This window comes from Muscardinus avellanarius (assembly GCF_963383645.1).
Source record: "Muscardinus avellanarius genome assembly, chromosome: 10".
NCBI lineage: Eukaryota > Metazoa > Chordata > Mammalia > Rodentia > Gliridae > Muscardinus > Muscardinus avellanarius.
In genome coordinates, this window is record NC_137796.1 from 97,966,467 (window position 1) to 98,027,518 (window position 61,052).

The 61,052-nt window shown below is 49.7% G+C and overlaps 1 protein-coding gene across 1 annotated transcript; it reads left to right on the plus strand.

Annotated features, from left to right (window-relative positions):
* Positions 1 to 22,888: 22,888 nt before the first annotated feature.
* TMC7 (transmembrane channel like 7) lies at positions 22,889 to 60,363 on the plus strand (the record flags this gene model as incomplete). The annotated part of the gene is made up of 13 exons (XM_080703941.1): positions 22,889 to 22,955; positions 37,772 to 38,015; positions 39,035 to 39,183; positions 41,711 to 41,878; positions 45,121 to 45,203; positions 46,106 to 46,251; positions 50,044 to 50,191; positions 52,240 to 52,413; positions 54,443 to 54,600; positions 56,314 to 56,431; positions 56,682 to 56,779; positions 58,458 to 58,644; positions 60,178 to 60,363. The coding sequence occupies 13 exons, from the start codon at positions 22,889 to 22,891 to the stop codon at positions 60,361 to 60,363; spliced, it is 1,926 nt and encodes a 641-aa protein (XP_080560067.1).
* Between the last annotated feature and the right edge of the window lie 689 nt (positions 60,364 to 61,052).

A 61,052-nucleotide genomic window follows, 5' to 3' on the forward strand; every position in this document is an offset into this window, starting at 1 on the left:
GCTTGTAATCCCAGTACATGGGAGGCTGAGACAGGAGGATCACAGGTTTGAAGCCAGCCTCAGTGAGATCCTGTTTCCAAATAAAAATAAAATAGGGCTAGAGGGTGTAACTGGGAGGTAGAATGCCCCTGGGTTCAATCCCCAGCACTCCAAAATAATAATAATAATAATAATAGGCACAAGGAGAGCTGTCATTTATTATGTGATTTCCGACCACCCCTCCCACATCCCTAGGAGGTCCCGTCCTGTCCCTGTCCCGCAGGAGAGGGGAAGCGGCTCCAAAGGCTACTTGCCTGAGTCCCAGAGCTCTGAGATGCCCTCGGCCGGGCCAGAGTCACCCCCACCTGGCTGCCCTGCCTGCCACAAACCCTCCTCCTGCCACCGGGACCGAATTCTCTGTATGAGGAAAGAGACCGGCAGCCAGCTGTGGCCTAGGGAGGGCAGGAGGCAGGACATCCTCCCTGGCAGCCAGCTTGGGGCTCGTCCAGAACGTTCTAGGAGCAAACAGGAGCTGCGTCCCCGGGCTACCCAGCAGGCGGAAAAGCTTCCTGGCCACGTCTGTGCCCGCCCGCCCCTCCGCCTTGCTGCGCGTCCCTGGGAGGGGCTGGAGCTCCTGGTTACAGAGCTCAGAGCTCGCTTCTCAGGGCCCCTTCTTTAGTCAATCTCCACAAAAGCCATGTATGTGTGTGTGAGTGTGTGTGAGTGTGTGTGTGTGTGTGTGTGTGTTTGTGTGTGTGTGTGTGTGAGAGAGAGAGAGAGAGAGAGACAGACAGACAGACAGACAGACAGAGAGAGGCAGGCAGATACTGGGCATTAAACCCAGACACTTTCTACTTCTGAGCTATACCTCCAGCCCTATCTTATTTATTTTGAAACAGACTCTAAGTTGCTGTGGCCTCACTGAGTTGCTGAGGCTGACCTCCAACCTGTGATCCTCCCATCTCAGCCTCCCAAGTACAGGGCTTATAGGCATGTGTTCCCACACCTGGCTCAGATACCAGTATTAGCCTCATCTTACAGCTGAGGAAACCAAGACACAGAGGAGACAAAGAGCTCGCCACACAGGCCCTGCTGGGAGGTGACGGGCCACACAGATTTCAAGACCAGATGGGCCTGGGCTCATAAGTTGACTTATCTACCGGCCACCCAGGTCACCTGGGCAAGTCGACCGGCGGCTCCCGACCTCAGGTCCTCATCAATACTCTGAGACGAGCAGGGGTTGTTGGAAGAATTAAAAATCATACGTGCTCCTTATGCGTTCAACAAACATTTATCGAGCCCACCCCGTGCCGGGCACAGGGTATATCTGTGAGGAAACCCCCCCTTGCAGCCGCAGTTGGGGCACAGAGGTATGTTAGCCCAGCGGGTCCTCACGATGACAGGGCTAGGTACTGTTTCACAGACACAGAAGAGGGGTGTCAAAAGCAGCCTAAGCTTGGGCGGGTGGCACATGCTTGTAATTCCAGGACTTGGGAGGCTGAGACAGGAGGATGACAGGTTTGAGGACAGCCTCAGCAAGTCAGCGGGACTCTCAGCAACCTAGAGAGACCCTGCCTCAGAAACAAACAGTAAAAAAAGGGTCTGGGGGTGTAGCTTGGAGGTGCAATGCCCCTGGGTTCAATCCCCAGCAGGGCACGCAAGCCCAGGTGCGCGCGCACACACACACACCACAGAAGCAGCTTAAACACACTCCTCTTTCTAGAAGACAGTGGAACCTGGAGTAGTCATTAATGTTCAGTCTCTGGAGTCTGATTTTCTGCATGCAAATCCTGCAGTTTCTACTTAGTTACTGTGGGCAAATTCCTGGAACCATCCGAGTTCCAGTCTCCTCCTGCGTAAAATGGGCCTACGCGCCACCCTGTCCCAGATTACCCCGAGGGGAAATGACAAGATTTATCCTTCAGGATGCACTTTTTGGGCCCCTAACACACAGAAAGCTCCTAGAACCTCTGGGAGGAAAAACTTATCTAGCCTTTTTTTTTTTTTTTTCCCCTTTCTTTCTTTCATAACTTGGGATGGAACCCAGGGCCATTCTACCTCCGAGCTACACCCCCAGCCCTGTTTTTCATTCTTTATTTTGAAACCGGGTCTCACTGAGTTGCAGAGGGCCTCACTAAGTAGCTGAGGCTGTCCTCCAACCTCGATCCTCCCGTCTCAGCCTCCCGAATGCTGGGATCACAAGCCACCTCGCCTGGCTTATTTAGCCTTTTGGTTTTGTTTTGCAGAGGTGGACACTGGATCCCGGCGGAGGTAAGCGGCTTGCTCGCTCAGAGGCGCACAGTGTACGAGCAAACCCTCTCGCTCCCCAGCCGCGCTCCGACCCGCGCGCCAGGCAGGTAACAGACTCACGGTTCGGCCAGCGCCGGCAGGTGCACGCGCTCCCTCCGTCCAGCGCCTGGCTCGGGAGCCCCGACCCCGAGGGCCGGCCAATCTCCTCCCCCGGCCGCTCGGCCCAGCCTCCAGCCTGGCCAGCCTCCTCCCGCCCGCCAGGGACACGCCCGCCCCGGCCCGCACCGCCCAACCCAGCCGGTCCCGGGGAGGAAGGCAGCCGGCCCCCAGGAGAAGTCGGAGGCTGGTCCACCCGGGAGCTGCCCGCGACGCCCGGGGAGTGCCAGGCGAGGGTGCGGGGCCTCTGTGCCCGGGACGGGACGGCAGAGCCCGGGAAGCAGTGTTGGGGAGTCCTCAGGAGGGGAAAAGCAACCATCCCGCGACCCAGCTGCCCCAGGAATCACCTCCTCTCTCTCTCCTCTCTCCTCTCTCTTCTCTCTTCTCTCACTCCTATCTCTCTCCTGTCTGTCTGTCTGTCTGTCTGTCTGTCTCTCTCATCTTTTCTCTCTTTCCCCACACACATCTGCACTGGCCCCTGGGCTGCCCCCTGGTGGTTCAGATCTAAAATGTCCAGGATCCCCACAGGACTTCGGTGTGCTCCGGCCTCTGGTTGTTGAATCCTCAGGAAGGACCTAGGATATCACCTGGCACATAGTAGGCACACGATGTTCATTGAGTGAATATGGTCATGGGTCTAGGAGGGAGGAAGGAGAAGGAGATGGACCACCCGGCCATCCAGTGATGGCGATGCTTGCCCACCGTCCTCACCAGCTCCCCCGACGCGGGTGTGCATCACTTTACAGGCTGCAAAGCGCAGTTCACACTTGAACTAGGGCCATTCTTCCTCTGAGCTCCACCCCAGCCCTTTTTATCTTTTTTTTTTTTTTTTTTTTAGTACTGGGGATGGAATCCAGTGGCATACCTCTGAGCAATACCCCCAGCCCTATTTTTTATTCTTTATTTTGAAACAGGGTCTCACTGAATTGCAAAGGGCCTAAGTAGCTAAGGCTTCCTTGAATCGCGATCCTCCAGTCTCAGCCTCCCAAATGCTAGGATTACCAGCCTGTGTCACCATGCCCTGCTTATATTTTATTTTCAAACAGGGTCTCACTAAGTTGCTGAGGCTGGTCTCAAACCTGCGATCCTCCTCTCAGCCTCCCAGGTACAGGGATTACAGGCGTGCACCACCATGCCCGGCTCAGAGTCCAGTTTTTTGAAGGATAAACGGGGTTAAGCCAGGAGGCACGTCCAGGATCAGTTCTTTGAGAGCAAAAGAGCCATGAGTCGATCAGTCCTCTGACTCCGGGTGGTCGTCTTCATCTCAAACAGAAAGGCAGTGCGCCTGGTTAGGCTTCTGAGCTGCTCAGCTAGGGGAAGACTAAAACCTGCCTCCAGTCCTCCCTGGCCGTGTGATGCTGGGACCGCTGCCAGCCCGTCTGTGTCTCCAAGGGCTCATTCATCAAATGGAGATAATAGTACTTACCGCAGAGGGCAATTCTGCACTCTGGAAGAGATAGCATCTGCAAACTCATGATTATCTGGCTAATTTTTTTTTTTCTTTTAGAAATGTTACTTGGTGCCAGGTGTGGTGGCTCACGCTTGTAATCCCCGCGCTTGGGCGGCTGAGACAGGAGGATCGCACGGGTTCGAAGCCAGCCTCAGCTACTCAGTGAGGCTTCCAGCAACTTAGTGAGACCCTGTTTCCAAATAAAATATAAAAAAGGTCTGGGAGTATAGCCCAGAGGGAGAAAGCCTCTGGGGTTCCACCCCCAGTACCACCACCAAAAAAAAAAAAAAAGAAAAAAAAGAAAAGAAAATAAATGTTACTTGGTGCTCAAGCATTTTTTGAACGGCCTCTGACTGCCCAGATTTCTTCGGCTAACGTGGGAGAGAAAGAAAACTGAGATGCCGTCCATCTTACAGGGAGATGCCCGCTCCCGAGGGGCTTTGGCTCGGCGCTCTCGGGAAGCCAGGCTGTGTAACCCTTAGCAACCGGAGGGCAGAGGCCAGGCTCCAGGGCCAGGAGCGGAGCTGCGGCCCCCCGGGGCGCTCATTATACCCGAGCACGGTTCCACCCGCCATCTCCTGAGAGCGCGATGTTTACACACTGCGGAGGTGCCTGCCGTGAACACCAGGGTCCCCGCGCCTCCGCGGCCCGCGCGACTCCTCACCCGCTCACTCGCGCCCTCTGCTGGTCAGTCCGCAGCCTCGCCAGAAAAGGAGGAAAGGGAGCCGGCCTGGGCCAAGGCCAGGAGCCAGCCCAGGCTCGGGCCTCGGCGGGAGGCACCTGGCATCAGGGCTGGCCTCCTTTGACAGCTCCATGAGGTAGCTTTGCAAAGACAGAAACCAGGAGACGGACAGAAGCGGGCAGATGAAGAGAACATGGAAGCCTCCCTGCTCGCAAGTATGGGAGCCAGCTTCCAGTCCAGCCCATCTGGACCTCCCAGGAAAAGCGCCTTCCCCAGTATAGCTCTGTAGATTTGAAATGGACTCTGGTCAGCTGACCTGGCTGGCGATCAAAAGAGGTCACACTTCTCCACTTTGCCACCCCACACAGACTCCCAAATTACTAAAACACCATGTTCTCGCACCTAGAAAGCCAACTTGCACAAAAGTCACCCTGTGGGGAGTCGGCGGGGCCCGGGACAGCCCCCAAGTGCCTCGATTCAACAAGATTCCAAGATGAGCTGTGCAAGCAATTTTAAATCGCTGACGTGCACATACACGATGGTGCCACTGCTCTAACACTAGAACACAACTAGCAATTAAAATAAAGGGCCCAGCCAGACTTGGTGGAGCACGCTTGTAATCCCAGTACTTGGGAGACTGAGATAGGAGGATCATAGGTTTGAGGCCAGCCTCGGCTACTTAGTGAGGTTCTTAGCAGTCTAATGAGATCCTGTTTCAAAACAAAATAGAGCTGGGGCTATAGCTCAGCGGCAGAAGGCCCCTGGGTTCAATCCCCTGTACAAATAAATAAATAAACAATAAAATAAAATAAAATAAAAATGTCCAAAGATGGCTTCCTCTGGAGAGGAAAGTCAAATAGGGGTGTGAAAAGAAATATTAATTTTTCCCCTTGTTTTTGTATTATGGGAAGTGAACATAGGCTACATGTATTTTTGTAGTGTTTTAGTAAACATTATTTTATTCATAAATTCAAAAGCCATTTAAAATTGCAATGTCCAGCCAGGCATGGTGGCACAGGTCTGTAATCCCAGTAATGGGGTGGGGGGGCTGAGACAGAAGGGTCGCAGGTTCAAGGCCAGCCTTAGCAGCTTAGTGAGACCCTGTTTCAAAACAAAATTAAATAAATAAATAAATAAAATGTGGCTGGAGTTGTAGCTTGGAGGTAGATGCCCCTGGATTCTATCCCCAGTACCACACACACACATAAATAAATAAATAAATAAATAAATAAATAAAGACAATTTTATGTGGCTAAACTCCTACCCTGTGGGTCAAAAGTAGCCAAAGCTAATTTTTATATACATGCTTGCTGTCTGCAGGGCATTGGTCTGGAATCCTTTGCATTCTCTTTATTATTATTATTATTATTATTATTATTAATTTGTACTGGGGATGGACCCAAAAGCACTCTACCTCCGAGCCACACCCCCAGCCCTATTTTTTTAGTTTTTATTTTGAAACAGGATCTCCCTGAGTTGCCAAGGGCCTCACTAAGTAGTAGCTGAGGCTGTCTGCAAACTCAGATCCTCCTGTCTCAGTCTCCCAAATGCTGGGATTACAAGCGCGCGCCACCGCGCCCGGCTTTATAGAAACCTTTTGAGTTAAGTAGCCGTAGCCAGCGCCCAAGCCGGCCCCCGGCCCTCAGTGGTCATGTATCTGAGTGTGTCATTCTCACACTGAATAGGGCAGGTCTGCGTAGCCACTAGAACATTGCAGAAGTGAGGACGCAGAGCCGGGCGTAATCTCAGCACTTGGGAGGCCGAGACAGGAGGATCATAGTTTCCGGGCCAGCCGCAGCAATTTAGCGAGGACCTCAGCAACTTAGTGAGACCCTGTCTCAATATTAAAAAATATTAGCCAGAAATTCCTATGAGACAGAACGTTCCAGGGCTTACAGCTTGCTTGCTGGAAATCAACAGTTCACAAATTCTTGAGATCACGGTTGCCTTTGTTTTTTTGGAGGGAGGCGGGGTGGGGGGAAGGTGGTAGTAGGAATTGGATCTAGGGAGTTCTACAAAAAAACTATATCCCCAACTCAAGATATTGATATTTCTTGAAGCATCCAGGCAATTTGCATCACAGAAATGGCCTAGAATCTGGACTTGTCTTGTCCCTCCCAAATTAATGCAGCTGGCAACCTGGCAGGGTGCCAAACAGGCGAGCGTGTCCCTTAAGAGGCTCACCCCGTTGGTATCCGGGTGTGTTTGGGGTGTGTTCGTGTGCAATAATTTGCAGTGTGAGGGAACTGAATCCAGGAGCGTTCTACCTCTGAGCTACATCCTCAACCCTGTTTTAAAGTTTATTTTAAGACAGGAACTCACTGTTGACCAGGCTGGCCTCGAACCTGCGATCCTCCTGCTGCAGCTCCCAAGCAGCTGGGATTACAGGCGTGCACCACCATGCCCAGACTTAGTTATGGCTTTGACCTGGATTTCTGATCAAGTCTGGTACCAACAGGCTTTGCTAACGGTGCCTGCGGTGTTTGTTTCCTGATGTTGTGACTTTTGCTGAAATTGCAAAGATTCATTGACCCCGATTTCAACTCTGATAAAGGACCTCAATTCAGAAGAGTCATAAATGATAGTGAAAGTTGCATAATTTAAAGATATCAACAACATATCAACAAGTTAAAATGTTCGAAATTCGGTTGGTGCTTTAAAACTCCCCTGCGGGGCTGGCAGAGCCGCTCAAGAGGTGGAGAACTTGCCTAGCATGGCCTTGGGTTTCATTCCCAGGGTTACAAGAAAAGAAAAAGAAATTTATTATCAAGTCACTACCTCACCAAGGTGATCAAACTTAACCTCGCAAAGAGTGGAACAACCTGACATCCTGTACTTTCTGGCAAATGTCATTTTTATTTTTATTTTTTTCAGTACTGGGGATGGAACCCGGGCGCATTCTACCCCCGAGCTACACCCCCAGCCTGAGTTTTTTATTCTTTATTTTGAAACAGGGTCTCACTAAGTTGCAGAGGGTCTTACTAAGTAACTGAGGCTGGCCGTGAGCCTGTGATCCTCCTATCTCAGCCTCCCAAGTACCGGGATTACGAGTGTGCACCACCACGCCCGGCAGTGGTGAATGTATTATGAAGTATCCAAAGTAATAACAATTCCTTAACAATCTTTGGAAACTAACTCAAGGTCACTGATTTTTTTTAAATATGTAACTATACAGGACAAAATTAGATAAAAAGAAGAAAAATATAACACAAGGAAAGAAAAGAAAAAAAAGTGTGTATTTTACAAATATTATTATGGCCCAGGCACGGTGATTCCACATGCTTTGCAAAGATGCGCTCAAGCCAGACTCAGTGATGCTGGCCTGTGATCCCAGTTTATTCCAGAGGTTGAGGCAGAAGGATTGCAAGTTGGAGGCCAGCCTGGGCAACTTGGTGAGACCCTATCTCAAAATAAAAATTCAAGCTGGAGCCGGGCGTGGTGGCGCACGCTTGTAATCCCCGCGCTTGGGAGGCAGAGACAGGAGGATGGCGCAGGTTCGAAGCCAGCCGCGCGCGCTGGCTTAGGAGACCCTGTTTCCAAATGAAAATGTAAAAATAGGTCTGGGAGTGTAGCCCGGAGGTAGAAGGGCTTCCAGGAACCCCAGTACCACCAAAAAAAAAAAAAAAAAAAAAAAAAAAATTCAAGCTGGATGTGGTGGCACACACCTATAATCCTAGCACTTGGGAGGCTAAGACTGGAAGATCACAGGTTCAAGGCCAACCTCAGCAACTTAATGAGATCCTGTTTGAAAAAAAAAATAATAAAATAGGGCTAGGGATGTATCCCAGAGGTAGAATGTCCTTGGTTCAATCCCCAATGCCAATAAATAAATAATAAAAATTCACAAAAAAGGCTGGGGATGTAACTCAGTGGTAGAGTGCCTGCCTAGCATGGGCAAATATCTGGGCTCCATCCTCAATCCTTCAGAGAGAGAGAGAGAGAGAGAGAGACAGACAGACAGACAGACAGACAGACAGAGGGAGAGAGAAGGAAGAAGAAGAAGAAGAAGAAGAAGAAGAAGAAGAAGAAGGAGGAGGAGGAGGAGGAGGAGGAGGAGGAGGAGGAGGAGGAAGGAGAGGAGAGGAGAGGAGAGGAGAGGAGAGGAGAGGAGAGGAGAGGAGAGGAGAGGAGAGGAGAGGAGAGGGTATTTATAGAGTCATTTGCTAGAGGGAGAAACAGAAGTCCAGAGACAGTGACTTGCCCCAGGTCCCCACTGCTAGTAAGTGGCAGATCTGTCCCCAGAGAAAAGACGTGTCCAGAGGAAGGGGAGAGGAATTTCTCTGGAGGGGGACTGGACTCAGGGCCAGCGGGGTCCCTGACACAAAAGTGGTAGAAAAGAATTTCAGCACAGATCAGTAGAGGCACAGACATGTGTTTAGGAAAGCAATGGAGACGCATCCCAGGGAGCCTGTGGGCCCTGTGGAGGATGCAGGCGTGTTGGGGGTTCAGCTGCTCTTCAAGGACAGTGGGCTGGGGAGGTATGGCGCGGGTGACCTCCAGATGGCTTACCTCCAGATGGCTTTCAGTGCTCCGCGCATTCTCAGGATTCTTAGGTGGGCCTGGCCGTTATCTGATCAGTAGATAGTGCTGGGAAGTCCCCTCAATTATAGGTTTCTTGAAATACAGTTTCTCTCTCCACTTAATCTACTTACTGGTGGGCTAATTAACCAGGCCCAAGGCAGTTATCGTGAGTGAATTTGTGGTTAACTTTCAAGATTTACAGATTCCACAGAAGTTTGGGAGTGACGTCCCCCCCCCCCCAAGAGAAACTGGAGGAGGCCGTGATGGGTCTGGAAAGGTATGCAGAAGTTCTGAATCAAAGTTGCATTTCCTCGTCCTTCCTGTATGCCTTCTTTCTACCTATTTTAAGAAATTTCTGCTAACTTATCTCAGAGCCAGCCATTAAAACCAGGCTCTCTAGCCGGGTATAGTGCTTCACCCTCGTAATTCCAGTACTTGGGAGGCGGAGACAGGAGGCCAGCCTCAGCAGTTTAGGGAGACTCACATCACAGCAACCTAGTGAGGCCCTGTTTCCAAGAAAGAAAGAAAGGAAGAAAGGAAGAGAGAAAGAAAGAAAGGAAGGAAGGAAGGAAGGAAGGAAGGAAGGAAGGAAGAGGAAGGAAAGAAGAGGAAGGAAGAAAAGAAATAGGACTGGCTAGGGGTATAGCTCGAAGGTAAAATACCCTGGAGTTCAGTTCTCAGACACACACACACACACACACACACACACACACACACACACAAGTCCTCTCCAAAGCCACTTTCTCTGCAAAGAGACAATATGAAAAGGTAGTGTAGGCTGTCAGGCAGCAATGAGCAGGGCAGGAGAGACGGAGGACTGGGAGGGGCCTTCCTGAGATATGGAGCCTCCCCCCACCCCCGCCCCCAGCTGTGGTCAGAGACTTCCAACCCATTGCAAGCAGCTTGAGACAGCAGCAGGAAACACCAGCTAAGCTGTCACCGCCCGCAATGACTGCCCCTGAGGAGGGGTGAGACCGTGGGCAGGGTAAGAACTCACCAGGCAGCAGACTTGACCCTTGGCTCTTTCGGCTCCAGGACCAGCCAGCTCCGTGACCCTCCTGGTGAACCCACCCAATAAAACCCACCATGCCCACCCCGTTTGTGTCCCCACAAATGAAATATTTCTTTTGGGGGGACAAGAACCGAGGGAAACTCACTGCCCTGTAACGGTAGGAATGATGACACACGAGAATAAAACAGTCCTCCCCAAGAAAGGGCGCAGGGCAAATGAACACACTCCGCCCGCACGCACACAGACCCGGACGCTGCGATACAAACTCAATGGAGCAGCTGTCCAGCGCTTTCTGCAACAATAGCTGAGAGAGTGATCCCCCTCTACACACACTCACGGCAAGGGCTACTGGGCCCTCGTGTGCTGGACAGCTGGCTTTCAGGCTCTGAGCCCCCCAAGGGGAGCTTTGGTCATTGTAAGAATTCAGCTTTAGGCAGGGAGGGAGATTAAAATATGATTCTCCCTAGAGATGGGTGATGGAGCAGACAGATGGCCTGGGCTTAGGAGGAGGGGAGGGAGTGGTCCAGGGCTGGTGCTGATGCGGGGAGGCAGGAAGTCTTGAAGCAGGAAGGAGATGCTCTCCAGTGGTGTCTCCCGGACCCCCAGGAAGGGCCATGCCCACGAGGAGGTGTGTGGAGGCCGGAGCTCGTGTGCAGGGCAGGTATGATCCCTGGCCTGATCATCATTATGGGTCACGGCTGACACCCCAGGATGAAAGTCAGGCTAGCAGGAGCGAGGCGTAACATGTTTATTCAAGCCAAGTTTTCCATGCACAGAGGACTTCGAAATGAAAATCCAAAGGCCCAGGGTGAATTCTCCGTTTTCTTGCTTAGGTTCTCTGAAGATGGATAGACACACAGACACGTGATTGAACAGAAGGAGTGTGAGCCACCGGGCGTGGTGGTGCATGTTTGTACTCTCAGTGCTTGGAGGCTGAGACAGGACGGTTGCTGGTTCAAGAACAGCCTCAATGATGTAGGAAGACCCTCAGAAACCTAGCAAAATACTGTTTCAAAACCAAAAGGAAAAATATATTACAAGCATGTGCTTGTAATCCCAGCCTTTGGGAGGCTGAGACAGGAGGATCGCAGTTCACGGACAGCCTCGGCTACTTAGTGAGGCCCTTTGTAACCCAGTGAGATCCTGTTTCAAAATAAAGAATAAAAAAACAGGGCTGGGGGTGTAGCTTGCAGGGAGAATGCCCCTGGGTTTCATCCCCAGTACCACACACACAAAAAAGCACATATATATATATGGCTAGGGTAGCCATGCGTGGTGGCGCACACTCGTAATACCAATACTTGGGAGCCTGAGACAGGAGGAATGCAAGTTTGTGGCCAGTCTCAGCAACTTTGTGAGGTCCTCCGTAATTGAGGAAGACCTTGTTTCAAACTAAAAAAGAAAAGAAAATCAGGCTGGGGGTGTTGCTCAGGGGTAGAATGCCCCTGGGTTCAATCCTCAGTAGCACAAAAAAGTTTGTGAACTAACTCCAGTGGTCTGGGTGGGGACCCAGCAAGGCCCGCCTGTCCAGATTATTTCTGGCTTCCAGCATTCCTTCCTTCAGGGATGGGGCAGATCCCTTCTGAAGTGGAGGTGTTAAGATCTACTATCAGACAAGGAAACTGGGAGGATATCTTCACTGTTCAGTCCCTGGACAGGAAGGCAGGCTCTGGGGAAGATTTCCAGACTCCATGTCCTACTTTGGGAAAAGGGGCCCCAGTTTTTGTGACTCACCGGTGGGAAGAGACATTCTAATTCCTCCGGCTTTCCTGGGGGAGGATGAGGGCCATGGGGCAGGAAAAGGCCTGAGAGAGAGAGGCTGCTTCTGAGGCCTTCACTTTGGGGGTCCCACTTTTGAGCCCCAGCAACTATAGGTCTTGGGTCTCTGAAACAGCAGCTGAGCTCTCTCCAGAAGAGACAGGGCCTTTGGTTGGCCACAGAGAACATTCCAAACTCGAGGTGGGCTGGGGTTCTCCAGACCTCAGAGATATTTGACTTGGCCTCAGTTACTTTGAAATTTGCCTTAAAATTGCTCTCATGACCCCAAATAAAGAGGGATCATGCCGGGAATGGTGGTGCATGCTTGTGATCCCAGTACCTGGGAGGCTGAGACAGGAAGATCACAGTTTTGAGGTCAGTCTTAATAATATAGGGAGACTCTCTGTAACCTAGCAAGAACTTGCTTCAAAATAAAAAATGAAATAGGGCTGGGAGTGTAGCTCAGAGACAGAATGCCCTCGGTTCATTCCCCAGTGCCCCCCAAAAAACAAAAACAAAAAAGATGTGTTGGTGGACTATGAAGATTCTGGTCAGGCTAGTTGGGACCAAATCTCAGTTCTGTCCCTTGCTAGCTACATGACCTCAGAGAGGATATTTAAAGGTCGGGGCTCATTTTCCTCACCTGTAAAATGGGAGTATGATGGTCCCTACCTCACAGGATTATTGTAAGGATTAAACAAGTTAATCCACTTCACACCTTTTCGAAGGGTGTCTGGCCTCAAGAAAACACTTATTCAATATGACTCCACCATCGTCCCCCCCATCATCATCTTCCTGATAACTTCCTAATAACTCTTTGAGACAGAGATTACATTTTTCTTTTTTTTTCTTTCTTTCTTTTTTTTTTTTTTTTTGGTGGTACTGGGGGTGGAACCCAGGGACATTCGACCTCTGAGCTACACCCCCTGCCTATTTTTTATTCTTTATTTTGAAACCGGGTCTCACTGAGTTGCAGAGGGCCTCACTAAGTAGCTGCAGCTGTCCACGAACCGTGATCCTCCAGTCTCAGCCTCCCAACTGCTGGAATTACAAGCATGTGCCACCACGCCTGGCTTTGCTTTTTATTTTTAGCTAATTAATTAATATTATTATTATTATTTGCGGTACTGGGATTGATCCCAGGGGCATTCTACCTCCGAGCTATACCACCCCCACCCTATTTGTTATCCTTTATTTTGAAACAGGTTCTCCATTAGGTTGCAGAGTCTCACTAAGTAGCTGAGGCTGTTCATGAACCTGTGATCCTCCCGTCTCAGCTTCCCAAGTACTGGGATTACAAGCATGCACCACCACATCTGGCTTGGCTCTTATTTTTAATTTTGAAACAGAGTCTCACTAAATTGCTGAGGCTGTTCTCTGACTGTGACTCTCCTGTCTCAGTCTCCCACGTATTGGGATTACGGGCATACATCCCCATGCCTGGTTTTGGCCCCACCTCTTAAGGTCCCACCACCTCCCAGTAGCGCCACAGGCTGGTGATGAGGCCTTGAACACATGGGACTGTGGGGGACAGGTCTAAGTATTGGCAGTGTGGAAAACCTCACACGTTTGATACCAGAAGTGTGGTGAGCAGAGTGGTGTTTTCATTTGGTGTGCAAAATGCCTTCCTCTTTGGCCCATTCTGCAACCCTGCAGCTATAATAAGCCTTACACAGCTGCGGCTCCTGTATTAAGATTCTTTAGAAAGTTACAGTTTATGCAGGGCTTGGTGGCACGTGCTTGTGATCTGAAATAGGAGGGTCACAGGTTCGTGGCCAGCCTCAGCTACTTAGTGGGATTCTTTGCAACTTCATGAAGAACCTGTTTCAAAATTAAGGATGAAAAATAATCTGGGAGGGGTATAGCTCGGAGGTAGAATGCCCCTGGGTTCCAAATCTAGTACTGCACAGAGGGGGGGGGAGGGGGAGAAAAGAGAGAAAGTCACAGTTTACAAAACATTTCTGTTGTACACACCTGTGGAATGACACTAGGGTGGGAGAAAGGGAAGAGGAAGTAGGATGTGCAGGGGCCTCTGTGGACCATAACAACCTGCATTAAGACCATGTCTGGCTGCACCTGATGGTGCACACCTGTAATCCCAGTACTTGGGAAGCTGAGATAGGAGGATCGCAGGTTCAAGGACAGCCTCAGTAACTTAGTGAGACCCTCAGCAACCTAGTAAGACCCTGTTTCAAAAATTAATGATAAGCCGGGCGTGGTGGCGCACGCTTGTCATCCCAGCATTCGGGAGGCTGAGACGGGAGGATCGCGGTTCGCAGACAGCCTCAGCTACTTAGTGAAGCCCTCCGCAACTTGGCGAGACCCTGTTTCAAAATAAAGTATAAAAAACAGGGCAGGGGGTATAGCTTGGAGGTCAAATGCTTCTGGGTTCCATCCCCAGACCCCACCCCCCAAAATAAAAAAGTCTGGGCAAGCCAGGCGTGGTGGCGCACGCTTATAATCCCCACCCTTGGGAGGCGGAGACAGGAGGATGGCGCAGGTTCAAAGCCAGCCTCGCTGGCTTAAGAGACCCTGTTTCCAAATAAAAATATAAAAATAGGCCTGGGAGTGTAGCTTGGAGGTAGAAGTGTTTCCAGGAACCCCAGTACCACGAGAGAGAGAGAGAGAGAGAGAGAGAGAGAGAGAGAGAGAGAGAGAAAGAGAGAAACCATGGTTGATGGGGCCCAGGAGTTTACTCAGATTCTCATTCTCAGGTTTTGGGAATCGTACCTTAGACACTTCTATTCAGTTTTTCCAGAGTTTATGTGGTGTGAGTGTGTGAGTGTGTGAGTGTGTGTGTGTGTGTGTGTGTGTGTGTGTGTGTGTGTTATAGGGGATTGAACTCAGGGGCATTCTAACTCTGAGCTACACTCCCAACCTTATTTTATTCTTTTTTTTTTTCCTTCGGTACTGGGGATGCAACCCAGGGGCATTCTACCTCCGAGCTATACTCCCAGTCCTATTTTTTTGGTGGTACTGGGGTTCCTGGAAGCCCTTCTACCTCCGGGCTGTACTCCCAGACCTATTTTATACGTTTTTATTCGGAAAGAGGGTCTCTTAAGCCAGTGCAGCTGGCTTCAAACCTGCGTGATCCTCCTGTCTCCGCCTCCCAAGCATGGGGATTACAAGCGTGCGCCACCACACCCAGTCCCAGTCCTATTTTTTATTTTGAATTTTGATACAGGTTCTCACTGAATTGCAAAGGGCCTCACTAGGTAGTTGAGGCTGTCAGCGAACCGCGATCCTCCTGTCATCCTCCCAAATGCTGGGATTCCAGGCGTGAGCCACCACGCCTGGATGATGGTGATGATGATGATGATGGTGATTTTGTGGTACTGGGGATGGAACCCAGCGGCTTTCTACCTCCGGGCTACACTCTCAGAACTATTTTATATTTTATTTGGAAACAGGGTCTCTTAAGCCAGCTGAGGCTGGCTTCGAACCTGCGCGATCCTCCTGTCTCAGCCTCCCAAGCGGGGGTGGGGGGCCACGGGGGCGGGATTAGAATCATGTGCCACCACGCCCGGCTCTATTCTTTATTTTGAAACAGGGTCTTCACTGGCCGTGAACCTGCAGTCCTCCTGTCTCAGCCTCCCAAATCCTGGGACTACCAGCTTGAGCCCCCACGCCGGGCCTTTATCTACTCTTGGCAGCTGCCACGTTCATGTACTCTTGGGCCATTTTTTGCACATGAGGAGAGACGCAGAACATCGGGGAAGTGGTAGGTGCGACTCCAGGGCGAGAGGAGCCAGGCGTCAAAGCCCACTGGAGAGAACAAGTGCTCGGGTTTCAAGGAGCAGAGAGGAGGCTGGAGCCAGCGGAGCAGAGGGCGAGAAGTGAATTTGCACAGCTCCTGCCAAGCCTGGGGTCCATGATAAGGAGGGTAAATATGTATTCTAAGTGGCCAGAGGAGATCATCGGAGGAGAGGGCTGGTTCAGCAGGAAAACAACGAGATTAAGTTTTCTCTTCTGAGAAGTGGACTCTGACAGCTGGGGGCACAGGCCTGGCAGGGAGTGGCTCTGAGGCAGGTCTTGCCTGGGCAGAGGTGGGTTAGGGTGGTAAAGGATAAAGGCTGGCGACCTGGAGTAACTGCGGAGGTTGGACGCTCTCCCTGGCTTCTAGGTTAAGACTATCAAAGAAGAGCCGGGCGTGGTGGCGCATGCTTGTAATCCCAGCATTCTGGAGGCTGAGACCAGAGGATCACGGTTCGCGGACAGCCTCAGCTACTTAGTGAGGCCCTCTGCAACTCAGTGAGACCCGGTTTCAAAATAAAGAATAAAAAATAGGGCAGGGGGTGTAGCTCAGAGGTCAAATGCCCCTGGGTTCCATCCCCAGACCAGCAAAAAAAAAAAAAAAGAAAGAAAGAAAGAAAAAAGAACCAAACTCTGTTAACGGAAGATTTCAGATTTTATTTCGTTTTATTTTTTTTTATAAGGTGAGGCATCTCTGGGCAGAGCAAGCAGTAAGAGAGAAGTAGAGACCGGGACAGGCATGGTAGCACCAGGAGGCGGCAGCGAGCTGGCAGAGCTGTAGCGTCAACACAGCAGGGAAGTTACAGTGACTTGGGGCGCCTTCTTGGCAGCAGCGGTGGCCAAGGCTCAGTGTGGGCACCAGGGCACAGTGACCCTCTTGAGACTCCTCCCCTGTGCGGAGCCCGTTCGCCTTCTGTCATGGGACAACAGGATAACTTCTGTGGGTTCTTGGCTTCCGAGGCGAAAATAATTTCAACACGTGCCAGTCAGAGATAAAGCAGAGGCTTAATTCAAGAAAAGCAAAGATACACGTTCGGGGGAAATGCAGGGCATCTCCAGAGCATGAGAGCGGCGCAGGGAGAGACGGGCAAGAGCTGCAAGAGCTGCCCCAGAGCTGCCCCACAATGGCCCCAAGCTCCTGAGAGATACTGTGTGTGTGTGTGTGTGTGTGTGTGTGTGTGTGTGTATGTGTGTGTTACTGTACCAGTATTGGAGATGGCCTAGGAAAACTTGAGAAAGCTATGATTATTAATATATTTCAAAAATTGGGTGACGGGCAAATCTGTGCAAGGGCTTGGTTTCTGCCTAAAAGCAGGCAACTATTCCAATGTAAATTAACCTAGTCAAAAGCAATTAACCAGTCAATAGGAGAGGAGAACTAGGCCTGTCTCTAAAGACAGATCTACATGATGATCTAGCAGGGGTCAACTTTCAGGAAAGGAGACACCTCACCACACCTTGCTGGAGGAGGTACCTTACAGGGTAAGGGGAGGTACCTTACAGGGACGTTCACTACGTCAGAATTACGTAAACAAGATGGAGGTCATGGGTATAAAAAGTCCGGTCCACGTGTAACTCCTTTGGTGTATTCATTTCGAGTCACCTCCCCCCCCCCCACCATGCCATTTTGGCATGGGGCTATATTTCTCTCTCCTGTATTTCTATCTTTTCCTCTTTTTCTGATTTTTTTTTTTTTGTTTGTTTCTTTGGGGAGTTTTTGGGAAATTATTCCCAGGGGTCTAACAAAGATCCCTGGGAACAGGTTCCCAAACCGTAACATATTTGGCGCCCACGCGGGGCTGACTTTGCTCTGGGCCATCCCACAATGTCACTCTGTGGCGTGGTGCTTTACTCTAAGCTCCACTTTTCCCTCTTTCTAGGGACGCCAATCCGTAACATTTTGGCACCCACGCGGGGCTGACTTTTTCTTGGGTGCCAATCCGTAACAGTACTGGGGGTGCAACCCAGGGGCTTTTCCACTTCCGGGCTATATTCCCAGACCTATTTTATACTTTATTTAAAAACAGGGTCTCTCTAAGTCGTTAGCCTGAGTAGCTGAGGCTGGCTTCGAACCTGGAGATCCTCCTGTCTCAGCCTCCCAAGCGCGGGGATTACAAGTATTTCAGATTTTAAAAGCATAGCCTCCTTTTGTTCCCACTGCATCTCCTATCTGCCTAAAACTGTGTTTCTTCTATTGTACCTCATCGCTTCTATCCAACAGCAGCTCTACTCTAATTCCTGTGTCTCCTGAGCTAAGTTCTTTAGGTTCTTGAAGACAAGCACTGAGGGAGGCTGTGTGTCTGGGGCTGCAACCTCACCCCATAGTGGTTCTTATCAGAGGAAGGAGCAAAGGAGCCATTTCACTTTGTCCAAACCTCTGGGCCTTGGGCCAGTCTGTGTCCTGGGGCTTGAGGGCTCCTGCTGACCTCTTCCAGAAAGCAGAGGTTAAATGAAGTACTACGTGATGTGATAAGGCCGTGGTGCAAAGGTCCCTTCAGCAAGGGAAGCTGCTGTTGCTGGTATCCTCTAGCAATAAGAGTCCTTGACAAGCCTGTTCTCTGGTGCAGAAAGCAGACCAAGCCAGCAGCAAGCCCGGCGGGGGTGCACGCTTGTAATCCCAGTACGTGGGAGGCTGGGACAGGAGGATGGTGGGTTGGAGCCTCATCAGTTTAGCAAGACTCTCCGCAACCTAGCAAGACCCTGTTTCAAAACAAAAATAAAAAGGGCTGGGGGTGTAGTCCCGAGGTAGAATGTATCTCGGGGAAAATGCACCTGAGTTCAATTCCCAGTACCAAAATAAATAAATAATCTTTTTTTTTTCTTTTTTTTTAGTGGCACTGGGGTTCCTGGAAGCCCTTCTACCTCCAAGCTACACTCCCAGACCTATTTGTTTTATATTTTTATTTGGAAACAGGGTCTCTTAAGCCAGTGCGGCTGGCTTTGAACCTGTACCATCCTCCTGTCTCCGCCTCCCAAGAGCGGGGATTACAAGCGTGCGCCACCGCGCCCGGCTTAGAAAAATAATTTTAAAAAGGATTTTATGTAGTGTCATGCTAGTTTAATTTCTAGTTTGGGTCAAATTTGCTAAGTCTTTCCTTATCTGGTAATTAAAAACAAAAACAAGTCAGGCATGGTTGTACACACTTGTAATCCCAGTACTTGGGAGGAGGAGTACAGGTTTGCAGCCAGCCTTTGAAACTTAGCGAGGCCCTCTACAATTTAGTGAGACCTAATTTCAAAATACAAAGTAAAATAGGGGTGGGGGTGGGGTAGCTCAGAGGTAGACTCCCCTTGCGTTTAATCCCTAGTACTACAAACAAAACAAAACAAAACAAAACAAAAAACTCCAAAAATCAAAACAAAATAAACAAATAAAACCCCCAACAAGCTGGGTGTGGTGGTGCACACTTGTAATCTCAATACTTGAGAGGCTGAGACCGGAGGATCTCGGTTGGTTCACGGACAGCCTCAGGTACCCAGTGAGGCCCGTTACAACTCAGTGACACCCTGTTTCAAAATAAAGAATAAAAAATAGGGCTGTGGTGTAGCTCGAAGGTAAAATGTCCCTGGGTTCCATTCCCAGTACTGCAAAAACCAAACAAAAAACAAACCAAAAACCCCCAATAGCAGCAAACGTTAATGCCAGAGCATAATCTCAGTACTTGGCAGCCGACCAAGGCAGCAGGATCACAGGTTTGAGGCCAGCCTCAACAATTTAGTGAAGTGCTCAGCAATCTAATGAGACCCCGTTTCAAAATAAAAAATAAAATAGGGATGGGAGTGTAGCTCAGAGGAAGAATGCCCTTGGGTTCAATCCCCAGTACCACAAAACAAACAAACAAACAAACAAACACACACACACACACAACTTTTAGTACCTCTGTGGCTTTACCTTTTTGCCTGGGTCTTCTTTTGTGTGGGGGGTGGTGTGAGCATTCAGATTAAAATTTTCCCTTGATGCTCTGCCAGGCACCTAGGACGATTGCTTCCATCACAGCCCTGAGACCGAAGGTCTTGTCCCCATTTCACGGTGAGAAATAGAAGTTGAGAAACGGCAGCGCGTGGTCCAGCTCACACAGGACACGATTGGGAACTGGCGTCCCACTCGGTGAACTTACCCTTTGCCACAGTAAAAATAGCCATTATTTGAGCCAGCCAATGGCTTAAAAATAAACTTTCTATTCTAGGACAGTTTTAGGTTTGCAGAAAAGTTTTGAAGATGGTACAAAGTTTTCATACAGTCCACGCCTAATTTCTTCTACAATTAACATCTTACACCGACATGGGACATTTCTCATAATGAACGAATCAATATTGACAGGTGATTATTCACTGCAGCCCTTATTTTATTCAGGTTTCTGTAGTTGTGATTTAATGTGTTTAACCTCCGCTTCAGGCTCCTGTCTAGGCTGCTGTACTGTCGGCTCCTCAGGCTCCTCTTGGCTATGACGTGTTCTCAGACTTTCTGTTTTTTGGTATCGGGGATTGAACCCAGGGACATGCTACCTTTGCACTGCACCCACGGTGTTAAGGTGAAATATGTTCGGTGTGTGAGGGGAGACATAATTCCCCCAACACAACACAAACAGAAAAACTGTGGGTTCTTGTCCTGAGCTAAGGATAGGTATACATAGCTCGGACACTTGCTGAAGAGTTAAAGAAGTTTATTAAAAAGATAGAAATACAGAAGACAGTTAAAGCCCCAGGCCATTCAGAAAATGGCATGGGGGGGGGAGTGAATTCACCAAAAGACCCACATGCTGAGTGTCCTTATCCTGCCCAAGTCTGTGGCAGGTCCTTTGATATGTAGATATGCCGCCCTATCTCTAGCCCAGGTATCTGCCGGTCTCCATCCCAGCCAGACCTGCCCTTTGGAGGCAGGGCGGGCAGCTCTGTCCGGGCACAGACCCCACACCTTTTGTTATATTCCCAAAATGTGTTAAATTGCTTCTCCAGGGATCTGGCATTTTCTCCCATCCTTGAGGCAGTTTGTCTCTCTTTAGAAATGTAAAGAGGCCCTTTCCCCTGGTTCTCGAGGCTTTCTTTACTACCAGAGTTATAGTTTTAAAATTGAAAATCTTTCCCAATACTGGTACATTAATACATTTTGAAACCTCTTCCCAATACTGGGACACACAGCTTTTTTTAAAAACAGAGTCTCGCTAAGTTACTGCCTGTTGGCTTCAAACCTGTGACCTCCTGTTTCATGCTTCCAAGTACTGGGATTACAGGTGTGGGCCACTGTGCCTCATTGTGTGTGTGTGTTTTGATGATATTAGGAATTGGATCCAGGCGCATTCTACCTCCGAGCTATACTCCAAGAACTTTTTATTTATTTATTTCTGTTTTGTTTTGGAATGGGATCTTATTGGGTTTCTGAGTCTTGCTACTTGCTGAGGCTGGCCTCAAACCTGTGATTTCCTGTCTCAGCCTCCCGGGTACTAGAGTTGCAGGCAGGGACCACTACGCCCAGCTAGCTTCCTCTTTTTATAAAAAGCGACTTGGGCAGTTTTAAGGAGTATTGCTCAGGTTATTCTGTAGCATTTCTTTCAATTTGGGTATCATGTATGTGAGAGAGAGAGAGAGAGAGAGAGAGAGAGAGAGAGAGAGAGAGAGAGAGAGAATGTGTGTGTGTGTTACTGGAGAGTGAACCCAAGACTTTCTCAGTGAGCTATACTCCAGGCTTTTTTTTTTTTTTTTTTTTTTTTTTGGTGGAACTGGGGATGGAACCCTTCTACCTCTGGGCTACACTCCCAGACCTACTTTATATTTTATTTGGAAACAGGGTCTCTTAAGCCAGCGAGGCTGGTTTTGAACCTGTGTGATCCTCCTGTCTCAGCCTCCCAAGCGTGGGGATTACAAGCGTGCGCCACCACGCCTGGCATTTTGTTTTGTTTTTGAGACAGTCTTGCTAAATTGCTCAGGCCAGTCTTTAATTAGTGAACCTCTTTTTTAGCCCGTGGAGTGGCTGGGATTGCAAGCCTGCCCCACCAGGCTTGACTCGTTTGGTTTTACTTTGGGGATGTGGGTTGGGGGGACCCACCAAGGTAAAGTAGCCTTCTTGCCAGCTCATATCGAGGGTACACACCATGCAGGCAGCTGGATGTAAGTGTGGTGGTGCACGCCTGTGATCCCAGCATTTGGGAGGCGGAGACAGGAGGATCGCGGAGGTTCTTGGACAGCCGCAGCTAATACTTAGTGAGGTCTTTGCAACTCAACGAAACCCTGTTCCAAAATAAAGAACAAAAAATAGGGCTGGGGGTGTAGCTCAGAGCTGTGGAATGCCCCTGGGTTCCATCCCCAGTACTGCAAAAATAAATAAATAAATAAATAAATAAATAAATAAATAAACAATACATTATAATTAAAGTAAAAAGTAGAGCCGGGTGTGGTGGTGCACACTTGTAATCCCAGCATTTGGGAGGCTGAGACAGGAGGGTGGTAGTTTGGGAACAGCCTCAGCTCTTAGTGAGGCCCTTTGCAACTCAGTTAGACACTGTGTCAAAATAATAAAAAACAGCCGGGCGTGGTGGTGCACACTTGTCATCCCGTGCTTGGGAGGCGGAGACAGGAGGATCGCACAGGTTCGAAGCCAGCCTTGCTGGCTTAAGAGACTCTGTTTCCAAATAAAAATATAAAAATAGGTCTGGGAGTGTAGCCCAGAGGTAGAAGGGTTTCCAGGAACCCCAGTACCACTACAAAAAAAAAAAAGAAAAAAAAAAAAAAAGAAAAAAAAAAAAGAAAAAGAAGAAGAAAAAACAGGGCAGGGGGCAAAATGCCCCTGGGTTCCATCCCCAGTACCACACACACAAAAAAAAGGGGGGGGGGCTGGGGTATAGGCTGAAGGTAGAATGCCTCTAGGTCCAATCCCCAGTACGAAATAAATAAATAAATAAATGGCTGGGGATGTACCTTGGAGGTAGAATGCTCGGATCCCGGATCCCTCCCCGTACCAAAATAAATAAATGAATAAATAAAAAAGACAAACCCAGCCTTCAGTGACAAATCCTCTCTCCAGCCCGAGGGGTCGCCACAGGTAGCCCGTCTCCCGTACCCCTTGGAGACGGCCAACATCTCTCTCAGCTGTACCTCGATCGACCTGTGGATAGTTCCTATTCATCGCTCTGTTTCCCTTTTGCAGGCAAGTGACAGCTTTCTGGGTACGGGCGTGGGGTCTTTCTGTCCCGGCTCGGCCGGCCCCTGCCCGCGGCCTGGGTGGTCCCCGCGCCCGCCGGCCCCGCCCCTCTGTGACGTCACGCCGGAACCTGGAATCCCGGCGGCGGCGGCGGCCGAGCGGTCCGGTCCTTGGGCGCAGCGCGCCGCGGCCATGAGCGAGTCCGGCGGGAGCGCGCTCGGGTCCGCCAGGCCCAGCCGGCAGCGGGTCATCCACCCAGGTAGGCGGCGGGGTCCGCGCCCCGCAGGTGCCGGCCGGGCGGGCGCTGGGCGGGCAGGTGGCAGGGCGCGCCCTGGCCAGCCCGGTGCGGGGAGCGTGCTCCGCGGAGGCGCGGCGGGTCATCCCAGGCGTGCACCGGGCTCACCTCTAAATTATAGCCTCATGTGGACCGCAAGGTGGTGCGACCCCCGCCGTTCTGCGCCCGGGTGCTGGCCCGCCCCACATTTCACACTTTAGCCTTAGGAACCCTTCCTTGAATCCGAACCCTCCTCGGGCGCCGTCGCGGCGTGGCTTTTGGTAAGTGGCTTGCCTTCTCTGACCTCCAGATTCTTCCCAGTAAAGTGGGGATTGGATGGCGGTGGGATTGGCTGAGAAACCGGTGTGCCTCCTACAGCCCCCAAACAAAGGAAGGCACAATACATGGTAGCCAGCCAAGCACAAACATCATTTTATTTTATTTTTATTCTTTGTTTTTTTTATTTTATAAAAATGCAGTAACATATACAGTTCCACGAATTTTGACATTAATATGTAAAGCTGCTACCCAGGCAAGTGAGAAACATTGCCGGCGCCCAGGCAGGCTTTCTTGTAGCATTTGTATCTTATTTTTGTCCTGAACAGAACACATTTTATCTGCTGTTGTGTTTTATCTGCGTGTTTTCTGTATTTCAACCTGAGAATAGAGATTTAGCAAAACCAAAGATTTAGAATAAAAATGAGTGTAGATTCGGGCACTGGGCACTTTCAGTTGGGTGGTTCTCAACAACTAGAAGCAGAATCCAGCAGAGACCTAACTCCTGGAAGATGTTCAGGAGTCAGAAAACTCAGGTGAAGTTTGAGCTCCGTATTAACACTGCCGGCCCAGATCAATTGCAGCCTCTCAGCAATGGCCAGGGGCTGGGGGCGGCGGGGTGGGAGGCGCCTAGGGTACCACAAAGAGCACAGGTACTTTCTGCTTGCTTTCTGTTTATCTTCCTTTGAGTTAGCACAATCTGTTACACCAAGGGTGTCAACTACTGCTTCCTATTTCTTTGGTCTTTGCTGAGTGCTTGAGGGACTCTCTAAGACAGGGTTCTATGAGTATCATAACTGACCCTAACTGAAAGGTCATCTCACTGGACAGATGAAGTGTGTGTGTGTGTGTGTGTGTGTGTGTGTGTGTGTGTGTGTGTGTGTGTGTGTTTACTGGGCATTGAAACCAGGGGCGTTCTACCTCTAACCTACATCCCAGCCCTGTTTTCCTTTTTTTTTTAATTTTGAAACAGGGTCTAAGATCCAGAGGACTTAAGTTGCTGAGGCTGGCAGTGAACCTGCGATTCCCCTGTCTCAGCTTAAGTCTGGGGTTACATGCATACTCCACCACACCTGGCTACAGATGCTGTTTAATTTTGGGGGGACAGTGGGGGTGGAACCCAAGGGTAGTCTACCTCCAAGCCGCACCTCCAGCCCTTTTTATTTTTTCATTTTGAAACAGGGTCTTGCTAAAGCTGTGGAGGTTCTTGGTAAATGGCTGAGGCTGTCCTCAGACCTGTAATCCTGTCTCAGCATCCTAAGTACTGCGAGTGCAAACGTGTGCCACCCTGTCTGGCCGTTACTTTTATTTTGAAACAGCTTCTCACAACGAGGATCTCGCTAAGTTGCTGAGGCTGCCCTCGAACCTTTGATCTTCCTGTCTCAGCCTCTCACGTTCTGCGATTGCAGGTCTGTGCCTCCGTGCTTGGTTACTCTTTACTGTTTTTTCAAGGCAGGGTCTTGGTCAGTTGCCCAGGCTGGCCTTGACTAGGCCATCCCCCTGCCTCCGCCCCTTGAGTGGCAGGTGATATGTTTTCAGCACCCAAAAAACATACGGGAGGCTCAGAAGGGACCTGTTTGTAAACAGTGGCCCACTGAATGGACACCCTGGGAGGATATTTGGGTGGGGCTGTGTTTCTGGGTTTCCATTACTATAACAAATTCCCCTGCTAACTGATTTATAAAGAGAAAAGGGTTGTTTTGGTTTATAGTGGTGGAAGTTCCAGCCCCTGGTGGGTTGCTTCTGTTGCAGTTATAGTGATGGAAACCCTGGAACACAGTCCCACCTGCTGGGAGCCCTGCTGGGTCACTGCTCAAGTGTGAACTTAGCGAGACTGTCTGGTCCCTCTCTCCTAACTCCACTGTCCTTGTTTGTTTGTTTGTTTGTTTGTTTGTTTTTTGTTGTACTGGAGCTTGAACCTAGGGGGCACTCAACCTCTGATTTACACCCCCAGCTTTATTTTTATTTTTATTTTTATTTACTTATTTATTTATTTATTTATTTATTTTGGTGGTGGTACTGGGGTTCCTGGAAACCCTCCTACCTCCGGGCTACACTCCCAGACCTATTTTTTTACTTTTTTATTTGGAAACAGGGTCTCCTAAGCCAGCACAGCTGGCTTTGAACCGGCGCCATCCTCCTGTCTCCACCTCCCAAGCGCGGGGATTACAAGCGTGCGCCACCACGCCCGGCTATTTTTTATTTTGAAACAGGGTCTCCCCAAGTTGCTTGAGAGTCTCACTAAGTTGTTGAGGCTGGTTTTGAACCCACAATCCTCCCGTCTCAGCCTCCCAAGTACTGGGCTGATAGGTGTGTGCCACCACGCCCAACTGACTGTTTCCTCGTTCAGGAAGCTCTCTCCTAGAGTGTGGGAACTGCAGAGCAGGGGCTTTGTCTTGTCCCCTAGAACCCAGAATGGTGTTTGGCGTGTGGGAGATGCCACATATACTTGAATGAATGAATCAGTGAGTGAATGAATGTAGTCTCCTGTGGCTCTCTTTGTGGGTTGGGAATCTGCACTCATTTCCTGTATCCAGTTTTGCCTTTGGGTTAAGACAATCAAGTGGTTGGAAATAATGCTACTATTGTAGGGAGTCATGATAGTATTAAGCCAATTTACTACATGAGTTCTCTATGTGTGGAATATGTTACCCCCAGAGTTAGCGGCTTAGGGACAGGGCTAGTCACTTTCTATTCTGCATTTTCTGTGGGTCACAACTGGAGAGAGAGTGACTTCCTGGGTTGCAGGGTCTGTCAAGGGGTTGCGGTCACAGGTGGCCCCGTGGTCCTCTGGACCCTTGGCTGGGGCTGAAGGGTCCTTCTTGGAGTGGCCTGCTCACCCGGGGGGTGAACTCCCTGGGCTGTGGGCAGGAGCCCTCAGGGCTCCCAGGAGTGGCTTGGGCATCCTCGGGACACTGCAGCCAGCCTCCTTTGTAGTGGACGGTCCCAGAGGGTGGGATGCTGTCTTCTGCGATCTGGTCTTATCATCGGCCACGTGCGGGGCCACCCAGAGGCTGCCACCGTCTTCTTCCAGGTGCCCTCTCAGCCTGGCGCTGGGTGAAGTGGGCGTCATGCGGAGTGGGTGCCCTTCGTGACCCCCATCTGAGCGCCCCTTACCCCACACCCATTAAGTGGTCTGTTTTGCTTCTTGAGACTGCTAACCCAGGTTCCCTCCACCTGGGTCCTTGCTTCTCACGGAGCACACGCGCCCTTCCTTCTCCCAGGTGCTACATCCTGGAAGCCTTCCCTGACCACCTCCCCTCCCCGGGCTGACTCCGCACAGCCCCAGCCCCAGCCCCAGCCCGGCGGAGCTCCTCTCCTGAGTTGCGTCCTTTGTGAGACTTCAGACCCTCACTGTGGCTTCGTAGGGTGTGTGGATTTGAGCCCATGACGCTTTCCCGAGCCTCATTTCTCCACCTGTAAAGCAGAGATTCTGGTAGGACAGAAGCCATGGGACTGTCCAGTCCCAGGGTCACTCTCTGGGCAGCCCGGCGCCCTGGCGCCCTCAACTGCTGCTGTGTGTCCTGGTCACCGCCTGGTGCTTCCTCTGTCCCTCTGTCTTGTGTGACCTTCCCAAGGCCAGCCGCTCCTGGCTTCTGGCCTCAGCTTGAAGGTCGCCAGCACCCTTAGGAGACCTCCTCCCGGCACCTGGCCCCAGCCTCCCAGCACCTCTGCTCTGCCCTGAGGGGCTGCAAGCTTTGGTCAAATGGTGGCCAGGTTTTGTTCACTAAGTATCCCACCCCCTGGATGCTCCTTTCCCTAAGCGCTTCCTCCCAGGGGGTCTGGAGCCTGCCCTGCCCCACCAATCAGGGGATTCTGCTCTGAGGAGGGGCCAGAGCACTCATCGTGACCATTTGCTCGACTCTGCCAGGGCAGGACTTGGTCCAGCCTCCTGCCTCTGCTGGACTGGGAAGGGAGGCCATAAACGGCCCCTCTGGCCCGCTCTGGGAATGTGATTGTTTGGTTCTGAAGATAAATGAAGAGCCCCTTTGGGAGTGGTGTTTATGGAGCCTGCCTGGCCCCGGGCACAGGTTATCAACTGTGTGGCCTTGGGAATGTTCTCGAGCCTCAGCTTTCTAGGCTGTAAAATGGGGATCATTGTACTTCTGTCTGCTCTAGTCACTGAGAAGATTTAGTGGGATCCAAGACTGTTTACTGGCCAGCCCCAAGCACCTGATAGTAATTAGCCTTCTGGACTGTAGGTGGCAAAGGCTGATGCCCCAACTCAGCCCGGGGGAGGGTTTAAGGCCTGTGATTTATTTCTGCCAGGCGTGGTGGCGCATGTTTGTAATCCCTGTACTTGGAAGCCTGAGACAGGAGGATTGAAGGTTCACAGCCAGCCTCAGCTACTTAGTGAGGCCCTCCACAACTTAGTAAGACCCTGTTTCAAAGTAAAGAATAAAAAAATAGGGCTGGGGGTGTAGCGCGGAGGTAGAATGCCCCTAGGTTCAATTTCCAATAGCACACACACACAAAAAATTCATCAAGTTTTTTTTTGTCATACTAGGGATTGAATCTGGGAGAAAGGGGGCTTTCTCCGTCTGATTTAGGGCCATCTACCATCGCCACCTATCTATCCCCAGCCCGGCTGGCCTTGAACTTGTTATCTTCTGGGATTACAGGACCACACCACTGTGCTGGCTTCGGCCAAGTTTTATGCCCACTTGAAGACCAGGGTGAAATGTCCATCTCCTCACAGTCGGGGCAGCTGTATAGAAAAAACTGTGACTAAACAGAAGGCCAGAGCCAAGGTCAGTAGACTGGGGAAACCCAGCGAGGACGGAGCCCTTCACATGGGGAGTCTCAATTGTCTTCTGTCAGACAGTGTAGGTTGGAGAGTTTCCTTATGGCCAGGGGAAAGGGGAAATTAGAGCCAAAGTTTCAGGCTTTATGCTCTGCTTTTGGGAAAAGGGGTTCTAGGTTGTTTTTTTGTTTGTTTGTTTTGTACTGAGGATTGAACCCAGGGGCATTCTACCTCTGAACTACACCCACAGACTGATTTATTTTGAAACAGGGTCTCTCTAAGTTGTTAAGGGTCTTGCTAAGTGGCCTCGAACCTGCGATCCTCCTGTCTCAGTCTCCCAAGTACTGGGATTGCAGGCGTGCGCCACCACACCCGCTGGGGTTCTAGTTTTTTGACCCACCTTGGGGAAGAGCAATTCTAGTGTTTTTTTTGTCCTGCCTGGGGTTTGGGAAGAAAGCAGGAGGCAGGACAGGTGGAGGTCAGGTAGAGATGGGTTTTTTTTGGGGGGGAGCGCTGTTTCTAAGATCTTGGAGTATTGTTTTCTGAGCCCCAGCAGTACTATGAGTTTTTATTTATAATTGGGCCTCCTCTCATCCTGGGATTTTAAGATAAGTCGAGTGCATGTCTAGTATGCCTGTACTCTCTGGAGCTATGCAAACATGTGTCATCACGCCTGGCAAATTTTTTGTTTTGAAACGGGGTCTCTCTAGGTTGCTGAGAGTATTACAGATTGCTGAGGCTGTCCTCGAACCTGCGATCTTCCTCTCTCGGCCTCTCAGTTCCTTGGGCCTGTGTATTTCTGTGCAGTAGACTGTTACACCTGAAGACGAGTAACCACTTTACCTGTGATGTTTATTTTGTCTCCTTTATCTGACCCATCACCCTTCGAGGCGTCCCAGTTGCCTGGAATGTCCTGGATGCCCACCGAGAGGATTGGTTCTCTGGGGACCCACCCGTCTGATTGGTCTGTTTTCCCCCCTGTGTGTGGAGGAGGCTGAGCTCTGCCCAGCAACTAGGCCCAGATTTGGCCCCTGGACATCTTTTTGGTTTTTGTTTTTTCAGGAAGTAAGAATTTATAGTGATAAAAGGGGGAAATGACTTTCCAGTGCTGTGACCTTTGCTGCTTGGGTCACTCTTTCCTGGAGCTTTGTTTGGAGTGCGGGACCACCCAGACCCTGCCCCTCCCAGAGGAGGGGGAAGAGAGGAGAAGCCCTGGGCCCTGACCTAGCCCCAGGGTTGAGGGAGGCTGGTCACTGCTCCTGAGCGGCAGCTCTGGGGAGGAAGGACGGGCCCAAAGGAAGGATGCACGGAGGGCTGGAGCCTTTCCTACCACCAGGGAGGAAACCTAGCATCAGAAGGGAGAGGGGGCCGGCATGGCGGGCACGCCTCTATCCCATACTTAGGAGCCTGAGATGGGGGATCACGGGTTCCCTTCAGCCTCAGCAATTTAGTGAGACCCTCAGCAACTTCGTAAGACCCCGTTTCAAAATAAATAATGAAGCCAGCATGCTCCTGTGCTCCCAGCATGCTCCTGTGCTCCCAGCATGCTCCTGTGCTCCCAGCATGCTCCTGTGCTCCCAGCTTTTGGGAAGCTGAGGCAGGAGGATCACAGGTTTGATTCCAGCCTCAGCAACCTAGCGAGATCTTATTTTAAAACCATAAATGTAAATATATTGCCGGGCGTGGTGGCGCACGCTTGTAATCCCCCTGCTCGGGAGGCTGAGACAGGAGGATCGCACAGGTTCGAAGCCAGCCTCAGCTACTTAGTGAGGCTCTCAGCAACTTAGTGAGACCCTGTTTCCAAATAAAATAGAAAATAGGTCTGGGAGTACAGCCCGGAGGTAGAAGGCCTCTGGGTTCCACCCCTATACGCGTAGCTCAGAGGTAGAATCCCTCTGGCTTCAATCTCTAATACTAAATAAAAGAGAGAGAGAAACAAATCAAAACCAGAAACCCAGAGGGATTCTACCTCTGAGCTGTACCCCCTACCCTGTTTTATTCTTTATTCTCAAACAGGGTCTCACTAAGTTGCTTAGGGCCTTTCTAAGTTGCTGAGGCTGGCTGTGGACCTGCGATCCTCCTGTCTCAGCCTCCCAAGTGCTGGGATTACAATTGTGCACTCCCCCCACCCCCCAGCTAGGCGGTGCCTGAAGAATGTCGGGGTGGGAGGGGCGTCATGGCAGTTCTAGGGGGGAACGCCTTTCGCCTTTAGGGGAGAGGGGTCAGCAAAGGCTGGAGGTGGGGCCGGCCTCCTCAGATTTGAGGAGGCCTCAGGCCGCAGCTTAGAGGGCAGGGAATGGCTGGGGCCCGCTGGCCTGGTTCTAGAGATCTGGCAGGTGCCCGTCTGCCCCTGGGCTTTGGACTCTTGTGTGGCAACATTTCTTGCTCATGGCAATTCAGCGGAGTGGGCTTGTTTGCCCATTTTGCCCTGTGTACACGGAGGCTCTGAGAAGTTCCTCACCAAGCTACTTGCTTGGATTGGGTATAGATTGTCCCCTATGGCTCACATGTTGGAGGTTTATGGTCCTCAAGGTGGTGGTATTGGGAGGGGATGTGGTGCCTTTAAGAGGTGGGGCCTAGCGGGTGGGCCTGAAGTCATTGGGGGCGTGGCCTCTAAGGGGACCCTGTGCCTGTCCTCTCTCTGGCTTCTGCTTGGCGGAGTGATTCTCCTTCATGCCTGGTCAGGTGCCATGGTGGGCGGGCCCTCACAGAGCAGCGCTGGTGCCGTGGTGCCTGCACTTGAATCTCCAGCACTGTGAGCTCCATAAACCTCCTACTAAAGTTACCTGCCTTGGGTGTTACATGACAGTTGCGCCAAAACAGACTCGGCCCACTCAGGTTCACGGGCCCATGCGGCGCCCGTGCGCTCTTTTGACAAACGCAGCCCCCTTGCTGCGTGCCAGGCAGATAAGAGGGAGCTGGACACGCCAAGGGCTTGGTCCTCACAGTTCAGACCCTGGCTCTGCCTTGGGCACAGGTCTGCTCTGAGCTTTCCATACCTGCAAAATGAGGGCCTGCGCAAAAACGATTGTGAGGTTCACAGGTGATAAGATGCAAAGATTTTACCCCAATCGAGGTGCATGTTCGATGCTCAGATGTAAAAGGCTTGCTTTTGCTTTCAGGAACACCGGGACTCTTTCTTTTGGAGTCGTCTTGGTGCAGGAGAAAAAAAAAAATCTAAGAAGCAGCTTTGTGTATAGCAAGATGCTGCCCCGCTGCAAATTTAAGATCGTCATGTAAAGCAGGGCACGGTGGCACACACCTGTAATCACAGTACTCGGGAGACTGTGACAGGAGGATCACAGGTTCAAGGCCAGCTTAGGCTACTTAGACTCTCAGCAACTTAGTTTCAAAGTAATAAAAATAAAATAGGACTGGGGGAATAGCTCACAGGTAGAATGTCTCTGGGTTCAATCTCTAGTGCCAACAAATTAAATTGTCATATATTTTAATTGTATTAATAAATAACCAGAGTCATGGTTTCCAGTGTCTAGCGCAATGTGTCAGGCACCATTCTGCAAACAACAGTCCAGAGCCAAATCCAGCCCGCCACCTATTTTTGTAAATAAAGTTTTATTAGAACACAGTCACACAGGAAATTGAGTAGTTGTGACGGAGGCCAGATGGCAGGTGGTCAATATTTACCTACTGTCTGGCTCTCTACAGAGGAGGTTTGCTGGCCTCTTGTCTAGGCACTTTACCCAGTCCTCAGGAGCTGTATGAAGAGGGATCTGTGGTTCCATTTCACAGATGGGAAAAACAAACTATGGAATGATCGAGAAACTTGCCAGGGTACACCGGAGGCAGGTGGGCTGGCTTTGCACCGGGCGGGTGGCTTGGGCGGGTGGCTTGGGCGGGTGGCTTAGGAGGGTGGGCTTTTATCGACGCGCCTCGCTGTTCCCAGACACAAGCACAGGCACCCTCCACGGCTGCCTTCAGGACGCTCAGCAGGCTCGAAACCCAGGGACTCGGCACCAAGTTCCCAGACTCTGATTAGTGGATTGGTCACTGCTCGTGAGGGAAGGCTGTTTGCTCATCTGGTAATAAAGGTTGGGACCTGCCTGGGCCCAGGCCCCACCCAGGTGCCGGTTGGTGTGACTCACGCAGCAGCCTCCCAGCCCCACACTTCTGGAGCCTGGCAGAGGGAGGAGGCTCCTGGCCCCAGCTCCTTCCCTCTCAGACCAGACTTTGGGCCGCTGTGATTCAAGCCCTGCCACCCCTGTCCAGTACAGCAGCCGCTGGTCAGCCACGGGTGGCTCTGGAAATGTAAGGGTGTTTGTTTTGGGCACTGGGGATTGAATTCAGGGGCATTCTACCTCCTAGCGACACCTCCAACCCTTTTTTAGTTTTTGTTTTAAAACAGGGTCTCACTAGGTTACTGAAAGTCTCACCATTTTCCTAAGGCTGTCCTTGAACCCCGGATCCTCCGGCCTCAGCCTCCCAGGTCCTGGGACTACAGGTGTGTGCCACCATGCCCGGCCGAATGTAAGAATTTTTGTTTCTGTATTTTTTTTTTTTTTTTGAGGTACTGGGGATGAAACCCAGGGGCATTCCACCTCCGAGCTATACCCCCACCCCTATTTTTTTTTTTAATTCTTTATTTTGAAACGGGCTCACTGAGTTGCAAAGGGCCTCACTAAGCAGCTGAGGCTATAAGTAGCTGAGGCTGTCCATGAACCGCATCCTCCAGTTCAGCCCCCCAAATGCTGGATTACAAGTGTGCACCACCATGCCCAGCTATGTGAGCTGTTTTTAACTCTAAGGTTGAGCTGATGGGTCCAGAGAGGTGAAGCAACTTTTCTAAGGAGCAGCATCCAGGGCTTGTCCTGACAGCTAAGCCAAGGCCAGGTCGCTGTCTCCGGGCCTCAGTCTCCCTGTTGGAAGGCCAGGGCAGCGAAGCCTTCTGAGCCCACTGTGCAGGGCCGTGGGAACCAGGTGACGTCATGCCGTGAAGAGCGTGGGCCTGTGTGGAAACGAGAGGAAGTGGATTCCAGTCACTGAAATAATGCCGCCCACGGCCCAAGGCATGCTGGGTGTTCTTATTTAAAGATGGGGGACTTCCCCACAGGGATTGGAGAAGAAAAAACGTTCCTGTTTGATGGTGGCTGTTTGAAAATAGAGTTTCCCACCAGAGGTTATTTGATTGTTTTTTGTGGTGCTGGGGATTGAATGCCCAGGGACATTCTGCCTCCGAGCTCCACGCCTAGCCTATTTTATTTTTCTTTTATTTTGAAACAGCTGAGTTGCCGAGGGTCTTGCTAAATTGCCGAGGCTGGCCCCAAGCCTGCAACCTTCCTGTCTCAGCCTCCCGGGTATTGGGATTACAGCTGTGTGCCATCACACCTGCCTCAGAAATTATTTTCACTCAGTGTGAATAGAACATACTTTTCTAGAGAGAGGGGCTGTGATTTATGGAAAACCAATCAGTAATTACCTGGCTGATTTGTACGGTGTTTTAGCACATATGAAGCACTTTTTTTTTTTTTTTTTTTTTTTTGGTGGTACTGGGGTGGAACCCAGAGGCCTCCTACCTCCGGGCTATACTCCCAGACCTATTTTCTATTTTTTATTTGGAAACAGGGTCTCACTAAGTTGCTGAGAGCCTAACTAAGTAGCTGAGGCTGGCTTTGAACCTGTGCGATCCTCCTGCCTCAGCCTCCCAAGCGCGGGGATTACAAGCGTGCGCCACCACGCCCGGCCTCATATGAAGCACTTTCAAACCCATGGCCCACAGAATCGTTTCATGGTGAGGAGTACAGCTTTGAGGTCCGGTAAACTATGATAGACTCAGGTCCGGGTGCTCAGGAGCTGTGTGTGCAGGCAAGCCAGGTCATCCTCCCAAGCCTCTGTGCTCATCTGGAAAACGGATCATTCTGTTGAGTAGTTCAGAGGAGTAAGCGTGATGGCCAACATATCTACATATCACAGGACCTGCCGCAGACTTGGTCAGGATAAGGACACTCAGCATGCGGGGGTCCTTTGGTGTATTTATTCGAGCCCTCCCCCCCATGCCAGAATGGCATGGGTGTTTCACTGTCATCTATATTTCTATCTTTTTAATAAACTTCTTTAAATCTTTAGCAACTATCTGAGCTATGTATACCTGTTCTTAGCTCAGGACAAGAACCTGCGTTTTTTTTCTGTTTATGTGGTTGTGTTGGGGGAATTATTTCTCCCCTCACACACCAAACATATTTTACCATAACAGATTCAATCCCCGGTACCCCTAAGAGACTCCCACTTCTGAATTGAGAATACAGTGACCACGGGGCGCTGTGGGCTCCCCTGTGTGGCCTGGCTAGCGGGTGACTGGCCACCAGTGCTCCAGGCTAAGCCAGGATCCTGCCAGCTCTGACCCCACAGTTGCTGAATATTCAGTAGCTCTGCGATCTTCTTTATTCAAAGACCTTTGTTCAGGGTTAATAACTGAGCTTTGTTGCTGCCCTAGTGAGGGATGAGCTCACTCCGGCCCTTGGCCCTCCGCTGGCCTCCCGGCCCCACCTCCCCTGCGCCCTGCACTTTCTTTCGGGAGCTACTGATGCAGTGCAGTGCGTCACCTCCTCAGGGCAAGTTGGGAATGAAAGGGCCATTGGCAGAGCCCCAGGCGCGTGGGCCTGTGTCATCGGCAGGGGACAGCCGCCCGCTGTGTCTGAACATGCCCCCCCGAGACAGGCAGGGATCACACATCTGCACTTCCGGCCCGGGGCTCGACTGGTCCACCCGGTCGCCCGGCCTCCCCGCCCTCCAGTTCCCTGCAGTGATCTCGGAGCGCTGTGGCCTGGGCCCCTGCCCTCCTGGGGTCACCTCAGGCCATCACAGGGCCAGCTGCACTGTCCTGTCCTTGCCCTCGCTGCCTCCAGAGTGGCCCTTCCAGAGCGCGGCACGCCCGGCCCTGGTCCCAGCGGTCAAGTCAGTCACGTCTGAAGGTCGCACCAGCGTCCCACGAGAGCCCAGTTGGGTCTGACCCCGGCCATGTCTCTGCCCTCAGTTTCTCTGTTCTTCCACCCTAGCTTTCTACTGTTGCTGAAGTAGACAGCCCCTCCACACGGCGGCTTACGCTGCTATTTCTGCGGATGTGTGTACCGGGGGATGTGCTGGGCGAGGATTTGACAGGCTGTCGCTGGGGCTGGAGAGGGCTGGGGACGGGAGCCAGGGGCCTGGGTTCTCTACCTCGTAGGCCGAAGACGTCTTCCTCTGCGGTGGTTGCCTGGAGTACATGGACTTCTTACGCCATAGCCCTGGGCTCCCGCGCGTACGGAAGCGGAAGCTACCAAGCCCTTTCATGACTCATGGTTGGAACTGGCAGAACATCTCTTCTTTCTTTCTTCTTCTTTTTTTAATGTGGTACTAGAGATTAAGCCTGGAGGAGGGATTTCTACCTCTGAGTTACACACCCATTCCTTTTTTTTTTTGACTTTTGAAATAGTGTCTCTCACAGTTACTGCACTCTGTCCTTGGACCTGTGATCCCCCTGTCTCAGTCTCCCAAGTACCGGGATTATAGATGTGCACCACCGTGCTCAGCAGAGCATCCCTTCTCTTGTGTCCTTTGGTGAAAGCAAGTCATGGGTACCGCTCAGATTGAAAGGGAGAGGGCCTCAGAAGGGTTGGTTTGGCTCATGGCGGACCACCAAGGAAACCACCTTCCAGGGTCCTGTCCATTCACTCCACTGCGGTCACAGAGGCCTGCACGTTCTTCCACACACCTGTCCCTGCCCCAGGGCCTTGGCACTTGTGGTTTCTCAAATGTCACCTTAATAGTGAGATCATGCCTGTCCCTCCTTATCAACAAGAATGTCCTGCGGGTTCCCTCTCTCTCCTTGCACCGCTTTTTGTCCACATTTCTTACTGTCTGTTTATTATCTGATCGCCTCTCCCCAGTAACACAGTAAGTGCCCGTGCGCAGGGCAGCTGCTGTATGAACCGTGATTTTCCCGGCTACGGATACGACACACAGTAGGTTGACTTGTTGAGTGTTTGAGATGAGGACACCGATGCCCAAGTGGAGCGGCTTCCCCAGCCGGCGCTCGGTGAATGGTCAGCAGGCGCCTTGGCGTCCGTCCGGTGAGAGGCCATGGAGCTTTGCTGCCCGTGGGGGTTGCGGGCGTGGTCCTGGCTGTCTCTGCCTCTTCTCCTGGAGTCCCGTCTCGGCCTGAGTGACCTGACTGGGCCTAACCCTCGTCATGAAGGTGGCTTCTCTCACCTTCCACAGAAAGCCTTCGACATCTACACAGGCGCTCTGCAGTGTGGCTCAGCTGTGGCACAACGTGGGAAGAATACAGGTTTTAGAGTCAGACCTGGCTCCAATCCCAGTGCCACCCGTTCCTCTGTCCATTCAGGTGGTATTTATTGAGCTCCTCCTCTGTGTGAAGGGCTGGGCTTTGGAGGGGTGGACTACAGCAAGGTCCTTGCCCTGTGAGAGCCGGCCATCTTCGAGGGGACACAGAAGCCCCTCACAGCCGTCACGCATAAATACGCATGTGTAGATTGTGGTCGTGCTGTAAAGGACTTAGAGAACGCAGAAAAATGTGTAATGGGGCACTAAGTTGCTGAGAGCCTCACTAAGTAGCTGAGGCTGGCTTTGAACCTGTGCGATCCTCCTGTCTCAGCCTCCCAAGTTCTGAGATTACAAGTGTGCGCCACCACGCCTGGCTATTTTAAATCTTACTAAGTTACTGAGGGCCTCACTAAGTTTCTGAGTTTGTCCTTGAGCCTGCAGCCATCCTTCCTCAGCCTCCCAAGTACTGGGATTACAAGCATGCACTACCACGCCTGACGTAGGGCACCTTTAATTGTCCAGCAAGTCAGGGACAGTTTCCCTGGGGAAGTGACATTTGAGTAGAAGTTCCTCAGATAAAAAGCTGGAGCAAGTTTATTCCACTAGAGGCATCAGAGGAGGGAGCTGGACCTCTATTAATATCTCAAAGACCCTGACAGGTGTGTGGCGGGAGGGTGGAAATCCTGAGGAACCAGAGAGGTGGTCCAGAGTAAGATCAGGTGAGCTTTGAAGGCCTGGGCCAGGGCATGGGGAAGCCATTTATGCCTCATCCAGTTAATGGAAGTAATAACCGTCCCACCTCCGTACCTGAGAGTCTGCGGCCACCTGGGGGTCGGCTGGCTGAAGGCTGGTCCAGGATGGTCTTGGCTGGGCCATCGTCCCTTCAGGGCCTCATTCATGCCTGAGCAGGGTAGCTGGGGCTTGATCTGGCGGGCTCCAGAGAGGAGCAGGAGCCTTGCCAGGCCTCCTAAGGCTGGGCTGAGAAACGGCAGCCCATGGCTTCTGCTGCCTACCGTGAGTCCCGGCAGAGCACAGGGCCAGCCTGGATCCCCGTGTGCACCTCGCCCACTGGAAGTGCTCAGTAATGCTGCTGATGGTGTTAGCGTTGGTTTTATTATCACCATGCATTTGCATACCACGTTAGGCTTTGTGCCTTGGTCAACTACGCTATTATACCCTGCACAACAGCCCCATTTAACAAATAAAAAAAGACTTTAGATGATTTGCCCAAGGCCAATTACACACACGTAGCTAGAGGCTGCAGCCCAACACTAGCACTCAGATATCAGGCAACTTAAAGCATATTTGCAAACACATCTGCAGAACGCAAGCCTGCCTGCAGAGGATTTCGATGTCCTGAGCGCCACCATGGTGAACACCGTGTATCCAAATGATTCCTTACTGGCTCAGACTGGTGACTGTGTGCAAGGCTAATGTACGGTGTCTGTGGTCGAGTGTTAGGTTTTGCCTCTGGAGTGAAGGCTGCTTTCCTTCTCATCTCCAGAGAATCTCTCTCTGGATTCCAGTTGCTTCTCCTCTCCACCCGTGAACTTCCTTCAAGAACTGCCAAGCTACCGGTCTGTTGCCCGTAGGAGGACAACCATCCTTTCCCGGGACAAGCAAAGTGGCACCTTGCTGAAGCCCACAGACTCTTACACCTCCCAGCTGGAGGGAGGCATCACTGAAAACCTCAGTAGCCAGTCTATTCGCAAGTACGCGCTGAACATCTCTGAGAAGCGGCGGCTGAGGTTCGTTCAACAGCTGCCTGCCAGCTGCGTGACGCGCACGTTATGGGCAGGGTGTGCTTAGGCGTGGGCTGTGTTTCCTGAGGCGCTCACGTAGTTCAAACTTTATTCCTCAGGGTGACAGCTCCTCTTGATCTGTGGTAGCTCAGCAGGTTATAAGTTTTTGTTTCTGTATGGTATTGGGGATTGAACCCAGGGCATTCTACCACTGAGCCACACCCCCAGCCCTTCTCATTTTATATCTTGAATAGGGCATGGCTGATTTGCCCTGGCTGTCCTAACATTTCTGGTCCTCATGCCTCAGCCTCCCAAATAGCTAGGATTATAAGTGTGCCACTATACATGGCTACACATTTATGTCCACTGATGGACGTTTGGGTTGTTTATACCTTTTGGCCACCATGGATAATGCTAGTATGAACATATGTGGTGAGTTTTTGTGTGAGAACCCTCTTTTCTTGTCTTTTGGGATCATACCTAAAAGTGGAATTGCCGCATTACCTGGTAATCCTCTGTTTAACATTTTGGGAGCCGGGCGTGGTGGCGCACGCTTGTAATCCTAGCATTCGGGAGGCTGCGACCAGAGGATCGCAGTTCATGGACGGCCTCAGCTACTTAGTGAGGCCCTCCGCAACTCAGTGAGACCCAGTTTCAAGATAAAGAATTTAAAAAATAGGGCAAGGGATGTAGCTCGGAGGTCAAATGCCCCTGGGTTCCACCTGCAGACCTGAAAAAAGAAAAAAAAAAACCAAAAAAAACACATTTTGGGAAATGCCAGACTATTTCGCCTGTGGTCCTGTCTGAGGTCCCTCAGCAGAAGATTATTTTAATACTCGGGGTATAGCTCAGGGGCATTCTACCTCTGAGCTACACCCTGGGACCTGCGATCCTCCTGTCTCCGCCTCCCGGGTACTGGGATTGGGATCGCGGCGTGCGCACCGCACCTGACTCCAGCTGGCGTTTCAGTTGATGCTGAAGCTTGACGCTGCTGCCCTAGTCCTGGTGGTGATTTTTTGATGCAGGGACATTCAGGAGACGCAAATGAAGTATCTGTCTGAGTGGGACCAGTGGAAACGGTACAGCAGCAAGTCCTGGAAGCGGTTCCTGGAGAAGGCTCGCGAGATGACGACCCACCTGGAGCTGTGGCGGGAGGACATCCGCAGCATAGAAGGTACCCGCCCGCCGTCTCCTCTGCCGCGGCCCCGGGCCCGGGGCGAGTACAGCGTTGTCAGGAAGCCCAAGCCGAAATCGAGCATTCCCTCCTGCCATGAGTAAAAGCATCAAACCACGCGTAGGCTTAGCTTATCCCGGGACTTGGTCACCAGAAAATGTCACATATTTTTCTCTCCTTCAAGGGTAGCCGTCTTGGAATGGGGTCAGTGGTTTGCAGTGTCAGTAGTTACTAGACCTGCCGCTAGGTCTTGTTATGTAATTTGCTCAGGAAGATGCTCCTGTTATCTCTTACAAACACACACGTGTGGGTGGGGGGGTGTATTGGGGTTGAACCCAAGGGCATGCTATCTCTGAGCTACACCCCCAGACCTATTTTTTTATTTGTTTGTTTGTTTTTGTTTTTGGTGGTACTGGGTTCCTGGAAGTCCTTCTACCTCCGGGCTACACTCCCAGACCTACTTTTATACTTTTTTATTTGGAAACAGGGTCTCTTAAGCCATCACGGCTGGCTTCGAACCTGCGTAATCCTCCTGTCTCCGCCTCCCAAGTGCGGGGATGACAAGCGTGCGCCACCACGCCCGGCCCTTGTTTGTTTTTAAACAGGGTTTTGCTAGGTTGCTGAGGGTGGCCTCTAATCTGCGATCCTCCTGTCGCAGCTTCCCCAGTGCTGGGATTACAGGTGTGCACCACCATGCCCAGCACAAATGTGTTTTTTAATATCAAAACTATATTTTGTACTTTATATATTTAAAAACATTGTAGCCTGACGTGGAGTGCACACCTGTAATCCCACCCAGTCCTTGGGAAGTTGAGAGGAGAAAGATCTCACGTTCAAGGTCAGCTTCAGCAACCAAGTGACCCTCAGCAACCTAGTGAAACCCTGTTTTGAAACAAAATATAAAAAGGGCTGGGGGTGTAGCTCAGAGCTAGAATGTCCCTGGGTTCGATGCCTAGTACTACATATACACACACACACAGACTGGGATGGATTTCATAGTCTGCACCACATTATAGAGGTGTTCATAGCTCTGAAAATACCAAGAATCTCTGCTTTTCCATGTTGGTGAGAATTTGATATATGGTATTTTATTAGTCAGGTTGGGTTGCTATGATAAAATACCAGTCTGGGTAGCTGAAGAAACAGAAAATTGGGAACTTGGGGTGTAGCTCAGTGGTAGAGTACTTGCCTAGCATTTGAGAGGCCCTGGGTTCAATCTCTAGCACCCCCTCATAAAAGAGGAAAGAAAGAGGTGTGTGTGTGTGTGTGTGTGTTTGTGTGTGTGTGTGTGTGTGTGTTGCTGTTGCTTGAACCCAGGGGCATTCTACCTCTGGGCTACATTCCCAGCCCTATTTTATTTTTTTGTTTTGAAACAGGGACTCGCCAAGTTGCTGAGGGTCCCACTAAGTTGCTGAGGCTGACTTTGACTCTGCGATCCTCTTATCTCAGCTTCCAAATACTGGGATTACAGGCGTGTGCTACCACGCCTCGCTGGTGTATTTTTATGCGTATGGTTCTAGAGGCTAGAGCAAGCCTTCTTACCTTTTGCTTGTATAGCCTCGTTATGGGTGTTAGCAGGGGGGACAGAGGGAAAGAGAAGCTAAGAAATAGAGATGGAGGAGAAAGGGACAGAGAGGAGAGAACACAGCTTTCGGGCATTTCTTCTTCTTCCTCTTCTTCTTTTTCTCCTCCTCCTCCTCCTCCTCCTCCTCCTCCTCCTCCTCCTCCTCCTCCTCCTTCTCCTTCTTCTTCTGTACTATGGATGGAATCTAGAGGCATTCTCCCTCTGAGCTACACCCCAGCCCTATTTTTTTCCTCTTTATTTTGAAACAGGGTCTCAGGGAGTTGCAAAGGACCTCACTAAGTATCGGAGGCTGGCCACAAACCTGCAGCCTCCCAAGCACTGGGATTACAAGCGTGCGCCACCATGCCCAGCGTGGTGCCTCTTCTTACATGGGCGCTGATCCCATCAGGAGGACTCATGAGCTCATCTTCCCTGAGTACCTCCGAAGGCCACCACTGGGGGTCTAGAAGGAGGGCGTGCAATCCAGGGCACAGAAACTGGAAGTTGTGCAAAAACATAAAACCAGCGAGGAATGTTAAATATTTGGGTAACATAGTAGAGTTGGGGTGGGGCAGTGGGAATAAGATTTCAGAGTTCCTACTGTAAACCCAAATGATTTGCAGACATCATCACCTCAAACTGCCAAGATGGAAAGCTCGTGAATTTTATTAGGAATGTGACCACCGAAAGATGCATGGATAGTGCCATATTTCGAGTCATGTCATAAATAGGCAATAATTAAGAAAGCTTTGCATCGGTGCAGGGATAGATAGGTAGACCCGTGGAACAGGATAGAGTTCAGAAACATATATGGGCATCTATAGCTAGAAACATATATGGGCATATATTTAAACATATATGGCTAAGAGGCAGCAATAAATCAATGGCGTTGAAATATCAGGCAATGGTTAACACCCCTGACCACTGAAGTTCAAATTTCTTTCTTTTTTTTTTTTTTCCCAGGGAAATTTGGCACTGGGATTCAGTCCTATTTCTCCTTCCTGCGCTTCCTGGTGTTGCTGAACTTGGTAATATTCCTCATGATCTTTATGCTGGTGTTGCTGCCAGTCTTGCTCACCAAATACAAAATCACCAACAGCACCTTTGTGCTCATTCCATTCAAAGACACAGGTGAGCTTAAGGTTGGTGTACCATGCCGAGTGGTGTGCTCACTGTACCCCTAGCTACAGTGCTTCCTTTATCAGCAGTCTTCCTTCTAAGTCCCAGGTGACTGAATTAGTCAGGATAAGTGAGGCTATGCTGCAGTAACAAATGGCCCCATGTTCCTTAGTGCCTAATTAACTTCAGAGGCTTATTTCTCACTCACAGTCCATATCCATCATGGGTTGGTGGTCTTCACTCTGGAACCCTTGATAGTTTCTGTGGTTCAGGGGAAAAGAACCATGGCAAACTTGGCTGGCCCCTGACACATTTGCCTGGAAATGACATACGGGCCCTCCTGAGTTCATAAGGGCACTTGAAAGGACCAATGCATGGCACAAAAGTGGGATTTTTATGAAACATAATGCGGTCCTTCCCCATGACTCCCTTTCAGGATTTTTATGTCTGATAAAGGTGATGCTCAAAGCTATCTTTCATTCAACACCAGTCCTGTGACAGACGCTGTGAGAAGTGCCAGACCATGTTTTCTTATTGAATTCTCGACACAGACTTATCTTTTGGGGACCTATTTGCTCACACGAGGAGAGTTTCAGTCATTCTACAGATAACTGCTGAGTGCCTCTGGGTACCCGGCCGGGCGCTGGAGTAAAGCTGCATGAGCCAGGCTGGTTCTAGGTCTTCTTAACACCAGAGCCCTCGGGCTTCTCTTGTCACTGTGCTGCTTTCCCGGAAGACCCAGCAACTTAGTGAGAGCCTGTTTCCAAATAGAAAGTAAAATTGGGCTGAGGGTGTAACTTGGAGGTAGAATAACCTTGGGTTTAATCCCTAGCACCACAAAAAAGGGAGGAGGGGGGCTGAAGGTATATCTCAGAGGTGGAAGGAAGGAAGGAAGGCAGTCAGTCAGTCAGTCAGTCAGTCAGTCAGTCCTGAATTCAGTTTTCAGGTTTAGCTCCATCAAATAGGGTTGAACATTTAAATAATGAGATGGATGAATCCATTATTCAAATAACACCTTACTATTGCATGTTTAACTCATTTTAAAAATAAAATACTTATTTAAATTATAAATAAACTGATGACAAAGTTTTCCATTATTTAATCTAGAAAATGTAACAGTTTGAGATGTCACTGTGGGTTCTTGTTCTTAGCTAGTTTAGAAAAAAATATCCAGACCTGCACTGCTGCAAACTCGAGCAAAGTTTTATTATTACAAGGTAGAAAGGGGGACAGCGCGATTATATCACTACATCAAAACCCTGATGTCTTTGAACATGTAGAATTTTTTATAAGAATTCATTCCCTCCTTTCTCCCAGCCTGCGTAGCCAATAGCCCTCTTTCCCCACCACAAGCAAGTGCAGGCCGCCGGCTCTCTCTGCCGTGTGAGCCTTTTCTGTTCGTCTTCCGTGTTCATTCTCCCCGGGACAAATAGGTCTGACATCACTGACCAACATGTGTGGCTTGGTGAGCAAGGTCAGGGTCCTGCCTGGTGGAAGCCTGCTTTGTTCTTTCTTTTATTTTTATTCTTAAAGTTTAAAGCATGTATTGTCCACCTGTATCCTCGGTGAGTTCTCAGCTTCTTTCTACCTCTCTCTGCCAGAAGTTATTATGTTGAAAACATGTTTCATAATAAAGAGAGACGGGCACAGGAATATAGTTTTTTAAGTATGGAGGCTTGGGGACTCTTAACTATTTTGCGTTATTAATAATATTAGGTTGCCGGGCGTGGTGGCGCACGCTTGTAATCCCCGCGCTTGGGAGGCGGAGACAGGAGGATCGCGCAGGTTCGAAGCCAGCCGCGCGCGCTGGCTTAGGAGACCCTGTTTCCAAAATGAAAATGTAAAAATAGGTCTGGGAGTGTAGCCCTGAGGTAGAAGGGCTTCCAGGAACCCCAGTACCACCAAAAAATAATAAAAAAAATAATAATATTAGGTTAATATAGCTTGCTTTTTCATCTTTTAACTTTAGTCCAAACTGTTGCGAGAGTCTGTGTACTTCTTTTTCTAAGTGCAGCTGTCTGTAAATTCAGCACTCGGTGTTTAGCTGGGCTAATAGTCAACGTTTAGCTGACCAAGGTCAACCTTGGCCGCAGCTCTTGGCTGATAGCTTAGAGACAGAAAAAAGGATTTTATTGTTTAGCCTAAGTTTTTTTTTTTTTTTTTTTGGTACTTAGGGTGGAACCCAGGGGCTTTTCTATTTCTGGGCTATACTCCAGATCTATTTTATAATTTATTTGGAAACAGGGTCTCACTAGTTTAGAAGTAGCTGAGGCTGGCTTCGAACCTGTGCAATCCTCCTGTCTCAGCCTCCCAAGCACTGGGATTACAAGCGTGTGCCACCAGGCCTGGTTCTTTTAGCCTAAATATGAAAGCCTGTTCTTATTAGTAATTAATACTGTTCTTATTAGCAGTCAATACAGGCTTAATCCTCATCAAAAATGAAATGTAATCCCAGCATTTGGTAGGCTGATACCGGAGGATCGCGGTTCACAGTAGCCTCAGGTACTTCGGCCCTTTGCAACTCAGTGAGAACCTGCTTCAAAATAAAGAATAAAAAATAGGGCAGGGGGTGTGGCTCAGTGGTAGAATGCCCCTGGTTTCCATCTCCAGACCCACCAAAAAAAAAAAGAAAGTATAAATCACTGAATAATATTCATAATTTCAAACTGACTATTAAATGGGCTGATATGTGTAAATTCCTCAGCACGCGCTTGGCCCCTGGGAAACGCCGGCCAAGTGGAGGCCGTTGTTTTTTTAGTCCTGTTTCTAGAAGGTCTGGATGCCAGCGGAGCCTGCACATGGAGCTGAGCGCTTAGCGTCCGGGCTCTGCTTCCTGCTCGGCCCTCCCCTGGGCTCAGCAGGGCTTGGCGTGGGGGCGGGAGGCCCCTCCTGCAGGGATGAGAGCCCAGGCTCTCGTCTTTCCCTCATTTCCTCCAACTGCACCCTCTCTGCGCATGTGCTGTTTAACTCAGTCAACTTTTTCCCTTAAGCAAGGATCACACACCCCTTCCTTCCTCCCCATACCTTCCTTCACTCCCTCCTTCCTTTGACAAATACTTAGCGAGCACCTACTGTGTGCAAACACATTTATGTCCGAGCACCTACTATGTGTGAACCCATTTATGTCCAAATATGCAAATAGATGAGGCGTATCCAAATGTATATTACGTGCATAGGGACGCAAATTGCAAAAGACAGGTGAGAGAGATTGCCACGCTCTTTCCAACTAATGTCCTTGTTTCTGTTTCTTACAGATATCCAGTGCACGATATACCCAATCAGTAGTTCTGGACTCATTTACTTTTACAGTTATGTCATAGACTTGCTTTCCGGCACAGTAAGTATTTAAGCTCATCCTTTCTGTGGACCTTGAAAATGCTCATGGTGGTTGATTTAAAGATCAGCTCCCGGCAGGTCCGCAGTGAGGGCCAGACACCAGCGTTGACTTAGGAAAAGACCAGGACTCGCTGTCGCTCCCCCAGCAAGGGCGGTGCTCGTGCGCCCACCTGTTGCCGGGACGTGCCCGGAATCCTTTCTCTTCCGCCGCTGAGGTCCCTTCCCTAGTCCCTGCCACCTTTGCACTGGCCTGAATGAAATACTGAGCTCCCCACCTAAGAAAGTTGCAGAGAACAGGGCACCAAAACAACTGATTTTTCTGACCCTGAAAAACCTAGATCACACAGATGAGGGCTGTGGCTCTTCTACCTAGAAATTACCCAGGGAGGCATGTGTGATGCTCATGTTCCCATCACACAGGCACATACATGAATTCATGCCCATACACGCCACACACGTATGCTGACATAAATAGATTCCCTGGAATCCCTCAAAGATTTATTAATACCAGCTTAGCAAAGGGAATAAATATGCTCTAACGTGGAATAAATCTTTTTTTTTTTTTGGTGGTACTAGAGGTGGAACCCACAGGCTTTTTACCTCTGGGCTATACTCCCAGACCTATTTTTTATTTTATTTTATTTTATTTGGTAGCAGAGTCTCACTAAGTTGCTGAGAGCCTCACTAAGTAGATAAGGCTGGCTTCGAACCTGTGCGATCCTCCTGTCTCAGACTCCCAAGCGTGGGGATTACAAGTGTGTGCCACCACGCCCGGCTAGAATAAATCTTACTACACACACACACACACACACACACACACACACACACCTAGAATGTGAGTTCTTGAGCTGGGAGCGCTGGTTGCCTGCGCCGGGCTGACCGTCTCGCCCGGCTGTGCTCCAGGGTTTCTTGGAGGAGACCAGCCTCTTCTACGGACATTACACCATCGACGGCATCAAGTTTCAGAGCTTCACCTACGACCTGCCCCTGGCTTACTTGGTCAGCACGGTTGCCTACCTGGCCCTGAGCCTCCTCTGGATAGTGAAAAGGTGAGTTTACCCCGTTGCATTCTCTTTGCGTTACCTTGGTGGCTGCAGTCTCTTAGAGCTCTCTGGGCTCTAAAAAGAGTTGCCCAGAAGAGGAGCTGAGTCCCGGCAAGGGGAAAGATTTGCAAGTGTGTTGGCCGCCGAGGAGACCCGGAGGACCGGAAGTCAGGGTCCTGGGGCTGGAGTGCCCGGCCGAGCCCCTCCGTCGGGGTGTTAACCGCACTGGCAGTTTTGCATTCCTGTCCCGGGCACCCCATAGTTTTGCTCTGGTGAGTATGCTAATTAGATCTCCATTGGGTTGCAGTGGGCAGAATTCAACTCTGGCTAACTGGGGCCAACGGGGATTAACTGGCACCAAGACCCAAGAAAGGGAAGAAACTCAGTTACAAGGACCAAGGCAAAGTTGATGTTTGGGCTAATAGCAAAGCCAGGGCTCCTGTCTCCGAGCCTCCCGTGTGATGGCAGCTTTCTCGAGGGCTGAGAGGCAGGGCGTCTCGCCCTTCCCATCACATTGTGACTCTCTGGGGGCAGAAATTATTTTTTTGTTTTGTTGTTCTTTTTTTTCTTTTGGTCTTGCTGAGAAGTGAACCCTGGGGATGTTTGACCTCTGAGCTACATCTCAACACTATTTAACACTATTTTATTTTTTATTTGGAAATAGGGTCTCACTGAGTTGCTGAGAGCCTCATTAAATTGCTGAGGCTGGCCTCAAATCTGAGATCCTTCTGTCTCAACCTCCCAAGCACAGGGATTACTGGTTTTATCATTTGCCCAATGGCGATTCTTTGAAGAGACCTGTTGGCTTTGCCTCCTGTAGGTGCCTATCCTGACCCTTCTGTGGTGGCCGTGGGCAGCAGACTGTGATGGGACCCTGTTAAATCAAGGGCATGGCCGGCCCTCGCACCCATCAGCCCTGGACAGTGGGGCCGGGGTTGTATAATGACTGGCATGGCATTTCCTTAATCACCATGAATTCCTTTAATAACTGCCCCACACGGTACAATGGCCTAAACACGAAAAGTTCCATTTCTGGACTTCACAGGAAATGTCCTGAATTAAAAATCTCGGTATGAAATCCTTTTAGGACTGTGCACTTTGGGACGGCACCTGCGGTGGTTCTAACAGACTCTTTGCTGTGACTCTGTGGACAAGGATTGATCACAGTAATTCTTTCCCCTTCATGGCTCCCCGGCAGACCTTAGGAGCAGTCTGTTTCATCTGCAGAGGACCACGTGTGGCATTTGGTGTTTTTTTGTCGTCAAGGGTCAGTGTAGATATTTCCACGAGACCACTTGATTGAATAAAAATTTTGAGGCCAGGTAGGGTGGTGCACATTTCTAACCCTGATACTTGGGAGGCCGAGAGGAGGATCGCAGACTTGAGGCCAGCCTCAGCAACTTAATGATGAGACTCTTAGCAGCCTAGGGAGACCCTGTTTCAAAACAAAAAAATAAAAATAAAAAGACCTGGGGTATACCTCGGTGGTAGAAAGCCCCAGGTTCAATCCCTAGAACCAAAAAAAAAAAAAAAAAGCAACCGAGTTTTGCATCTGGCCCAAAAAGGTACTCATTAAATATTTAAGTCACTTATTTATCCACTGGCTGGTCAATATATGATTCAGGCATCATGATATTAAGGTGGCAAGACAGCCAGGTACCAGCCCTTGAGGAATTGAAAACTTGCTCAGGATAAGGGGCTGTAAACAGCAAACACACAAGATAATGGCAGATTAGGCTCATTATCGAGAAGAAGATGGACTGATCTGAAGTGAGGATCGGGATTTTAGGCGGAGGAGATAGGAGCCATGGAAGGGATATTTGGGCTGAAACCAGAAGGATGATGTGCTAGCCAGTTCATTTCGGCTCACAGTTTCAGAGTTTTCAGTCCATGGTTGCTCGGCCCCGATACTTTGGTGTGTGGCCGCAGGGCGCCTCTGGTACCTCGGTGGGAGGCGCGGTGGAGGGTGACCTCACGGCCTCCCTGTGACACCGGGGCTAGGACCAAGCTGATGGGAGGGAGCTGGCTCTGGGGAGACTCAGAGGAAGAATCGTAGCTGGAGAGGGGAGTGGGGACTGTCAGTGCAAAGACCCTGAGGGAGAACAGGGATTCACGTGTTTATGGAAAGGAAAGCCTGCCCCTGCCGCTTTATTTTTATTTTTTTAATTTTTTTAATTTAATTTTATTTTTTTAAAATTTTTTATTGGTACACTGTATTCATACATCATAGTGGGATACAAAGAAAACTTCTGTAGACATACATGCACACATCGCCAGTCAACCCCCACCCGATCCCCACCCCATTCTCTCCCCATCCCTCCCTCCCATGCTTGGCTTAGTGGTTGACATCTAGTATTATAGCAATTTATCCAAAATTAAAAATGATAATCTCACATAACAGTTTCATTTGTCTGATACCAAGCTTTTGATAACATAAAGATAACATTTCAATATTTCTTTTTGCTTTCTTTCTTACCAGAGAATATTTTTTCTTTTTTTTTTTTAAGGTGAAACTATCATATATTTATATATTTATTTTTCAGAAAAAAAATCTATCCTAATATGGAATATGGATTCTAGATACCCAAAACGATCTCGAAAAAGAACAAAGTTAGGAGATGTATATTTTCTGATTTCAAACCATATAAAGCTACAATAATTGAAACAGTGTAGTACTGTTCTAAAGGCAGATATATAAACCATTGGAGTTAAATACAAGCCTAGAGCTAAATTCTTCCATATATTGTCAAGTTATATTTGACAAGGTTTCCACGAACATTTGGTGGAGGAAATACTAATCTTTTAACTAAATATTGTTGAAAAATAATAATTACATGAAAAAGAATAAAATTGGACCCTTACCTAATCCCATATACAAATATTTACTCAAAATAGATAAAAGACCTAAATATAAATCTTAAGACTATAAACTTTTAGAAGAAAATCTGGGTCATAAAACCTCACAACATTGAAATTGGCAGTGATTTCTTGGATATGATTTCGATGGCACAGGCAACAGAAGGGTATACAAACTCCCTAGAAAATAAAAAAAAAAATTGTATATCCAAAGACAATGTGAACAGAGTTAAAAGTTACTGATAGAATGGGATAAAATATTTCCAAATGCTATATCTGAAGGTATATTAATATTCCAACCAGAAATCCTAAAAATTAACAACAATAAAGGCAAACAGTACAATTTAGAGATAGGTAAAAGACTAACATAAGTAATGAATCTCCACAGATAACTAATCTTAGTTGTCTGTTGGGTGGAAAATCTTGTTTCCCCCTGCCGCTTTATAGCCGAGTGGCAGACGGCCGGAGAGAAGGCAGAGCTAGATTGCACGGCGTCTCTGTGTCTTATCAAAGTCTGGGTTTTATTCCACCTGTGATCCAAGTTACTGGATGAATAAAAGAACACAATTTTCAGCAGTGAAATACTTGGTTAGCTACTCCGTATGTATAGAGTAGTCTAAAACGTATGCCTCTCAAGTGGGCCGGATAGACAGTCATGTCCATTTTCTCAGACTTTATTTCCTTATTTATTTATTTTAGTGGTACTGGCGACGGAACCCAGGGGCGTTCTACCTCTGAGCTACACCCCCGGCCCTTTTTACGTTTTTATTTTGTAACAGGATCTCACTAGGTTGATGAGAAACTCTCTGCTTGCTGCAGATTGGGGTCACGGGCACGTGCCGCCACCACACCCGGATTTTATTTTAGGCCTGAGATGAAGCTAGTTCACAGGCCTGTGTTTTGCTGCGTTGCTTTAAGAAGCGCACTTGTGTCTGGGGCCAGGTCGGTGGAAGGGTTCAAGATCAACCTGATCCGGAGCGAGGAGCACTTCCAGAGTTACTGCAACAAGATCTTCGCGGGCTGGGACTTCTGCATCACCAACCGCAGCATGGCGGAGCTGAAGCACAGCAGCTTGCGGTACGAGCTCCGAGTGAGTGCTGCGGCCTTCCCCTCCGAGGGGTCCCCATCAGCCAGGTCGGGATCAGAGAGCTGAGCTCACGGCCTGCAGAGGGTCCCGGCAGGAGCTGGGCCGTCTGGGCTGCTCAGCAAAGCGTCCCTAGCTTTTGGCAGCAAACAGCTTTCCAGGGTTGATCGCCTTGAACCCAGGGCTCTGGCGGAGTGGGGCTGGGAGGGGAGGCCGGGATCCACAGTGGGTGGGAGGAGTGGTATCTTACCTCTGCCCCTTGCCGTCTTACACTGTGATTACCCCACCCCATGAGAACCTGTCATAAATACTGCTTGTGCTGGAGACATGGGATAAAGGATACTATTAATGGTAGAGGCTGGAGTGGAGAGCTTATGAAAAAGTACAAGAGAATTTTCAAATTAATGAGAAAAGGAGACAAAATAACATTTGGGTAAAACCCACCAAAAAAAAAAAAAAAAAAAAAAGGGACAAGCAAATCATAAGCTTCATACAGTGAGGGGGAAGGGATCAAGTCAAAGGTATTCTTTCTTACACTAAATGTAAGCAGAGCAAATTATCCTATTAAAAGCAAAGACTAGCCAGACCTAGTGGCATACACCTGTAATCCCAGTACATGGGAGGCTGAGGCAGGAAGATGGCAGATTCATAGCCAGTCTCAGCAACTCAGACTGTTTCCAAATAAAAAAATAAAATAGGGCTGGGGATGTAGCTGGGAGATAGATCAATTCCCAGGACACCCTCCCACACACAAAATGCAGAGACTGAGACTAAGCTGGGTGTGGTGGTGCATGACTATAATTCCATTACTTGGGAGGCTGAGACAGGAGGATCGCAAGCTTGACGCCAGCCTCCACAACATAGCAAGACCTTGTTTCAAAATAAATAATAATTCAAGTGTGGTGGTGCATGCTTGTCATCCTAGTACTTGTTCTAAAACAGGAGGATCACAGGGTTGAGCCAGCTTCAGCATCTTAGTGAGACCCTGTTTCCAAATAAAATAGGTTGGGAGTGGCGGGGCGTGGTGGCACACGCTTGTCATCCCAGCATTCGGGAGGCTGAGACTGGAGGATCGTGGTTTGTGGCCAGCCTCAGCTACTTAGCGAGGCCCTCTGCAACTCAGTGAGACCCTGTTTCAGAGTAAAGAATAAAATATTGGGCAGGGGGTGTAGCTCAGAGGTCAAATGCCTCTGGGTTCCATCCCCAGACCCGCAAAAAAAAAAAAAAAAAATAGGTTGGGAGTGTAGCCCAGAGCCCAGAGGTAGAAGGCCCACGGGCTACACTCCCAGACCTATTTTTTAACTTTTTTTTTTATGTAGAAACAGGGTCTCTTAAGCCAGCAAGACTGGCTCCAAACCAGCGTGATCCTCCTGTCTCCGCCTCCCAAGCGTGGGGATTACAAGCGTGCGCCACCACGCCTGGCTTAATGGCATTCTTAAATAGGAGAGTGTGCCTTGATGTGGGCTTTTAGTAGACAAAAACAAAAACAAACAAACAAAAAAACTGGTTGAGCTTAGTCTGGAAAGATATCTTGGGAGATGTGAATATTTAAGGTAAATTTTTCTTTTTGGTACTGTGGCTATTTCCTAGGGCCTTCTATCTCCAGGCTATACCTCCAGCCCTATTTTATTTTTTATTTGGAAACAAGGTCTCACTAAATTGCTGAGGCTGTTTTTGAACCTGTGGTCCTCCTCTTCGGCCTCCCAAGTACTAAGATTACAAGCATGTGCCCCCACGCCCGGCTAAGGCGTGCTTTACCTCTGAGCGACATCCGCAGCTCTGTGGGTTGCTGACCGTCCTTGCTAAGTTGCAGCAGGCGGTGGGGGAAGATTCCACTCCTCCCATCTACTGTGGCTCCCGGCCTCCCCTCACAGCCCACTCCACCAGAGCCCCGGCTTCAAGGAGATCAGCCCTGATTAGCCGTTTGCTGCCCAAAGCTCTTGAAAATCATGCAGGGGATGCTAAGTTATAAAGATGAATGAATAGGATCTCACAGGCTCTGCCCCCCAAACAGCCCTTCGTCCTAGTACAGATGAGTTTCCTTTGGCCCGCAGGCAGATCTGGAGGAAGAAAGAATACGGCAGAAAATAGCGGAGAGGACGTCAGAAGAAACGATCCGCATCTACTCTTTGAGGCTGCTTCTCAACTGCGTCGTTCTGGCCGTGTTAGCGGCGTGCTTCTATGCCATCTATATAGCGACGACCTTCTCGCAAGAACACATGAATAAAGTAAGTCGGCCAGGGGAGTCAGGGCAGTTTGCGTTCTGGGGGCTCTGGGGACCGAGGGCCTTGCAAATCCGGACGCTAGAGGCCATCACCTCTGTTGGCGGCGGGGACATAAATTTGGATGAAACGACAAAAGTAAAATAAGAGGTGATCAGTGCCTTTTTTCCCCCTACCCCTGAGCTACACTCGCAGCCCTTTTTTAAATTTTGAAACAGGGCCTCACTAAGTTGCTGAGGCCATCTTCCAACTTGTGATCCTCCTGCCTCGGCCTCCAAGTACTAGGATTTCAAGTGTGTGTCACCACACTCAGCTCAGGGCCCACTTTTTTAAAAAATTGTGGTACCAGGGATGGAACCCAGGGGGCATTCTATCTCCAAGTGACACCCCCAGCCCTATTTTTTGTGTGTGTGTGTGGTACTGGGGTTCCTGGAAGCCCTTCTCCCTCCAGGCTACACTCCCAGACCCATTTTTTTAATATTTTTATTTGGAAACAGGGTCTCTTAAGCCAGCGCGGCTGGCTTTGAACCTGCACGATCCTCCTGTCTCTGCCTCCCAAGCGCGGGGATTACAAGCGTGCGTCACTACGCCCGGCCCCAGCCCTATTTTTTATTCTTTCTAATTTTGAAACAGAGTCTCACTCATTTACGAAGGGCCTCGCTTATTAGCTGAGGCTGTCCACGTACCGTGATCCTCTGGTCTCAGCCTCCCAAATGCTGGGATTATAAGCATGCGCCACCATGCCTGGTGTCCATGCCCGCTTTTAAGAGAAATTTTAGAAAGCATCTGAAATGGTTTCTGTCATTCCTACTCTTTCTGAAACTTAGAATGTTCAAATTCAGGCTGGACTGTCTTCATTATCCCTGACTCCTCTACTTAATAGCTGAGGCCTCATTGTACCTAAAATAGCATTGAAATATCCAAGCTGAAACTGGGCATGGTGGCACATAGTTGTAATCCCAGTACTTGGGAGACTGAGACAGGAGGATCACAGGTTTGCGGCCAGCCTCAGCTACTTAGTGAGACCCTGTTTTAAAATCAAGAATAAACAATAGGGCTGAGGGTGTAGCTCAGAGGTAGAACTCCCCTGGGTTCAATCCCAGTACCGCCAAAAACAAAAAAAAAAATTTAAGTTGAGCTCTGCCTGGTGACACACACCTTTAATTCTAGCTACTTGAGAATTTGAGGCAGGAAACTGCAAGTTGGAGGCTGACCTGGGCAACTTAGACCCTGTCTCAAAATAAAATTTAAAAGGCCTGGGATGTAGCTTAGAGGCAGAATGCTCCTGGATTTAATCCTATGTCTGTCTGTCTGTCTGTCTCTCTCTCTCAACACACACACACACACACACACACACACACACACACACACACACACACACGTTGATCTAGCGGCTCTGCTTCATTAAATCAACCATCAGGGCCCAGGTTCCATCTGTCTTGTGGCTCTCCCATCTAGAGTGTGGCCTTTCCTGTACGGTACAAGATAGCGCAGCACACATCCACATTCTACCCAAAGGGAGGAGGAGGAGGAGCTAGAGAGGACACAGCTCTTTCCTTTGGGGCATGACCTGGAGTTTGACTTAAAAATTCTGCTCATATCTCCTTGACTAGAGTTAGTCACATGGCTGTACCTAGCTATAAGGAAGACTAAAAAAATTTTTTCTGAATCTCAGATAACTGTATATGAAGCTAAGTAATCTGTTACCATGAAAGAAGGAATGTCTGTTCTCAATAACCAGTACTTTACCCTTGAAAACACTTTCAATTGCTAATCCATCCAGAGCTCATGGATTTTTTTAATATGTTACCTTAATAAGCCAAAGAGAACTCATTTTTCTTCCAGCATGGTACTGGGTACCTGTGTTTGAACACCTAAGGAAGGAGCTGGCTTATGTCTACCGGCCTTGTTGAATGACAAAACATGTTTTGTTTGTTTGCCCAGCGTGCCTGGTTGAGTTCTCTTCAGCTCAATTCAAGTGTGTGGCCTCATCCCTTCTTATGCTTCTGACCAATACATTTTGTTATCTTCCTAGGAAATTGACAAGATGGTGTTTGGAGAGAACCTCTTGATATTGTACCTGCCGTCCATTGTGATCACGCTGGCCAATTTTATCACCCCAATCATCTTTGCCAAGATCATCCACTATGAGGATTACTCCCCAGGTTTTGAGATACGGCTGACAATCCTCAGGTAACACCTAGCGGCAGGCATGCCAGGCAGATCACCACTTGCTCATGGCAGACGTTGCTAATCGATCACGGCACATCTTTCTGCGTAGCTGAGAATCCCTTCTTCTTCAGATGGGACCCCGTGAAGGAATCAGAATTTGTACACACAGTGGGATGCCTCTGACTTTAGAGTCTGCTCCTCAGGATTGGCCTTTGGTCCATGTAGTGTCTGTGTTGACAGCTGAGGGGATAGAGTGGGGTCCCAGGAATGGATGTTGCTGGGAAAATGTCAGAATTGACAGGTTTGTGTGGGGGAGAGTCTGGCAAGTTCACATGAGTGAGTGAAGAGGGTGGGATGGGAGAGTTTTCTTTCTGCTTCTCTAACACCTAAGATTGCATTTGTTTTTGTTTGTTTGTTTTTAATTTTACTGGGGTTCCTGGAAACCCTTCTACCTCCGGGCTACACTCCCAGACTTATTTTATGTATCTTTTTACATTTGGAAACAGGGTCTCTTAAAGCCAGCGCGGCTGACTTCGAACCTGGGCGATCCTCCTGTCTCCGCCTCCCAAGCGCGGGGATTACAAGTGTGCGCCACCACGCCCGGCTGTATTTTTTTTTAAAGTAACTTTATATTCTGGAATTTTTCAAACAGAAAAATGGTATAATGGAGGCTTATGTGCCCATCAGTTAGTTTCAACCATTTCTAACCTTTTACCCAATTTTTATCCATTCTCTCTAGTTCTAGATTGATGGGGGGAAATGTTACAAAGAAATCTGGTTTTGTTTTGTGGGTGGGGCATTCTGGGGATTGAACCCAGAGACATCCTATCTCTGAATTACACCCCCAGCCCTCTTTACTTTTTATTTTTTAAACAGGGTTTCGTTGGGTATGATGATGCATGTCTATAATCCCAGCTCTTGGGCAGCTGAGACAGAAAGACCACAGGTTTGTGGCCAGCCTCAGCGTTTAGCAAGACGTTTCCGCAACTTAGTAAGATTCTGTTTCACAACCAAAAAATAAGAAAGGGCTCTGGGGTATAGCTTGGAGAGAGAATGTCCCTAGGTTCAATCCCTAGTACCAAAAAAAAAAAAAAAAAAAAAAAAAAGGGAGAGAGAGAGAGAAAAGAAAAGAAACATAATCTAACATAACAAAGACCAACATCTTTTGATCCTCGCTTTACAGTCCCGGGCCACCATGCTTGGCATCTGCTGGATTATTTTAAGCAAACCCTGGTGACATGTCATCTCAGCTATAAGCACTTGAGTAGCACTCCAAGTGGTGAGGGCTCGGTTTAGCCTCAGATCATCACACCTGCTGAAGTGGAGCCAGTCTCCCTGGAGAAGGGCAGGTGACTTGTTCACATCCAGAGCCGCAGAAGGTCCACACTCTGCATTTGGTTGTTAAGTCCCTTTTATTAAGAATTCTTTTTCAACTGAGCATGTTGGCGTATACCTGTAATCCCAGTACTTGAGAGGGAGAATCAGGAACATTGCAGGTTCGAGGCTAGCCTTAGCAATTTAGCAAGACTCTGATTTGAAATAAACACTAAAAAGGGCTAGAGGTAGAGCTTGGAGGGAGAATGCTCCTGGGTTCAGTCCTCGTTACCAAAAGAAAGAGAAGAAGGAAGGGAGGAGGGAGGGAGGATGGACAGATGGACAACCCAGAAGGAAGGCAGTCTCTTTGTGCACCCTCCTTGCCGGCCCCTCTTCCCTCCTCTCCTTTCTTCCCTGCAGGTGCGTCTTCATGCGGCTGGCCACCATCTGCGTCCTGGTATTCACCTTGGGCTCCAAGATCACATCCTGCGATAACGACACTTGTGAGCTCTGTGGCTACAACCAGAAGCTCTACCCGGTGAGCCTGCGGCTGCAGCTCACTGTGGGGGGAGGTCGTTCGGTGACAGTGTCGTGGTCAAGAGTACAGCTCTCGAGGCCATGCCACGACACCTATGGGGCCCTCTTCCTAGCTCTGGCTGCGGGCCAGCCACATGGGAGGGCGTGAGAACCAGAGTCCGTGCTGGCGCTCGGGGCAGTGGGGTCTGGAGATGTTGCGGGGGTCCTCGGCCCGAGGGGGCCTCAGTGCGTGTCTCGGCCTTCCGTTCCAGTGCTGGGAGACCCAGGTGGGGCAGGAGATGTACAAGCTCATGATCTTTGACTTCATCATCATCCTGGCTGTGACGCTCTTTGTGGATTTCCCCAGAAAGTAAGTGTGTGGGGTCCCCCTCTGACACCCACTCAACCCTGGAGGCTCCCCACGGGGTGCTGGGTGACTCCACAGCCCCCAGAAAACCTCTGAAGACGGGGAACTGTTGATGATGTAGTGCCTGCCAGCTGCCCAGTCTGAAGGGGGCACTGAGAACCAACCTGGGGCTGTTTTCCATGGGGCTTCCTGGCTGCAGACCCCAAGACGCTGCATCCCAGGAGGCCGCAGCAGAGGCTGTGTCCTGACTTGGAGTCAAACCCCAGTACCGTCTCTTGCTAATCACGTGACCTTGGACGAGCACTTTCAGCTCACTGCCTGATCTCACCTGTGATCGAAGCAGGACCCATCACAGCCTTGCTGGGAGGAATAGAGGAGTCAGTGCAGAGAAAAACACTGAGCGCCGGCTGCGGTGGTGCACACCCATGATCCCAGTGTTCTGGAGGCTGAGACAGGAGGATTGTTGCTCTGAGGACAGCCTCAGCAAGTAGTGAGACTCCTAGCAACCTTGCAAGACCTTGTTTCAAAATAAAACAAAAAATGCCCAGGGGTATAGATCAGAGGTAGAATGCCTTTGGGTTCAATCCTAGTATCACAAAACAAAACAAAATCACTGAGAACAGGCCATGGTAGGAACTCCACAAAACAGTAGCTAGCCACCCTGACTTTTTATTTTTTGGTGGTACTGGGAGTGGAACTCAGGGGCTATACTCTCAGACCTATTTATTTGGAAACAGGGTCTCACTAAGTTGCTGAGAGCCTCACTAAGTAGCTGAGGCTGGCTTCGAACCTGTGTGATCCTCCTGTCTCTGCCTCCCAAGCACGGGGATTACAAGTGTGCGCCACCACGCCTGGCTCTCTCTCTCTCTTTTTTTAATCTTCTGTTTTTGCAGTGCTGGGATTGAACCCAGGCCCTTTTGTATACTAGACAGGCTCTCTACCACTGAGCTATTCCTCCGGCCTAGACACACAGTCTTACTGGAAGGTTTCTTTGTTTCCCACACCACAGAGATCACAGCACATCCACAGGATCCACAGCTTGCCCCCCCTTGCAGCCCTCAAACCAGATATCATCGATGACTTTCCATCGCAGGGCACAGGGATTTCCCTCCTCCGTTTTAAGGACTGTGTAATATTTCACTGTACCTTATCCCTGGCTTATGCAGTATCGATCCAGCCCTTACCGACGGGCATTTAGCTTGTGTCCAGTCCTTTTGCTGATGGACAGCAGTGCTGCAGGGAGCCCCTGCGGATGTCTGTCTCGGGCCTCGGGCTTCGGATGTCTCTAGAAAGCGTCTAGGATCCTGGGAAGTGGCGTTGCTGGGCAGTAGGGTCCCTATAAGCTGTTTTCTGTCGGGATGCTCAGTACTTTCTGGGCCAGAGGCCACTTATCCTCATCAAGCTCGGTGAAGTAGCTCTTGCCGTAACCTCTCGCCATGTTCCAGGTGAAAAAAGCGAGGCTGAGGGTCACCCGGAGCCTGTAGTCATGGTTTCGGGTGCTAAGTTGTGGCCCCGAGACCCCAGCCCTGGCCGTAACGATTCCAGAGTTCATTCTGTTCTCCGGGTTTGACACACGGCTGACTAACCGGAGTCCAGGGGAAACGGCCCGGCTGGGTGGGCGTGGGCCGGGGCCGTGGCAGACGCCCGTGGCCAGGCAAGACCTCCCCCGGCTTGTCTCCAGGCTCCTGGTGACCTACTGCTCCTCCTGGAAGCTGATCCAGTGCTGGGGGCAGCAGGAGTTCGCCATCCCCGATAACGTCCTGGGCATCGTGTACGGACAAACCATTTGCTGGATCGGCGCCTTCTTCTCGCCCCTTCTCCCTGCCATTGCGACCTTGAAATTCATTATCATCTTTTATGTGAAAGAGGTGAGGAGAGCGGGGAGGCGGCTCAGCCCCGGGACCAGCTCTGTTCTTTTCCAGTGCGGGGGGTTGAACCCGGGGCCCGGTGGATGCGGAGCCCGCGCTAACCACTGGGCTTCACCCCAGCCCCGCCCTGGGTCTTCCCGGGTCCCACCCCATAGCCCAGGAGACCAGCGACTACGGCCTTCTGTAATACGTACGTACTCTAGAAAAAGCCTTCCGTGGGCTCTCACTTTTTTTTTTAATTTGGAGAATTTATGAATTGCTTTGCTCCTGTGATTTGAATTTTGTTTTTCTGTGTAACCGTCTAAGAGTCGAGCCTGAGTTGATCATCCAAATGACAGTGTTATATTTTGTGTGTGTGTGTGTGTGTGTGTGTGTGTGTGTGTGTGTGTGTGTGCGCGCGCGTGTGTGCGCGCGCACACTGGGAATTGTTAAACCCGGGGAAGTTCTACGGCTGAGCGACATCCCTGTCCTTTTTATTTTTATGGTACTGGGGTTGGAACCCAGGGGCTTTTCTACCTCTGGGCTATACTCCCAGACCTATTTTATATTTTATTTGGAAACAGGGTCTCACTAAGTTGCTGAGAGCCTCACTAAGTAGCTGAGGCTGGCTTCGAACCTGTGCGATCCTCCTGTCTCAGCCTCCCAAGCGCGGGGATTACAGGTGTGCGCACGCCCGGCCTTCCTTTTTATTTTTTATTTTGAAACAGTCTTGCTGAGTTGTTGAGGACCACACTAAGTTTCTGAGGCTGGCCTCAGAACCTGCAATCCTCCTGTCTCAGCCTCCCAAGTATTAGGATTACGGGCATGCGCCGCCATGCCCGGCTTCAATTTTGGTGATGTTTAAACTAAAACTTTTCCTATTTATGTATCTTGTAATATTTTTTACAAGATAAAAAATCTATTTTTGCCTATCTTGTAATTTTCAGTTTGCGTTTTGAAACTGGTACATTTATTTTCAGGTCTTGGGTTTACTTAAGCCCTTAAATGTCTCACAGTTTTAGACATTGTGCCCGTTCAGGTGTTTGGTGGGTGAAGCGGCCCCACAAATCACTAGCTTACCTGAACTTATCAACCAGACCAAAACATATTTTGCTTGAATTTTGCTGGGCTTATTTTGTTGCCAGGGGCACTGTACCTCCGAGCTACACGCCCAGCCCTATTTTGTAGTCTTTTTATTTTTTGCAACAGGGTCTCACTGAGTTGCGAAGGGCCTCCCTAAGAGGCTGAGGCCGTCTGCAAACCGCGATCCTCCAGTCTCAGCCTCCTGAATGCTGGGATTACAAGTGTGCGCCACCACGCCCGCCTCCAACATTTATTGTTTAGCTATTATGCTGAGCCCTGAAGATTCAAAAAGATGGAAATAATAATAGTGCTAAGAAAAGCCAGTGATATTAATATTATATGCACCCACTGTGCCCTGCCTCACGTAGATTAGCATGCAGTGTTTACACTCGGCCTTGGAATAGGTACCATGTTTTAGAAAGGAGGAAGCTGACGTCAGAGAGGTTAAGTGACTTCCTGCTGTGCCCACAGGAGAGACAGTGCGGCGTAGTGACCTGGGTCCTGGGCGCCGGGGGACGCGAGCCCCGGGCCTCCGCAGTGGGCCGCCTCCCGGGCAGCCGCCGAGGGCCCCTGGTGCTCTGTCTGGGCTCACAGGCTGTTCTGGGTCCTGGGGCATCGGGCGGGCTCGGTGCCCTCATGCAGGGTGGAGTCTTTTAAAATACTGATAAGTGGATGCGCTCTTTCCCTCGACAATTGATATATCCCTTAGTCTTTTTTTTTTTCCTTCGTGAAAATACTTATTTTTAATGTGTAGGAAAAAATTAGATGTTTATAAAAATTTTAAGCAAAATACTTCTTAATTTGGTAAGCATCATAGTAGATTCATTTATACATACTTTGTAAAGACATTAAAAATACTTCACAAAACTTGAGCCAGCTGTGGTGGCGCACGCTTGTAATCCCAGTACTTGGGAGGCTGAGACAGGAGGATCGTGCAAGTCTGAGGCCAGCTTCAGCTACTTAGTGAGGCTCTCAGCAACTTAGCGAGACCCTGTTCCCAAATAAAATATAAAATAGGTCTGGGAGTGTAGCCCGGAGGTAGAAAGTGCCTGGGTTCCATCCCCAGTACCACCAAAAAAAAAAAAAAAAAAAAAAAAAAAAATCACAGAACTTAAATCTATTCCTACTAAGTAGAGTTCTGAAATCTGCCGTTTCCATCCAGCAAGCGCACACAGATATGTAACAGTCTTTTGAAGGGCTATATACTATTCCATTTTCAGATGTACTTTACCCTTCAAGAAATCCCTTCTGAGAACCACTTAGGTTTTTTCCAGCTCCTCCCTGTAATAAATAACAGCACGGGCGTGCGTGTTAGCCCGTTTCTCTTATTCCCCAGAGCTGGAGTC